General features: G+C 44.6%; 3 protein-coding genes and 1 long non-coding RNA gene across 4 annotated transcripts; 2 read left to right on the forward strand and 2 right to left on the reverse strand.

Annotated features, from left to right (window-relative positions):
- Positions 1-7,214: 7,214 nt before the first annotated feature.
- Positions 7,215-22,047, reverse strand: CA2 (carbonic anhydrase 2). The gene is made up of 7 exons (XM_074318976.2): positions 21,664-22,047; positions 20,507-20,704; positions 12,247-12,365; positions 11,675-11,767; positions 10,644-10,706; positions 9,450-9,605; positions 7,215-8,251 (listed from the first exon to the last, which is right to left on the reverse strand). Exons 1-7 carry the CDS (start codon positions 21,695-21,697, stop codon positions 8,132-8,134), a joined length of 783 nt encoding a protein of 260 aa, XP_074175077.2. The 5' UTR covers positions 21,698-22,047; the 3' UTR covers positions 7,215-8,131.
- A 7,717-nt stretch (positions 22,048-29,764) lies between these two features.
- Positions 29,765-39,611, reverse strand: CA3 (carbonic anhydrase 3). Its single transcript, XM_019726265.3, has 7 exons — positions 39,288-39,611; positions 38,415-38,612; positions 36,137-36,255; positions 34,452-34,544; positions 33,361-33,423; positions 32,056-32,211; positions 29,765-30,728 (listed from the first exon to the last, which is right to left on the reverse strand). Exons 1-7 carry the CDS (start codon positions 39,319-39,321, stop codon positions 30,609-30,611), a joined length of 783 nt encoding a protein of 260 aa, XP_019581824.3. The 5' UTR covers positions 39,322-39,611; the 3' UTR covers positions 29,765-30,608.
- Positions 38,952-41,184, forward strand: LOC141568621 (uncharacterized). The gene is made up of 2 exons (XR_012491793.2): positions 38,952-39,166; positions 39,676-41,184. It is a non-coding gene; the product is annotated as an uncharacterized LOC141568621 (long non-coding RNA).
- A 25,124-nt stretch (positions 41,185-66,308) lies between these two features.
- Positions 66,309-66,717, forward strand: LOC109444720 (biogenesis of lysosome-related organelles complex 1 subunit 5-like). Its single transcript, XM_019726302.3, has 2 exons — positions 66,309-66,513; positions 66,635-66,717. The coding sequence occupies exons 1-2, from the start codon at positions 66,309-66,311 to the stop codon at positions 66,715-66,717; spliced, it is 288 nt and encodes a 95-aa protein (XP_019581861.3).
- Positions 66,718-71,460: the final 4,743 nt, after the last annotated feature.

Here is a 71,460-nt window from a genome sequence, read left to right on the forward strand (position 1 = left end):
GACTTTCAGCTTGAAAGCACATACGATTTTCTCAAAGTCCTCCAGTCTGATTCTAAGAATCATAGGGAAAGTGACGTGCTTCAGATCCCGCGAGCATTTACTGAAAAGCTACTACCCGCTGCCATTGTGCCAAGTGCTTTCTCAGGAGACCTCACTTCATCTTCATGGCAATGTGGTAAGGAAGGTCTTGCTACCCTTCCCTGCTTTACCGATGGGCAACCGAGACCCATGGGATTGAGTAAGTCACTTACTGTCACACAAATGGAAAGGAACATGCCTTTGAAACAGTGAGACACACGGTAGGCATCCAGTCAAAGCTTGCTGACCCTGAAATCATACCGCCTTTAAGACAAATACTCCTTTTTTCCGCATTCTTGGATCCCGTTGCACCGAGTGAGTACCCATGAGGCTTGGCACACATTCTGGCTTATTTATGTGTTTGTTTTTCTAAATAATCTATTTTATCTGAACATGCTATTAAACTGTCTGCCATTTTTATTTTAAAGTCTTTATGCACAACTGAGGTCAATCTTTTCCAGTTACATTGTATTATTAGCCCAACACATTTCTCTCCTTTATTGGTTTACTGAGGTAGCTAAGAGAAATTTTTTCAGCCAAAGTAGTTTGAGATTCTTTTTAGTCAATCTGGAAAAACATCTATGTTTAATCAATGCTTTTATGTTCTAACATTAAAGTTTGGGGTGTGAAAATGGCAAACTGCGTTAAGGACAAGCTTTGCGTTCTATTAATATTTCTTGGCACAGTGCCTAGTACATCACAGATATTCAATAAATACCAGATAAATGAATGACAGGTGAACAATACTTATATGGAATGCCACACACACGTTTACTCAGCGCCGTAGGATCCAAGAATGCGGAAAACAAGCAGTATTTGTCTTAAAGGCTGTATGATTTCAGGGTCAGCAAGCTTTGACTGGATGCCTACCGTGTGTCACTGTTTCATAGGCATGTTTCTTTCCATTTGTGTGACAGTAAGTGACTTACTCAATCCCCATGGGTCTTAGTTGCCCATCGGTAAAGTCGGAATGGTAGTAATACCTTCCTTATCACATGGTTATAAAGATCAAGTGATACATGAGAAAGCATGTGGTTCTTTTGATAACAAGAATTGGAAAGGAAGAAGGAGGGAGGGAGGAGAGGAAAGAAACTCACAATTATTGATGAGTCATGGGCCAGGCTCTCTGCTAAGTATTTCCAAATGCATTATCGTTGTTGGCTCTCACAACATGTCTTTTAAGGTTCTTACCTACATTTTTTGAGATGGCAAAATGGAGGCTCAAGGAAGTTAGTTTGTTTCCCGGGCATATCTGGAGCGAGTGCCTGGTCTGACCAAGTTCCAACTCCAACAATGTATTAAGATATCATCGTAAATACAGGCAAGCACGCTGTCGCAGAGCTATGACATATGGCTGTAGTTCTTGCTCACATTTGTTTGGAAGAAGAAAACCAATGGCACTGTAGAGAAATCCTTAGAATGTTGTTAAGCCCCGTTCCATTCCATTTCCGCTGTTGACTGTAGGTCACGTGTCTTCCATGTGAGCAGAGCACAAAGGAAGGGACGCCACCCCCTGCGGCTCGAGTAGGTGTGTAAATCCATTTACAAAGTCTTTCGGGGACACGGAAGTAGAAACTAACCTGTTTTGCTACTATCTGAATGGAGGAGACATACTGAAGTGGTCACTTGTTTAGATTGTTTGAAAGAATTCGTAAAAGATTTCTCCTGGGTGTTCCTGGAAGCTTGGGAGTCTAGCAGAGCCCAGCCTCGAGGAAGGGCCCAGTAAACAGGCACGGAAACACAGGGCTCTAACTGTGCGTGTGTTAGGCAGGAAAGCATATCTCGGCCACCTTAAGAAAAGGGAGGATCAGAGTTTACACACAGGACAGAAACCGCGCTGTCAGAGACGCCACAGCTCTGGGCACGGCTTCTCCTTCTCTCTGTATCAGAGGCTCTGTGTGCTGCGTATTTTCTCCTCTGACTGTCAGATAATCCTCTTTGCAGTCTCTAGTCCACGTTGTAAAGAAAGTCTGCCTGACAGTCTCACCTACTCACTGTTCTCTCTTTGGGGCAGAAATCTGTATTCCAGAGCTTTTTGTGGCCCCAATTTGAGCTCTTCAGCCCCACAGGTGGTCACTGGTGCACAGAGAACTCCCAAATGCTGCTTTTCAGAATGCAGGACGCTGGGGACACAACTTGGGCTGGGAGGAGACCTGGAAGCATGATTGTGACCTCTAACCTAGGGATCCAATTTAATTGGGATCAACAGCAGCGTGGGGTTTGGCTAACTCTCTACCCCGGGTCATTTCAATACAAGTCTAATGCTTTGCATCCTGTCCCTGGAGAACACAGGAAAAATTGCATCAAGTGTTGATTCAGAATTCTTTTGCTAAGAAACGTATCTGAAACCCAGGTGTGCCAGAATGTGAGACAGTTAAGTAAGAAGTTTGAAACTCAGTGGTTTTTCCTCAAAGACGGAAGGAGCTGACACTAAACAGAACTCGTGCCCTGCTTACTATATACCAAAAGTATCTTTGTCAACTGACAAAGCTGCTACAGCTGAACTCTATCTAAAGATTATAGAAATGTGACACACGGGTGGCAGTGTCATATTCTGAGGCGTCTAGAACTAGCTCTGCACTCACAGTAACTGAGATTCCAGCAAAACAAAATGCGGGTGAAACACAGGATGTGGGCGTGAGGTTCACTGCTTCTCCCCGAATGAAAGTTTCTAGGGAAATACGTTTTAAAGCACCAGGGACATGAGTGTAGCTTGACAAGGGTTTATTTTGTGCAGTTTGGCACCTACTCAAATATTCTGTGAAAATGTGGGCCTCTTGTGAAGACGTAAATTTACACACAACATAAACACACAGGGGGACTCTCGATGGTGCCCCGCTTTGAAATTTATATTGAATTCCTGCTGCAGTCATTAAAACTTGCCGTACATATTCCAGACATTTTTTTTTCAGAAGGCAGTAAGAATAATTAAATTACAATGTAGGCCCAAACAGGGAGCATTGTGGAATTTCGGAAGAATATAACTTCTCTTTGTCATGTCACGCAAATATTATGTGAAAGGATACTTAAGTGGTGTTGTGGGTTGAATTGTGTCCCTTCCCCCTCAAAAAAAAGATACGTTGGAGTCTTAACCCCAGGACCTCAGAATGTGACCTTGTCTGGAAACAGGGTCTTGGCAGATGGAATTAGTGAGCACGAGGTCACACTGGAGTAGGGTGGGCCCCTAATCCAATGTGACTGCTGTCCTTATAAAGAAGGGAAATTCAGACACAAACACAGAAGGAGAGCAGCCTGTGGCCATTGGAGTGACGCTGCCACAAGTCCAGGGGCCATGGGAAGGCAGGAGAGAGGTGGAAACAGAAACTCCCCAAGCGCCTTCAGAGGTCCTGCCAGCACTTGGCCTTGGAGGTCTGGCCTCCAGAACTGAGACACTGCAGTGTTTGAGCCACTCATGGGGGCGGGGGGCTGTGTCACAGAAGCCCCCCCAACCAGTGCAGATGGTCAACTGCTGTGTGAGTGGATGGAGGGCGTCCCTTCTCGTGCCGGGGTTGCACATAAATGGGGAGCTCACCTGCTGTGAAGGAACAGAGCTGGACAGGGCCTCACACATCTACCAACTAAATGAGTGTGTGTGGGAGCTGAAAATCTGCCTTTGAAAAGGACACAGAAACACTGGCCTGGCTGGAATTCACGTCTGTAAGAACACGTAAACTGAGTGGCGAGTGGTTAAAACCAGAAGGAACCGTGAAAGGAAAAGCAGCACAAGGGTCTGTATTCTGTCTATCTGGACCCTAAGCTGCCCACAGCATGGGGCCGAACAGCCTGGAGAGGATGACAGGAGCCTGTGCACACGTGTGTGTGTGTGTGTGTGTGTGCCCTGTGCCTCAGCCCTGTGGAGCACAGACGGTTCTACAGTGGGTGGGACACCCCAGCAAGTATAATGCACAGAGACAGGAGTTGACCAACCCCCCTTTTTCCTAAGACTAGCACGACCTGTGTGAGCTGAAGGAGGTCCACACCAAGGTCATGGTTTAAGCTGCCAAGGTCATGGGGCATGGGCTTAAGCTGAAAGCCCTGGCGAGGCTGGCGGTGAGTGAGCGGGTGCCCAGCCCCAACTGCAACGGCGGCTCTTTCATCTCCTCACTGGTAGCAGGACTGACACAAAGACACAGAATCAGAGACCATCAAAGCTCCATCGCCCGTGGAATTTGCCCACAGGCAACAGCTGATTGCAGGCAGCGACAGTGAGTTATGCCCAAGGAATGTTTTTTGAGTAAATGTAGGTATCCTTCAGAGCTAAAGAAACATTTGGAGAGAGAGTCTATCTCAGACTGAGCTTTCTCTCAGGTAAGATTGAAGCATTGAAAATTGAAACATGAATATAAATGTCTCCTGGTTGGTATGCAGACTCAGATACAGCAATCTTACTAGTGTACATTTAAAGTCAGTTGATTGTCTTCCATACAGACATAAAATGAATTATTCAGAGGACAGTGGAATTTTGTAAGGACACGCCATAACCTTATGGCTATAGCAACTATTCTGTAGTCAGCAGAAAACTCAATGGTGGTGCCAAGTCAGCCCCCGACGGCTCTGTCTCCACACCAAGGGACGCATCCGATACTCGTGTCTTCACACACTCATTCCAGGACTGTCATTCTACAGCTCATGGACCATTGTCTGCTGGATGGATGGTGTCCAGCCTTGGAGATGTCGCTGTGGGCACTCCTCGCGTTGTACTCAGAGACTCAGGCATCTCACCGGGCGTGACGTTTGTTCTGAAGTGGAAAGCTCGGTGTGGTTGTTGGGGGCAGAATACCCTCACCTATGTGATTATGCTTTTCCACGAGCCTGGGCAAACTCTGACTGCTGCATCTGAAACGGATTTCCTCATGGTTGAGTCACTGATGTTAACCACCTCGGCTGACGTTTATTCAGCACTTGCCATGAGCGAGTTTTGCCTGGGTTATCTCTTTAAACCCTCGAAAAACGACCCCAACTGATAGGTACCCTAATGATTTCCATTGAATGGGTGAATTAACCAAAGCCCAGAGCAGCTACATGCCTCACCTGTCTCTCATGGTGAAAGGCAGCAGAGCTGGCGTTCCAACATCAGCAGCCTGGCCGACCTCACATGCAATGTCTACCTCATACTGCCTGAGTCGGCCAGGTGGAGGCTGATGCGGTCCTCAGCGAGGGTATGGCCTTGGGTTTGTCTGATGGGAAAACTGACTTTATTACGAATGTACGTGTGAGAGCACTCAGTCTGAGCCAGGCGACACGGTGCTCTTAGCCCATGTCCCACTTACTGTGACATCAACCCTCTGCTATGTATCACAATCCTCATCTTACGCATGAAGGAGCAGCTTTGAATCATTAAACAGCTAGTTCAAGGTCACACAGTCGGACTGTAAAGGGTAAACTTCCTTCTGTTTTCCAAAACACTCTCAGGTTCCTTTGTTTCTGACACCGTACCTATTAACCCCTGTCGATGGCAATGATGCATATGAACCATCGTTTTCCTCAAAGCTCACATTTACTTGTTGTTCATGTCACATTGGGCTAAGATAAGCTAACAAAGTGCTGTCTCTCCAGAGTCATTCATTTCCCCCAGAGTGGTCCATAATCAAACGAGTAAAACTGTCCGTCAGAAATAGATTCATCATCTCCCTTTTTAAAAATTTTAAATTAAAGCAAAGATGAGAGAAAAAGGGAGAGAATTCTGGCAGTTGGAACTTGTCTCTGACACCACTGTGCCCAGGAGCTGTGGACTAGCTCTGCCCGCTCCCGGGGAGGAACTCAAGTGTGGCTTACTTGACCAATAAAAGTTTATGGTCACAGAAGGCAATGCAATACGGAAGCAATGGGATTTTCTTCTCTGGTTGCCTAAGGGCTTTCTAGACATGGAAGCAAATGGGGAAGATGCTGGTTCTTCATCTAGTGTTTATGGGTTCCCATGAATAAAAAGACTTCACAGAATGACCATGGCAGGCGTGGCTTTGTGGGGCCTCACCAGGAATGGAGCACAGACGGTACCTGACAGCCAGGAGGAACTGAGGAAGGAGATGTAGGACGTCACTCATGGCTGTGGGTCGGCAGCTGCCTCGTCGGAGACAACCCATACTCAAGATTTCATTTCTCAGTGGCTTTTGGGGTCCACAGTTCTTCCTACGGATGGCAGCTGATTTGTTTAGGGCTAGTATGTCTTTTACACGGATCAGCTCACAAGAACCTGAATGGCAGCTCGTATTATAGTCCTCATTTCACAGCTGAGGAAATGGGGTTTAAAGAGGTAAGGAAGTTGCCCCAGTTCGTGCGCTTAAGGGACAAAAAGCCAGGCACCGAACTCAGACCATCTAAATATGTTTGTTTCGTACAGAACATGCCCGTTTTCAACAGACAGGAGAGAAGTAAATAATGAAACCGTAGATAATATCAAAGTAATTTCCAGTTGACGTTTTTATAAAAATTGTGATAAAATTGACCATGTTAACCATTTGTAAGCGTACAGTTCAGTGGGATTAAGCACATTCATTCACTTTGTTCTGTCACCATCACCAACATACTCTATCATGAAACCAATTTTCTTTCTGTGCATTTCGTCTGCTCTTAGGACCCTAGGGAAGGGTCCAGGTGAACGTTCTTCCAGAAGGAAGCAGAGTGTAAGGGACACTCCAGGAAGAGAGGACAGCCAGCTTTCTGAGCCAGTGTGAAGTGGGGGAGGGAAGAGGGAGAAAGTTGTCAGCACGAATGTCCTCATTCCCACCCCTTCTTTCAGAATCAAATCTGGGTGGGGAGGGAAGCAAGGATATGTGACCCAGTCAGGAGAGGAAGGTTGCGCCTGTGTGATTCTTCCCATGTGACAAGGGCGTCTCTTATACTCTGTTCCCTAGGTCACGATAGGACAGTACAGGACTTTGCAACCAGAGGTGATGGGGGGAATAAGCTCAGTTATGGGTCTCTCCAAAGACCAGATGAAACAGCTGTCAGCAGACACCGATGGAGGCCAGCCAGCGCCAGCCCAGGCGAGCCACTCCACCCAGGGGCTGACATGGACCAGGGGACATCGTACAGATAGACCCAGGCCACTCCCCAGTCACCCAGGCACTGTCTGTGTGGGCCTGTGTGGGGTTAGAGATAAGAAATCTAAAAAAATGACTTAAACCACAATAGACTGAGATGTCATTTATTTTATTTCCAAAGAGCATATATTAATTCAGTATATTCTACCTTCACCCCCTGATGCAAATAGGAAATGGCCTTCAGGGTTTTTTCTTTTGTGGAGACACCTTCAATCATGAGTAAGCCAACTACGATGATTTATTATTAACAATGAACTAACATGAATTATAAAAGTAGATATTTGCTCCTCCATTATTACCCACTGGCCAGCATAAAATAAAACCACCCAAAATAGAACTCCGGATTTTATTAGAGAATATATCTAAAATACAACATTTATTAACTTATGGTATATTATTTGGATGGAAATATACTCTGTATCACAACTATAATTATAACAATTTTTACAGATAATACCTCATTTACATCTTCATAATTCAAAAGTCACTAAATTACAACAGAATTCATATTTAAGATAACTTTGCTACAAATATATAAGAATTTTGGAATTTTTCTTTAACACAGCATGTTGCAGTCACAAACATTTAGTCTGGTTTACGTTACAAAGAATTGTGACTGTTTTACCTGATTTATATTACATGGCCCAATTTATCTCATGATACAGATTTGCGCTCAATCGCTTTCCTTTGTTTATTAAAAATAGCATTTTAGTGGAGTGTTCATTTCCTCCCCACCTCCAGCCCCGTGCTGTGAACTGTCAAAGTATGCTTTCCTATACCTTTTATTGTATTCTCTGTTACAGAAAGGCCACCACCATGAGAAAGCAAGCCTGTCAAGCATGACAACTGGTCTACCTCTTGCAGCTTTAGTAGTAAGCTCATCAGGAGAGAGACGAAGGATCTAGAAAACCAGATGCCAGGCAGCCGGAGTGCAGTTCACCCAGTAGATCTGTGCTCAGCTAAAGGGAAACCCAGAGGTTCATCGTGGGGACTCGGGTTCTGGAACCATCTTACTTGAAGGACGCTTTGATCTGCCTGCCGTGCAGGGGCTGAGTCGGGCGCCAGTTGTCCACCATAGGTTTTTCAGCTTCTCCTTCCGCATTGAATTTAAGTTTACGGAATGCCAGCAACTAAAAGACATAATAAAACATTAAAAAATTAAAAATAATAGTTTCACAATAGCATTGACTTATGTGCTTGTGTTGTCTCTTGAAATACATTCTCCATTAGTCACAGGACCATGTATCCGCCTTCACCATTTAATTTGATTCCCAATAGATATATAGTTGTATACAGATTATCCTTGTATGCTTCCATAGAACGAAGCAATTTCTATAAAATACACACAAAATCGTTGCTGTCGTTTGGAAGGACCTTTTCAGTTAACTTTCTGTTTTCCTTTTAATTTTATAGTCAAACATCAAAAGCCTATGAATTACCTCTGAGATGTAAAATAATACTAACAATTTTAGATGCAAATTAAAGTTTTGTTTTCTGCCCCAGGGAAGATAAACTACAGCACGCCCACCATTAGATAAAGTGGTCGGGGGTCTGCAAGTGACCGCCAGCATCTCTGATTAAACACACGGAAACACGGGGCTGGATGTGCCCATGCTGGCATTTCAAGTCCTGTCATTGGTTGTATTTAGTCCCTTTTCAATTTGCTCACTGGCCCCCGATGAACACCGGCACCCCTCAACCCACCCCCCACTTCTTCAAGGTTGGTTTACAAAGTTTTTTCCCTTTCCCTAAGCAAGAATTGATCTCAGTGAAGGAGGAGTATTCCTTCAGTCACCCTCACGAAGTCAACTGCAAGCTACATCCCCGGGTGTGACGAAGTGCACCATCTGACCACCACCACAAACCACACCGGATGGGAATGCAAGATGTCTGGGCTCAGATGCTCCAGTAATGTGCAGTGACTTTTAATAGATTCCTTTTCTGCAAGGCATGACTCTCCCCTTAGTCAGAATTCAGAATGCATTCGGACATGAATGAAACTGCTGTAAGCTCGGAGGTGAGTGAGCAGAGGCTGGAGGTTATCGATACTGTGCAATCTTGAGTGGGAAGTCTCATTGCTCCAAGCCTCCATTTTCTCAGAGTTCACAAAAAGCATTTATCAGGGGACACACACCTTTGTCATTTAATCCTCAGTTGTGGGTGAAAAGCAAACAGCCTTAGGTTATGGTTAGTAACAACCAATATTTGCGGAATGCTCTTCATTTGTCAGCCTGTGGACAGGGGTCCCAGAGCCAGAGAGGAGCCGGAGGGTGACACCTCCCCAAGGCCTCCGCCCACACCTCACGCCACCCTCTTTGGAAAACCGACCTGCTCACTGCTGACGCTGATGGGCTCCCGGAGCACTATCCAGGTGACGCACTCCAGGAGCGGAGGGGTGGTCAGTGAGCCTGGGTAGGTCCAGTAGTCCAGGCTTTCAGGAAGGAGGCCGCGAGGGTCAAAGTCAGTGAAGCTGGCGCTCTGCCCCTGACGCAAGGCAAATACACAGGTTAAACGTGTCCTGTGACCGGAGTAGGACTGAGGCAACACAGATACTCCCCTCTCATAGCCACAAAGCTTTTGTTTTGTTTTGTTTTGTTTTGTTTTGTTTTAAGAGAGGTTCCACATTCATTGGAAAAGAAAATAAAAAGAGCTTAACAGAAGACATCTAACTTGGCAATACAGGTTGGCAGATACCAGCAGAGAACCTGACTTATTTTCCTTAGCCTAGTGTCTTCAAGGTCATCCATGTTGTCACAAATGGCAAGGTGTCATTCTTTTTTTCTAATGGCTGAGTAATAGTCCACTACATATTCCTATCTCTATCTCTATCATCTCTGTATCACGTCGTCTTTACCCATTCATTTGTTGGTGGACGACTCTTAGGCTGTTTCCATGTCTTGGCTGTTGTAACTACTGCTGCAGTGAGCACCGGGGTACAGCTCTCTTTTTGAATTCGTGTTTTCAGATCAGGTTTATTCTGTATGTTTATTCTGTAAGGGGATCAAGCTAGGAGTAACAAGTGAACACTTCCGAAGACAGAGGCTGCTTCAGTTTGAGGTGAGCTTTCCAAAGCCAGGGCTGCCACTGGCGGTGGCAATATTTAAACGGCTGCTCAGGACCTCAACACAGCTGTGTGTAAGGAGGATGAAACACGGAACAGGTGACTTCAGTGAGGTCATAGGATATAAGTCTCTATGAAGCCGGGCCTTCCTCATCGGATCCTAGGATCACGGAGTCACTGGCATGTCGGAAGTACTCAGCGGAAGTACTCAGTGAAAATACTCAGCGGAAGTACCCAGCAGATATCTGCTGGGTGAGTGAGCGACTGACGTGACCACATGATACCTCGGCCTCCTTGCATCCATGAGCATCTCTGATGCGTGCATATGTGAGCAGCATTCTACCTTTCTTAACAGCTCATCCAAACACCACACGTCACACATTGACGATTCAGTTTGACCACGGGAATTTTGGGTGTGGAAAACAGGTACTCTCTGGAGGTGGCAGAAAATTCAACTGTACCTTGTATTTAATGGAATCCAGCACACTGACGACCTTCTGTAGGCCTGGCTTAGCGTCACCGATCTGCGAAAAGACAAGGGACAGGACAGTGTACTCCAGGTGGTCCTACACCAGTTTGGATGTGGGCAGCTCTATCATACAATGTCTCCAAGTAGTGAACCAAGAGCTGCACTGACCACAGGGCGCCCACCGGTCTTGGTCTGGTTACACTGGCACCGTGACTCCCTATTTGTGCTGATGGCGGCCCTTAGCGTCTGCCCTTGCAGTCCCCATACGACCTTCTCAAGTGTCACCAGTGACCTCACAGAACACGGGTCAACAGTTCCCTAACCCTTCTCGCGGGATCTGCCATGGTTGCCCTCCATCCCTGGAAACTCTCTCTCTTCTTTTGGCCATCCTCCTGCCCTTCAGCCTCCAGCATGGCCCTGGAGTCTTGTGTTCCTCTCTCATCGTTTAATTAGCCTCTTTCCTGCTCCCCGAAATGCCTTGTCCTCTGCAGTTTCTCAGGGCTGCTTGCTCAGCAGCCGTTTCACCGTCCTCTTCATGTGTCCCTTGGATGACTTCACGTAGCTTCCATCTTATCCTACTTCAGTGCCCATGACTCAGCAGCCCAGACAGGTCCCCACTCGATTTACAACTGTCTAGAGGGCAGCCCCACCTGCGTGTCCCATTGTCGCCTGAAATTCTCCCATGTGGGGCCACTGTCCTTCTCTCCTCCAAAGCCTGATCTTCATTTAGCATTGTCAGTCATGAAAGACCACCATCTAACTTATGGTTGAATTAAACACACACACACACACACACACAAACTCGTAGTCATGTCACATATCCGTCTTCCTCGCACCTAATAAATACCTCTCAGGTGGCTCTGGTCCTCCCTTGTCCTGCTACCAGCAGCCATGGAGGGGAGAGTAAGCCTGGAAACATTGCAGAGCCAAAGGCATTTCCTGGGCTCTTGGTAGAATGTGCTGTTTGGTTCATCTTTCTTGAAAACGCGAGGGGGGGAAAAAGGAAGTTGGCCATTCACTAACCTTCAGAAAAACACCCAACACAGCCAGTCCATCAGGGTGTTGCACAGCTTTCCCGAAATCCCCATATTTGGTGTTCCAGTGAACCAGATGAAGCTACAGCGAGGAGACACAGAACCTCAAACTGTGATTTACACAATAAAAGCCTGCCAGCTCTCCCCAGTGACCTTGTCAGCAGAGCTGGAGGTTACTGAAGGAAGTGGATCCCTTTAAAACATAAAGTCTCTTTCATTTTAATTCTAAGTATCCACTTTGGCAAGACAGCAAGTGATTTCAGACAGAGTTGCATATTCTGAGGGAACACACACAAATTCTATTTCTAGATTTATATTAAAGCCGGATCCTCCCATCTGAATTCCATTACTCTGTGCAGATGGCTCCCCTGCAGGTGGTAGAGAATGTTTTGATGCGTTAACTGTAATATCACTAATAAGGTGATGAGTGCAGGGGAAGGTCCTTTGTAAGAGAAGGGGTTCCCTCGATTTGAGTTGAATTTACAGAATTAAGCTTTTGAAATCAATGCTAAACATCACTTGATACTTTTCCCTGGAAGGAAAAACAAAAGCATATCTTACCTCGGCGGAGTATTTCTTTTTATCCACAGTGTGCTCAGAACCTTGCCCATCAGATGAACCCCAGTGAAAGTGGAACTGACTCAGCCTGTAAGTGCCAGCAAGGGGTCCTCCCTTCAGCACTGCAAGTTATAAAAACACATGTGTGTATGTGTGTCTGCACGTGTAGACACACACACGAAACACACACACTGCTCAATATTACAAAATTTGTAACTGGAGCAACATTTTTTCTCTGAAAATGAAATCCAGGCTCAGGTTTGGCCCACGGTGCTGCAGGAAACGGTTGCAGCTGTTTTTCCCTCAGGTGTGCTGGCTGGAGGTTGGATTCTCTCCCATCTGTTTTCTGAGGGCAGTGACCCTTCTCTTGGGGGTTTGCTCTGGGGTCACAGGTTCAAGGTCAGAGCGATATAAGGAAGTGGCCTGAAGGCTGTTTTTACAGACTAAGGAACTAGGAGGTTGGGTTCCAAGCCTGCTGCGTGCGTGCTGCCAGACACAGAACTGGGGCAGACATTAATCACACAGAACTGACCATCCAAAGCGTATTGAGCAAAGAGATTCCACTGTAATGTCCATTCCCCTCGAATACAAACTAGCCACGGGCTGTATCTTACAAAGTTAAGGGTAAACCCGCCCTTACTTTTCTCGTACCTGGCTGAAGTTCGCCATACCAAGAAGTTTTCCACGGAAACAAGAAACACATATAAACCCTAGCCTGGCAGGCAGAGGGGGCCTCTCTTCCACGAGTGATTACAGACCACCACTCTGTTTGTGGGGTGCTCTTTCCTTTCCTTTCTTACTTACCTGTCTGCTAAATAACCTTACTTTCACTTTAAACTCTATGGGCTCACATCTGAATTCCTTCCCATATGAAGCCAAGAATCTTCTTAACCCAGGGTTTGAATCCCCACTCTGGGACATTCTCCTGTCTCCAACATCAAGAAAGGACATTTTAAGGGAACTATGAATTCCTCCTGTGAGTCACCAAAAAACGAGGCCACGTGGCTGCTGGCCAGTGCTGGTCTGCACACACTTGTGAACAGGGGAACCTCTCTCTACTGTAGCCCCATAACTGTCCCACCATCCTACATGCCATAATTTCTGAAATGTAAGCATTCTTGATCTTAACAGTCTAAAATTCAATTTTCCTTACACAGACTTTCCAAATTCCTTAGAATTTGGACTGTCACTGCTACTCACTAGCTTTGTTCCCTTCTCATTTTTTATTTAACCCCTCTGGCCTTAATTTCCTCACCTGTAAAACGGGCACATTCAATTGTCGATTACATCACTAAAATTAATATAAGACCCGGTCTTATTTTCAGGGAAACACGGTAGAAATCACATTGTTAGAACATAGTTTGTCTATAGATAATTAACAAGTTGTGTCTTAAGAGAGGATTAAAATGCCCCCCAAACAACCTTTTTACTTAATTACGTGTATTAATGGCATTTAACCAATATATTTTAAAGCTTTTAAAATTAGTTGAGTTCCACTATTTCAACTTTATTTCTCTAGAACTGGGATTAAAACATCTGTTCCTATAAGTGTATTTTATTAGCTTTGGGTTATAATGCTAGAAAATAATGAGCCCAAACTTACTTCTTTGCAAAACAAAAGCACAAATTCTGTACATACAACGGAGTTTGTTGGCTTAACTTTATCTAAATATGCTTAGATAATAGCAACAGCCATTCATCTGTTTGAAGAAAAGATAAAGCTGGCTGGAAGACAGTTAGGTGGTGGGGTCTTTCTATAGCTCCTGATACAAACTGTGGCTGCCAGCTCTGCCTTACAATAGGCCAGCAGAGAAAAAGAAGAACGAAAAAAAATTACAAATGGTGTTACATTATAGATCTGTTAAGAAACATGAATTTGCATGTATTCTGATAAAAAAAAAATATTTTGAAACTTAACAACTTATTGTAAAAGTCTGTTTAATCTGATAATGCTATAAGGAAAGAATTAGTCTTATTCTCCCAAATAAGCTTTGTCAAAAATGAGAGAATTCCTATTTTTCATAATGATATACCCTTAAAACAAAAAATATGTTTATGAAATAAATTGATATTGAAATTAACTCCTTTGTAATAACTTTTTAAAACCACTAACTAACTGGCTGGTTGATCATAAAAACCATTTGTAACATCATTAATTCTACCAAGTGCCAAAATAAGTTAAAACCTTAGTAAGCCTCCGAGACAAATGATTTTTCTAAATGTAGCTCCTTTCCCTGTGAAGAATCACCTCAGAGTCTTAAATTTTAAAGATAATAAAGCTTATTGCTATTTCTTATTCCTATTCACACTCCCTTACAGATCTTAAGTTCCATCCAAATTTACTTATTTCAAATAACTTTTAGAATTAGGCAAGAGTGTATAGGAGTTTTTATTAAACAAAATTTGCTGATACTAAAAAAAAAAAAAAAAAAATACTCGGAGGTCCAATAATTAACACACTCAGTGCTGACCTATTATTACCAGGTACCTGTTTAAACGCCAATTAAAATAAAGCTATTTTGCTATGTAGATTGGAAGCCCATTGTAAGTAGAAAAGATTATTTAATTCTTAAAGTTTAATTGCTATCAAAAGCAGCCTTTCTGATCTTCTTCAACTAGGTGGTTCTTTCTTAGCTAATTCTTAGCATGGAGTCTAGACAACCGAGTCCCTCAGAAACATTGTTACACCAACAAATTGCCGTAAACTCTAATAAAGGCACCTTATGTCTTTTTATTTGAGAAATAGAAAAGGCACATTTGGTAGGCAGACAGAAAGCCGATGCTATATCCCAGACCCACTTACTTATTGACTGATTTAGGTTGCCACATGCCATTTTCTAAACTACTGCTGTTTACCACGAAACCTGTGTTTCTAATGCGTTATTTAAAAAAAATAATTTGAAAAAATAGCAGGAACTGCTGACGGCATATTTTTTTTCCCCTGTAAGATGCAGCCAGGCTGGTGGGGCTCTAAAGAGTCAATGATTTACTGCACCACAGAAATGTGTTCCCCACGGGGTGGAAAAACAGAAATGGGTTTTCTATTAAACCTAATTTAAATCCAGATCGCAACACCAAGAGGTCCAGATGATTTTAATTTTCATGATGTGCCATCAGTTGTACAAACTAAATATATAAAGCATAAAATGGGCACCAAGTATATTATAGAGTAATCTGTCTTCCTATTACAGATTACGTGGAAAAATTATGTAAAATATGCGTTATTTGTGAAAATTAAGACATTCACTGTGGTAAAACTGAAATAACTCAGACTACCTATACAAATTAAAATTGAAAACATTTTTGAATGCTTTCTTCCAAATCACTATACTACTACTTAATATAAGATGCATCCACATAACAAACTAAACACCTTGCTGGATATCAACAATATCTCTTAGATCCAAAATACAAATAAACTATTCCCAGTAATCTTTGGTTTAAAATTAACATTTAGGGGATTTCCTATTAATGACTTAAATGAATAAGTCCACTATAAAGAGACTATTTCTAGCAGGTGAACAATCTTCTCTATGACTAATTGGACATTTACTAAATCATGCATTACTGTTTTGCTTTTTTTTTTTTAGCAGTAGCCAATAATCGAAGAGCTACCCACTAAAGCGAAGAAAATGAAAGTCAACGTAGACAAACCTGAGAAAAAGATGCCCACATTCCCATTTCTTTAAAGGAGTGAAATGTTTAGCAGTGACTTGGACTGCAGCAAACACAATTCAAATTCAAGAGAACACAATTTTTAGTGTCAAGTATTTGACAACTATACAAGAGTCAAAAAAGAAACTCTTCTGATATGAATATAATTAAATACAGTGTTGGTCAGCTGGTAGGTAGGTAGGGTTCCGCTCACACCACTTACAGGATGCGTGACAAGCCCTATCATTTGTTGTTGTTATGTTTCCTTTTAACCTAAGATTGTTTGTGGGAGGAAAGGTTTACAGCTTGGAAAGCGAGTCCCTGGGAACCAAGCAGGATTGACGTAGGAACACTCAGTGTATCATATAGACCACCGTCGGCCCAGGTAAACTCAGCTCCCTTCCTTCCTGTTTCTTGAATTCATATGAACAGATAAAAATATTCCAACTCCTAAAACACAGAAATGATATGACAGTTGTGCATGGGCTGGCCCAACATTTCAGGTATTTAGTTTTCAATGATATTTGCCTCTACTAAAGCTGGAGAGTTTTACACTCATTAATAAAAGTTAATAAGTTAGCAGGAGTTAGTAATTTTGACTACCATTCTTTTCTCTCAGATAAAGCTAGTATTATAATAAAAGGTCTCAAGCAGGGAGAGTTATTTTTTAATAATAAAAAAATCCTAACAGGATTAACATTTTTCATTAATTTAAGGTGGTTTATTTTTAAAGGAATTTAGAAGATTGATGAGAGCTTCTAGTTAATGAATGCTGCATTTTAAAATAATTCTCTCAAGCTTAAATGTAGCAATAATTCTGCCAGTTCAGTTCCTGATACCCAAGTATTTAAGTTTGGGTCTGAGATAATATTTAGAATATATATTTGAAAATCTGAATCTGTGAGTTCTAGAAGACTGAAATGTCACTGAGGGGAAAAATAAAGGGAATGAACTGAAGGATTTAAGTGTAGAAAATAAGTGGCAAAAAATATAAAACATAAAGTTAACACCACAAAAAATAACTTCTAACAGAAAGTGATGTTAAACTGTTGATTTAAAACAACTGAGTGACCAAAATGATAAATTATTTTTAGACTTGAGTGTACAGAAAAGCATATCAGTGTGTTTTTTTTAAACACAGTATATACACACGAAATGTTAAATATGGTTATCATTTAAGATTCTCATTCAATTTCTATTTCTAAGTGATTGTCCTGTAGTCTCACTCCAGCAAACCGGGAAGGAGATGATAAGCAAGGTACTTAAAACTCTGGCATTCTGTTTCTTCATGTTTATTTTAAGTGGGTTCAACTAGAGTGTCAACTCATCAAGTCTTCTACCTTGAGAGTTTGGATCTTAAAAAGAAGACTAAAGAGGGTTTCTCTGCATGGCATGATTGGTGGTTTTTGTTTGCTTGTTTGTTTGAATTCTGCAGATGTGTTTTCCCTTGATATCAATATTTAATATATTCCGCATTCTAGAAAAAAAGAATGCTTCTTTGTTTAACCCAAACAACAGCAAACATTACAAAGGAGTCTTTCACAGTAAGAAGAGCAGGCCTCTCTCTCATCCTCTCCTCCCGGTTTTCCTGGCCTCCCTTGTTTTACTAGCCTCCTTGCCTGTCCAGGGAGGGTACTGTGTTCTCTCAAGTCCCGATGTTGACTTCCTTTGCCTGGAGTCCCCTCCAAGACACCGGAATCCCTTAGGCCTCAGCCTTACTCACCCTGGAAAGTCTTTCCTGACTTACCCAGGCTGACTCCCAAGCTTCCGCATGTTCCCACGTTTCCCTGAAACATTTCCTCATTGTACTTATCAAAGTGCCTGCTGCGTCCATTGCTTCTGTGTCTTTCTATGGTGGGCACTCCCAGCACGGGTTCTGGATGCGGCAGAGGGACCAGGCCTCCATCCTGTCCTCTGGGTGCCCAGCTTGTCTTGTATTTCATTGTTAGTAAGGATTTGATTTAATATAAGAACTAAGTGAATAATACATGTGACTCTAAAGGCGTGGGTGTGAGCCCCTATCTAAAACACTTGGTTTTCACGTTTCACATCTAAGCATGGCCACTGCTTTAATAATATGGGCTGCTCACCGGAAGTAGTTAGAAAGTGTGGCTCGTTGGAATGATTCCTGCTCGTGTAGAAATCCAGCAGAACTTGACACATTCATGTTAAGACATATTGCTATGTAATAGCATCATCTATAAAATCAGTGCATGCTTCGATACGACAAATGGCATGTTGAGGAACATACAAAAATAAAAATTTTAAATACCATCAAGTGATGGGAGGTCATCTTACAGCTCACTAAAAACTCTCTTCAGAAATCTTATCAGAGGTGCAGCAGCAATAGCGCTTGCCCAATAAATGCAGTCAGATGAGGTGTAGACATGAAACAGCCATGGTTCCTATTGAGGAACTCTTACATGCCCGACTCTGGGCTACGTGTTCATACCCTGTGTCCCATTTCATCCTTTCTCTGAGATGGATACTACACTTAAGAAAACTGAGACTTACAGCGGTCAGGTGACTGTCATTTCCAGGGCCACTGAGCTAGTTCGTGGCAGAGCAGGGACTTGAAGCCAGGTCTGTCTGCCCCCAGTCTATGCTCACAGCTGCAAGACTCCATGCTGAAATCCACTTTCCAATAATACGTATTACTGCGACAATTTATTTTATGATCAAATTGGTAAGGACTACCGGGAGTTACCTCATCTGGTTCCATTTGTTAAACATTTGTTTTCTCATTGTTCCAAAAAATACTTCAAGCACTCAATGGGCATGTAATTTTATACTGGAGTCTATGTAGCTTCCAACGAGGTATATGACAGATACACCCACTATAAACAATGAAACATACATTCACTGTGTCTCCTTAAAAAAAAGTTGGCTGCTACCGACTGAAGTAGCTCACTTCTTTTGGTTTTTAAATAACTAAACATAAAATTTTATAGCATCCTTTCTATATGTACCATGCTGCCACGACGGTGGGCCATGCCGTACTATAATCTAAACACACCATGTTCTCTACAGGAAGGAAAGAAATTGTTTCCCTTACATTTAACTTAATCACCGGGGCGTTGTTTCTTTGGAGTGGGAGGTGTGCTTGGGAAGACTGTGCTGCAGAGATCTTGAAGGAGTGTGTTCCGTGAACTACTAAATCTAATAAGTCATGACAGTATGCTAGAATGTGCTTGTGTGCTTGTGTGCGCGTGTACGTGTGGTGTGTGTGTGTATACACTGGGATACTATCTCTGCATTACCCTCCATCGAACTCTCTTCCAGAATCACTATTTCAGAGAGTTAAGTGTCAAAAACTTTTCAAAAGTCGAAGAGGAGGGAGGAATTTTTGTTTTTCCAAAACTATACTCGATATACTGGCTAGCTACTGAAAAAGAACAGTCAGTTTGACTATAACAGTTATAATTACATTTATATATTAGTACTATAGATCATTACCGCAAAATGTTGACAGCACTATCGAATGTCTTCCCTGTCTTGTCTCATTTTGCCCCCATGCCTCTCTCATTCCCACACCACCACCAACCCAGTGTGTTCACAGCACTATTCATTCCACGACCTTCAGAGGAAAGCTCTCGGGAAAATAGGTCACTGGCAATAAAATCAACCAGTGGACAAAGAAGGCCACCCCTGTGTCTGAAGGGGATGTTCTCCTATTTCTAAATAAGAAAAAAAAGCACTCAACAAGCATCCTGTAAACAGTTCATTACAAATACATTACGGTAATTGGTTTTGTCAGTCGTGGGCCAACTACATCCACCAACTCTAAAACATCTTCATTTGTGGAAAGAATTTCTGGGTAGATATTGCCACTTTTTTCCCCATTTATTAGAAAAAGTTTTTTTCACTTACAGTTGACATTTGATATTATTTTATATTAGTTTCGGGTGTACAACATAGCGGTGAGACAGTTATGTATTTTATGCAGTGGTCCTCCCTGATTAGTGTAGCACCCACCTGACACCATACAGAGTTATTACAATATTATTGACTATATTTCCTATGCTGCACATTACATCCTCATGACTATTTTGTAACTGCCAATTGGTACTTCTTAATCCCTTCACCTTTTTCACCCTGACCCCTAAGTCCCTTCTCCTATTGCCACACCAGCCCAATGCCCAGAAAATATTCATAACTACAATGTTTCCAAGAATCTCAGTATTTTAAATTGTCGGCCTTTCATCACTGCCCTCACTGCTACTTTGAAGATCACACGGAAATGTGTTTTTTATTGGCTAGTCATCAATTCTGGAAAACAAATACTTTAGACAGAATCTTAAAAGTTCTAATATTGCAAATCTCACCACTGCTGGGTCTCTCATGCCAGGGGACCTTGCCTTTTGTGACTTTTCACAGGCAAATCTCAGTGATTCAATGCCGTAGGAGAAACCAGGGCTGTTCCAGCAGAGCAACGGCCCCAGTTCCCCTCCGAGTAATCAGCCTGCTCCTTGGAGCCTGGCACCCACGAAGGTCCCCTGAGTGGTTCTTCCCTGCTGGGAAGGGGACTCCTGCCCTGCTCCCCAGTGCTCCCCTTCAGTCGGGGAAACGGCTCCTGGGTAAAAGGCGCCAGTTCCTTTTAAACACTGACCTGCTTTGTCCTGGGAGTCATCAAACTCCACGTTGAAAGCGTGACCGTTGTTAATGATCCTCCGGGACGTCACCTGCTCGTAGGAAAGAACCGGAGGCTGCAGCGAGGGGTCATGAAGCACCCCCTTGGTGTCGATGTCAACAGGGGACTGGCGCTTGCCATTGGCAATGGGGAAGTCCTTGAACCAGTGCTCGGGTCCTAGGGTGGAGAAGAGACGTGAGACCCCAGAGTGGGGACGGGCACACTCGCACCCCTAGGAAAGGGCAGTGACTGTGGAGCCAGTCTGCTCGCTTCCAATTTTGGCGGCACCCTGAGCTGAATAACCTCTGGCTACACACCGTGTCTCCGTTTGCTCATTTGTATCGTGGGGTAACAACTGCATCTATCTCGTAGAAACTGTTGAGGAGAACTAGAATGCGCGCATGGAAAGCTCTTAGAACAAGCAGTGAGCGCCACATAGTATTCGCTATTTTCGTGCTGGGTTTGCTGAAACGCTGCAAGGGAAATGGGGCAGACCCTGACGCAGGCTTGTGGCTGGGATTTGGGACGTGCGAGCTCGCTAGGACATCCCAGCACGTCGGGATTGCGCCCTCGTGTCCTGGTCCTGGATGCAGGGCAGAGTCACGGCTCAGGCCGGGCCCCCTCCTGGAATGACCAGGATCCCCACGACCTGGCAAGTCCCAAAGCCCGCAAAGACGCATCTTTTTCTCTTGCGTCTGCTGGCCCGGGAGAACCCAGGTGTGTCTCCGGTAAAGCCCGGTTCTTGGTGACCTCCTACCGTTAGAGTCGAGAGATGAAGGGAAAACTGAAGAATCAATGGAATTCGACGGGCCCAGGAAATGCCCCGGGACCGCTGGTGCTGCGAGCCTTAGCCACAGGTGTTGCTGACGGGTGGGTGCGTGGGGCAGGGGCGCCCTAATTTCCCTGCCATGAACACCTAAGATTTCCTGCTCCAACCCTTCCTCGGGTAGGACGGTCTCCAGCTGGGACCCGGGACGCGGAGGCTGCGCCCCCCTCAGGCCTGTGCGTGCCGGACGTGGGGATTCCGGGCGCCGGCGGGGGCTGGGCGGTGGGCAACCCGTGCACCGGGCACCTGGGCCGCCGCGCTGCACGGCAGCTGCAGGGCCGGGCCGAGCTGGGCTCCGCGGCGCACTCACCGTTGTCTGGGCCATACCCCCAGTGGTGGGACATGGTGGCGCGGCGGGTCCGGCAGGGTAGGAGTTGGCACGAGTCCAGCGGCGGCTGCTCGGGGCCAGAACGGTGTGTCCGCGGTCGCGCCGTCACAGGCTTTTATAGGCACCCGCCAACTTAGTGCTCGGGGGCGGCCCGGGGAGGGGGCCCGGGCGGACCTGGAGGCGCGGAGGTGAGGGCGGAGGTGCTGTCCCCGTGCGCAGGGCGGGCCGGGCGGGGACAGCGCCCTCTCCGCTGCGCCCGCTGCGCTGGGAGCGCCTCTCCCGCGGCCGCGCCCGGGTCCCCGGGTGGCACCGGCTCCGCGCTCGCGGCTCCGGGCTCCGGGTGGCACCGGGCTGCGGGGTGCACCCTCCCTCCGGGGCGCGGAGTCCGGCGGCGGCGCCCGCGGAGCGGGCCCGGGGCGCCCTCGCCTTTCATCCCCCACCCATTGTGATCTCATCCCCTGCCGCGAGCCCTTTCGCCCCCACCGCGCGGCGGTCTCAGCCCCGAGGGCTCACCCCCCTGTGTCCCCGCCGGGGCTGGCGAGCTCCGGCAGGAGCTGTGACCTTGGGGCAAACGGGGATGCTGTCCCGGAGGTTCCGGGAGCGAGCGGCTTCGGGGCCGAGAGCTACGCGCCCCCCGCTGGCCCGCCGCGGAATAAAAAGGCTGCGGCCGAGGGATGCTAGAGTCACGGGCATCAGGGTTGTGTCTGCAGCACTGCTCCGTACAGCAGGGTTCTCTCCACACGCTGGGCATTTTCAGGGTTTCCTTCCAGAGCCCTCCAACCAGGAAAGTGAGCGGACATAGCACTAGCTCCACATCCAATAAGCAGGTGACCTCACCTTCCCTTGGCAAACTGCTTTTTACACTTAAAATGTACCCGGTCCCTAAGTGTGTCTTTGGTTTTTCAGGACTAGTACCATTGAAACTTTTGTATAAGTAATTAAATCCATTTAGTTTTTAAGAGTTGAGGAATTCAAACATTGTTCCCAAGTTTTAATTTTAACTAGAACTGGAATGGAAAGAGTATGTGGGACAAGTACACTGAAAAAAAAAAAATGCAAATTAGATATTTTAAATATTGTGTGTTCCGTGTGCCCCACGTGGCACCGAGAAATACTTTAATACGAATAAAAGCCCACCTGGTCTTAGAGCATTGCTTCTCAACCAGAGGCCATGTTGCCCTACAGAGGACGGTGACAACGGAGACATTTTGGATGTCACAGCTAGGGGTGTCGTGCTCCTGCCATCCAGGGATGCAGCTCAACATCCTGCGATGCACAGAGCAGCTCCCTAAAACAGAAACTAGTCAATCCAAAATGTTAAGAGCAGTGAGATCATGCCGACCCGCCTTACGACAGTCTCTAAGGTAATGCTTTTGTGAAAGGCCTGAAAACGTTATGTCTGGGTGCAGCCACACGTGAGCCCTAGGGCAGTGCTTTGCCCGGGATATGCCCTCATCCTTGGTTGGTTGGATTGGATAGAAAAGAATAAAGTCCTGCCTCTGCACCTTAAGGTGATGGCCGACTCACTTTGCTTGAGCGTACTTCCAATGATGGCGCTTCTACCCAAATCATGATAGCTTATGTCATTAGGAGCTTCACCACGCGATAGAACTTCTCTTTTGCTTTTAAATCACCACCTCACTCGGGGAATTTTTAACTTCCTTTTAGAAACAAGAACAATGGAGCATTTCCCATGCAAGGGGAAGTGTAGGCATTACAATTTTCCTCCTGATCAAGGAGGAGCGTCAGGACTCACCAGCGTCACACAATAGAGCAAAACATACTTTCCCTCCCCAAATTAGCTTCTCCTGCGTCTACTCTCCGGGAACCCCAGTTGGTGAGACTGAATGAAACAGGGACCAGCGCTGCGAGGGCTCACAAAACAGAACCAAGGCACGGGGCTGGCAGAGGACCCTGTAACCTGATCCCATTAGGGGAGGGCTCCACAGAGCAGGACACACACCGTGGGGCGCATGTGAGGGGCCACCCCGCACCCCCACCGCAGGAAGAAAACAGGAACACTTCTATTTACAGTTCTTTCACTCTCTGAAAGTGTCCACTTCGCTTCCATTTTATACTACATGTCATTATACGATCCTGTGTGTACATCATTTATTTTCAAACGCTATACTGGGGTTCACGCTCTCATACTGTACCCTTGACTACAGAATCGAGTCGTGGCTGGCCCACCAGCTTAGGAGGCCAGAGCCGTGTTTTGCAAGTCGCCTGTGCGCTTGGTTCTGCTATCTGTTCCTTCCTGGGAATGGCACTGATACCACTATTTACCATGAATTTCATGCCCAGTGTGTCGGGCACCGTGGGCATGCCTGATAAGCCCTTCCCTTCGGTATTTTCTACATGTTTCCTACAGTTGCTCTTGAGTGATGTTTGGAGGGGACCCGTGTCTCTTTTTTCTTCTCCTTGGTGCTTCTAGGTAGTTCCTTGACTTAGTTTTGTGTCTTTAATACTCTACATAGAAACACTTTTGAAAAACATGAAATCACTTCAAAGAGAGGGCTTTTATTTTAGTCATTTGCCTATAATTCTAAATGTATATATCAAATAGGAAATGTTTTTGCTCAGCTAAAAGTTCTACCGTCTTAGCAAATTGCAACTTTCTTCTTTATGCTTTGTGGTTATTTCATAATCTCTACCCCTAAAATGCTCTACTCCTCTCCGGGCCTAATCAATGTTTCATTTAAATGAGTGTTTTCATTTCTTTTCAATTTAGCTGCCGGGGACAAGGGGCTTAGTACATCTCACCATCTTGACAACAGTCCTTTTGTTAGAGAAAGAAAATTAAAAGGAAGAAAGTAGACCTTCTCTGATGAAATATCATTAAAATACTCCTTTAAAAAAAATTATAACAGGCAGGCAGAGTTTACATAATCACGTTATGAGGTGAGCCACAAAACACTGTCTCCACCACCACCACCACCACCAAAATAGACCCTGAGTTAGATTTCTGGTAAATTCACAGTCTGAGTAGAAGTTCTTTTTTCAAAGGATTCTCAACTGTATTATACAGTAAGCTCTCGGCAGTAATTACAAGGGCACCAGTACGTATGCGGCATATACGTCTGTGTTGTTTGTGGAGGGCAGGAATTTACCTGAATTGACCAGCTGGTTGGTTGGGGTGGGATGGAATGTTTCAGTTAAAAACATTTACTGGATTTTCCAAAGCCTCCTACTTGGGTCCTTTCTGGCCCTGACACAAGACTTGGAGCTGGGAAGAGTTATTTTGATTATCTATGTGCGGTTACTGTGAGCATCTTCACAGGAAGCTGAGGAAGTGAAGAACGAAAGTCACCAGTGAGAAAAGTAAGACAAACTTCAGAAAGTTCAAGCACTCATATAAATTATGCCAATTAGAGTCACCGAGTCCAGTGTCACAGGCGCCCTGGCAACTTGCCTCTTCAGTTTGCACATTAGTGGCACGGGTGGTAGAAGAGATAAATTTCCAGGTAGAGGACCTCCCTTTCTATCTCTTCAAACACGGCTCTTCTATAGTAAGTTAAATTTATTTTTAAAATTTAAATTTACACGTGATAAGGTTTGGGTCTGTGTAAAGCTGCTTCTCTTCTCCCATCCACACTGTCGTTACAGAAAAGCCTGGGTGACAGCACTACAACCCCGCACCACGTCCTCTGAGAACTCTGAGATGCCCACCTCTGACATTCCTGGAGTGGGACATGGCTCCCACCGGGTCTTTGTAATAGACTCTATGTACTTTGTATTAGACTTTCATGGGAGGTAAGTGCCCTTGGGGGAATGAATTCCCCTGAACAAGTGTGTTTGGAACCATTCAAATTCCAGATAAGTTGATGAGTATGATAGAAATCTATGGACATGTTGAAACAGAGACTATGCGAATGGACATGTAATGGCCCAAATATTTTCCTTGGGCTCCCAGGCCCCTCCTCTAGCTGGGGATGATTGAAACACGTACAAGGGAGAATCCGAGTCTCTGTTCACTGCACACAGTTGAGTCTCACCTGGCTGAAATTATCTTTTAAATCACTGGATTTTACGCCACTGCAGTGCACTTGGTCCCCTGTGACTGCACTGTTAGACTCGTCTCACTCCTGCTGATTACCTGTGGTTAGTACCTGGTCAAGCTATCAGGTGGCTGCCATGAAACACCTTTAAATCTAAAGTGGTTCATTAGCTCTTGCATCATCCCCTTGATCCTAGGTTTTCCGCCTCACCTGTTTTATTTCCTTTTGTACAATGGGATTGAGTCACCCCCAAACTTATGAACTCATCTCCCAAGGTGACGTGAGCATCTCCTTCGGAATTCTGATCTTGTGACATGTTCACACAAGCCCCAAATTAATGTCGTGGCAGGACACTGTCTGTACTTACGATTGAGGTGGATTTTCCACGGCGTGCAGCACCCCAAGACTCTATCCTGCCCGCACTAGAGAGTCAGTAAAACCGAGGGAACACGGGTTCTCCCACCGCTCATCTTTGTTTGAGTTTCTGGATGTTTGGCTCACTGTACACATCCCCCAGTAAGATGCTGAGCTCTGGAGCAGAACCTTTCTTCCTCAGGAAAATTCTCTCGCTTCCCCTGCATCACGCCTTCCAGTACTGTGCTGGTTTCTGACGTGGCCACCTCATAAGGGACAGGACTTATCGTCTTGATTTTAAATCCCATTTCCCTCGCTGCCAAGCACAGAGAAGAAGCCTTTAGAGAAGCCCGTTACAGTAACCCCATTATTGGTAAGTTGTGGGTTCATGGTGTTATTAATAGATACATAAAAAAGCAAACATGATCTTTAGGTATGGAATAAGCCATTCGAATTTTTCTTGGTTGACGTAAAATTGATTTACAGAAGATAATAGTTAACCTCCATTGAGAGACTGCTGGGATGACTAATCTAAGAGGTTTATATGTATTAACTCAGTTGATACTTAAAACAACCCGCTGGGCAGGCACTGCACCATTCATATTCACAGATGAGGAAACTGAGGCACAGAGAAATAAGCTTGCCTGAGGCCACATATCCAGCAAGTGTTGTGTGACCTGAAGCCAGGCCTTGTGGAGACTGGCAGGGCTGTAGAATGTTCCTTTCTCATTGTGGGGACAGAGCCCGGGGAGCAGTTTCCAGGCTCTCGGCCTCAGGTGGAAAGGTGCTGGCTCGGTTATTAGATGGCCATCAGCTGTAATCAGATGGCCACCCGCTGTGGCTGGGTGGCCATCAGCTGTTGCTGGTCAGCCATTAGCCACTAATATAACTGCCATGGCTACGTTGGGAGGTTGGTGGGTTGGCAGAGAAGCGGACGGCGGACTGCGGCTAGCAAGCGGGGTTAGCAAGCCTGGATGGCGCATTGTGGATTGTGTGGCTCCTACTTCCTGTGTCTCACCTGGCAGCCAGCGAGACGGGTGCAGGAAGACCCCCTGTTGGGGTACTTGGCAGCTGTCTCCTTTTGTGCCTTGAACAGCCCCCAGTGAGAATACAGTGGTATGACTCCCCTATGTACGGCTCCGTGGGTGTTCCTTTTTGGCCTCACAATATCCTGCGTTCTTGTGCGGGGAGTGGGACCAGAGGCCCTGCATGACACTCATCTAGTAAAGTTTGAGTTCTGTATCTACTATTCCTTAATCCCTCAGCCTCATTTTTGGCTGTTAAAATTCTCAAAAATATGTAGTAATCCCTCATCATCTTTGCTTTGTAGATAGATATTAATGGTTAATATTAAACATTTGAGAAGAGGAAATAGGGTGTCCAGGGTTTAAAAAACAACAACAAACTAAACCTCATCGCTCTGCAACTAGACAGGAATAAAGCACAGCATGGCTTTTTCTTTCAGTCATTTTTGTAATTGTTGTGCTGCCATCTAGTGACCTAAATGAAAAAGAACATGCGAATATAATTTTGCCTTCTCATTGGCATTTTAAGTGCTGCCTTAGTGGTAGTTATTTTTTTAAATTATTTAATTTGCATACATTGAATCTGAAATTTAAAAAAATCTGATATTCACAGTTACTCTTCTTTTCTTACTTTTTCTCACTTAGTCTTCCTTTGCTAAAATAATATATTTTGCTCATGTCCAGAATTCTTTAATTTCAAATAAGACATTAGAAGAGAAACTAACATCTAATTAATTTTATTTATGGGTGGTCTTCAGTGGTTTGGTTGAAGGACCATATATATATTTCTTTTAGACCAATTTTTTTTTGCCAATTCTTATTTGAATAACAGACATACTGATGTTTTTTCTCATGTGTCCCAGCTTGTTTGTAGTTAATTGCAACTGTGTTTACTTACATAAGTGATTACAGGTAGACACTGAAACCACACTCTTACATGTCCTGTGTAGAATACTTCCCGTTCTTCTGTATAAATACTCACTGATTGCACATAAAGCATTTTGGATCAGTGGTCCTGAATATTCATTTGCCATTTCATAAATATATTGTCTCCCCATTAAAAGGCATTATAATATTGTTGTGCCCTGGAAACCTAGCACGGCCCAAACCCAGTAAATTCTACATGCTGATGGCCCATCACAGACTTTTCGGGGTACCATCATCTGGATTTTATGACACACTTTAATTCAAATTAGTTTCTGCCCTATGTTGAAATTGTAAAATATCTGTAATGGTGCTACCCTGAAGAACAGAAGGGGCCCGATGCCTGCATATTTTCACCCCAGCAGCTCCCAGCCACGTCCCCTGCGTGGGCTGTGTCTGCCTGAAATGCGATTGTTTGGAAGCCTGTGCACGACCAGGAAAAAGGACACACGTGTGGTTTAAATATTCTAGTGAATCTGTAGAATAAGTCAATCAGCACTTTGGCCCGGGGAGAAGATGGAGGCAGTTTTAAGTTGGATGATAATTGCAAGCACCCGTGATGTCCAGGCCAAGGGTTGGGGTGGGGATAATGTTCTAGAAAGCTACCACCTGAAGCTGAAAATATTATTATTCAAGGAGCTCTAAACTAAATAAGGTGGACAAAAGCCAGTACCAGCTGGGATCATGTAATGCATTGTTCAAGACGACTGTTTGTCCTGGGTTCATCATTGAGTCCCAATTGTTTATTGAGTGTGTGTTAAGTGCCAGGCACAGTACTAGGCCATGGGAGACGTCAGTGTACAGACTCGTGCAGACCATGGAGCTCACGGTCTAGGGAGATAACTCCCCGTTGGACCTTTCCCCTTACAACAGTCCCAGCCTTGTTGAGTCTGTGACTTTGAACAGGCACATTGAGCTGGCCTTGTCACGTGTCTCTCCCTGTAGAACAGTGTATGCCGGGCGCATTTCACAGTGCTCTAAGCATGAGTGACGAAACACCCAGAGAGAATCAGCTGCGTATTGTGACTAATTGATGAAAGCTCCACACCTCCTAATTTCAAGGGATTTAATTAACACATCCAGTTTGCACTGACCAACCTGGTTTTACTTCACCCAGTGGTGATCTATTCAATTACGTTAGCCTCCCAGGACTCTGTCACATGACTTCCGGCCTCACAGGACTCTCCTGACCCAATACCACTTTCATTCCTCAGGGCAACAAGTGTCCTGCTGCCACTTTCTAACGTAAGTCAACATAGTCGCCAGTGAGGCGATGAAAGATGTATCAAAGCCACTAACAGCAAAATGAGACTTTCTGTGTAAAGATATCAAATGCTAAGTATTCAATATTTTGAAAGTCTAACTGCATGGACTTTTGCAGTGTGGGGCCAGTGTCACCCAGAAGCACATTTAAAAATATAAGGACCTGAAAGCTACAGTCTGACTGGATTCCATGCCCCTCAGGAACACCCATAGTACTAGTGTGAACCCCAAATCCTAAACCAGCTTTGAGCCTCTGGAAACCAGGCCACACTCTCCAGTTTGTGGCCACACATTCCCCTCCTTGTCTGCAGCTTCCTCAGAAGGCGCTCACTGACCGCTTTACATATGAGTAGCCTCCCTGAGAGGGGGCTGCCTCCAATCCCACTCAGATTCCGCGGCCATTACCACTACCCTCCAGTTATAAAAACAGCCTTACAAAGTTTGCCATTCTTAGTTTTACTTCATTTCTTGTCACATTCAACCCCGTTCCACAAAACAAACAGAAAACCAGCACCCCACTCTTTGCATTCGTGTCTTTATTAGTTTTGATGATCATTCCACCTGCTTTATTTTCAGCGCAGTCTTTCACTCCTGTGTATTCTAGGAATCGTTAGTTCCACCCTCAAATTAGCAAGATAGCAGAGGCAGTTTGTATTGTAACAAGCATGCAGAAATACAAGTAGTAACATTAAAAATAAATGGCCCTCCTTCAGGTAAAGGAAAATGTTAGGATAAAGTCAACTATCTTTACGAAGAAGAAATTAGAATACTGGGTGAAATTTTTAAAAAACTGTGGGTCAAATGTGTTTTCCTTTCACTGATAATCAAAACCGGGTCACCTGCAGAGTAGCTAGAATTTTAATAAATGATGGACCTAGCGTTGGTTTTATTTAAGGGTTAAAACACATCATCATCTCAATTCTTGCTGTCCACAGTCATTTTAATATCTGCTTATGTGTAATCGCTGTACGGTCACATACACCTCTGCTCCTACGTATAGAATTACTCATTGTGTCTTTAAGATGGACACCTCATAATATGAAAACAGTAAAATAACTTCTGTGAAATTTAAGATGACAGAAAAGACTGGTGCCCAATAGCCATTTTCTATATCTTTACTAGTCTACACCCTGTTTTTTCTTCTTTGAAACCTTACCAGAAATGCTACTTGTATAGGAAAGATGATTATGACAAAGGCCAAATGCTTTCCTATTGGATCTTGTCAACAGTAACCTGGCTTTCATGGTGAATGCATCTCTCATCCATTGCTCAATGTGAAAACTGAGATGTACTTGGAGTTAGGAACACCAAAGGAGGCCAGGAACCAAGCTCTCCAGTGGCAGGTTTCCCTTCCAGAGAGGGCTCATTTGAAGGAGGCTCTCACCACCCTGCCCTTGATGGGCTGCGGCGGGCGCCAGTTCCCCACCAGGGGCACTGGGGGCTCGTTCTCGGCGCTGGACAGGAGGCTGCGCAGCTTGGCCATCTGCCAGGGGCAAGGGACAGGCGTCAGCACACGTCGGACCAAAAGGACACATGCTGTGTACAACAGAGCTAGCAATCACTGGCCTTCCAGCCAGACAAGCAGACCGTAAACCCTGCCCCCACGTTCAGTCCAGACTTGTCTGGTGACCAGTTCCTGAGTAACATAACCTTTACTTCACGCATAAACACTTCTTCATTTCATACGGGACCACCCTGGTCAAAGCCATTTCTTCCCGAATTCTGAAACCTGATTTTCATGGGAGGGGTCAGTTTGGAGTATATGCCTTGTGTGGAAGGGGAGGACAGTATCACTGCAAATACTACGCTTCTTGGTCTTCACTGGATATGTTTTGGGAACCAATTTTTTCTTCAAAGCACAGAAAGAAATGAAAGTCATGCTACACTTATAATTTTAAGAGCTGATCTTTTTCTCAAGGGAGAAGGATTGAGGAAATTCGTATCAGTAATGCTACTATCTCTATATTACGATGTTTTTAGCTTGTCTCCTTAAGAATGTTTCATGCCTCTTCCAAAATATTTAGCTCCGTGAACCTGATGGTTAAATCTGCTCTTTTGATGAAAGGACCTTACGCGTGTGAGAGCACAACTGGGGGAAATAGGAAAGCTGCCGTCCCCCATAAGGGACACGCTGGAAAACTGACTTCACTGTGAGACATTCACTGTCCAGGCTGGGCACTTGTTTTGTCCACGCGCTTTACTCCCTTCTTCTCCATGTCCCCGCCCACTCGTCTTCTCCCAGTGTGTCCCTGGAACTTTCTTGAATGACTGTTGCAAGGATGTTCTTTAGTGAGAAGGGAGGCCTAGCGAGAGGTCTGAGGTATTGGAAGCACCCAGACAGACGGGAGGTGGGATGTTGGTGCCTGAACTCGGCTGTGTGATCCCAGGCAAACTGCTTACCTTTCCTGAGCCTCAACTTACTTATCTGTAAGACTGGCCACACGGAGTACACCTCCCAAGGATGATAAATCCCGCCCCCAGGCCGTGCTTACCCTCCAGTCTCCTAACCAGTGCCAGGATTTGGGGGCCTACCAATGAACAGACTAACTCATAGGAATCTAAACCCTCCGTGTTTCGAGACTGCAAACTCCGACGTTGTTTAGCATCACCCCACCTCAGTGATCTGCATCTAGCCTGGTCCCCTTGGGAAGGCGGGTCTCAGAAAGTCCAGCAGGCTGACTGTAGCTAACCTGGGCCAACTAGGGCACCGCTAGGGCAGCGCTGTTCTGGGCGCAGCCATTTAGCAGCTATGGGTCTTCCAAGTGGCCTCTGTCTCTACAGAGCCCTGCAGGCTGTGAGTGTGCGCTCACCTGCTCGGAGCTCACGGTGATGGGCTCCTTGAGCAGGAGCCACACGATGCACTCCTCGCAGGGCGGCGTGGTGAAGGAGCCGTGGTAGGTCCAGTAGTCGCGGCAGGCGGGGAACAGGCAGGACGGGTCGAAGTTTGTGAAGGGCGCCTCCTTGCCCTGCAGAGCGCGCAGGTAGGTGCCTGAGCAGGTGCGTGGCGAGCGAGCAAACCGCCTTCCCCCGCCCCTCCCCACTTCACGTGTGAGAGTGAATTCAAACGCGGCAGAGAAAAGGGAACTGTTAAACACAGGGCTCGCCTTTCAGAAATAAGGGGAGGGGGAGCGGGTCTGAGGTGACCTGGCACAGTCATTGGGATGCTGTGTTCCTTGTTAACTGTCGCGAGAAGGACACTTCTATCACCTCTCAACAAAAAGGAGACACATCTAAACTGCAACACAAATACTTCATACAAGTTGATGCTTAGATTCTCAGTGATTAAAACAGGCTCACATCGTTACTGAACACTGAATACTTGCTTCCTCCGGTGGTGAAACTGACTAGCATTTGGCTAGAACAGTTGCAAACACAGTTAAAATGAGTCTGTTAAGTAGAAGAGATGAAAAATGTATAGATGCTGCCGGGGAGTGAGAGGGCAACACCAGGAACCAAACGTGTGTGCATGTGATGTGCGTGTGTACATGTGGTGTGTGTTGTATGTGTGTGTGTCATGTCTGCATGTGTTCATGTGACGCGTGTGCATGTGACGTGTGTGCATGTGACACGTGTGCACGTGTGCATGCGATAGTATGTCCATGTGGTGTGTTGTATGTGTGCGCACATGTGGCCTGTGATGTGTATGTGTGCATGTGTTATGTGTGTGCATGTGTACACGTGGTGTGTGGTGTGTGTACATGTGACGTATGTGCATGTGGTGTGTGCATGTGTGCATGTGATTGTGTGTGCATGTAGTGTGTTGTGTGAGTGATATGTGGTGTGTGATATGTGTTGTGCGTGCTGTGTGTGCACATGATGTGTGCGTGCATGTGGGGTGTGTGTGTGTGTGTGTGTTGTGGGGGTGACCAGTTCTTTCTCATCCACTTCATTGAGAGAATAGTTACCTGACAGACTGATTAGCAGGATTAAATAGGCTGATGTATGTGAAATTGCTCTAAAAACTATAAACATACAAATATAATTATTTTATACATACGCTTAGCATAGTCATCAAACTTAGTAACAGACTTTAAGTGAAAGAAATATACTAGAAATATAAAAAGAAAAATGACAGACCCTGCTTTCTGTTCTCCAAGGGAAAATGAATTTTGTACCTTTGTCTTGATCTTGTCCAGTGCATCAAGGACCAGCTGGAACTCACCCTTCTCACGTCCTATCTGCAAGAAAACAGAAAACCAATGATTATATTTTTTCCTTCTCCATAATTCAGGATTGTCTTCAAAAGTGATTTTGATCCATCCATCTGCAACCCGTGTTTATAAATCTGCCAGAAAATCGTGTATGAAGCAAAAACCTAAGTTTATTTCCCACCCAAAATTAGACTATATATTTTCTGAACTAAATTTGGACTCCAGGCCTCTGAAGTACAAAACCACAAAATTACATGTTGGCTACTTCTACGTCCTTGACCTTCTCTGCAAAGTCATTCTACATTTTTTTTATAGCATTAGCGCTGGGATGGACTCAATGCATCTAAAACTAAACTCACTGTCTTTCCGGCTCAGACCCGCTCCACTTCCCGCTGTGCTGTGTTCAGGCAGGGGGAAGGACCAGTGAATTAAGAACATAAAACAAACCATGTCATTCAAAAAGAAAGAGGCTAGATTTTCACCTCTGGCTTAAAATCTAGATTATGTTACCACTAAATTCACGTGTTAATGACACTAAGTCCTCTTTAAACCAAGGCTGGCTCAACAACACACACATTCCAGGTGCTGCCTTAGCCGGGGCCGTCAGTTGTCAGCCGTGGCGTGTCAGCCAGGCTCCGGGCATCACGGTGGTTCCCAGGGCTGGGTGTTCTGGTTTCCAGTGCGATGGAAAGGGGATAGCGAGGAAGGATACTGACCAACGCGGCCGATGCTGTCACCACCACCGCCATGAGCACCTACAGAGACTCTGGTCCCCCGCCCCCACCCACACACACACTCATATTTGTCTCCACATTTTGAGAACCGTTAGAAGTGCTAGGGGCCCTGGAGTATGGCAAAACATACACTTGTAAAGGAAAGCATAACATTTGAGCTGATCTTAGCAGGAATATCTTGATTGGTTGAATGAATGAAAGGCATGAAATCCATTCCTTTCTCCCCTCTAAACAAAAGGAGGGGGTGAAACACACGCGATCCTAAGCGTTGGTACGGAAGTAAATTTTGAAAGAAAAAGATAGGGTCAGTGTTTACCTCACCTTCAGAAAAATGCCAACCACAGCAGTGCCATCGGGCTGCTTCAAAGCTTCTCCAAATGTGTTGTACTTTGGGTTCCAGTGAACCAAATGCAGCTGAAAACATAGGACACAGGTTCCGGGGTAAATTCCTAGCACGAGGGAACAACTATCAAATTATTCACAATAAACCCAATCATTAATTGTGCACGTTAAGGTGCCTGAGCACTCTCATGCAAGTAGACAGAGTTCTAAACACTAACATGCGAGACTTGGGTGGAATTTTTAATAATTCAGATAAAATGAGTATAAAATCATGGTAAGTAGATTTAGAACTTTAATACACAATGAATAAAAATCAAACTTTTTGTTAAACCAATTCAAAAGATGTGTTTTCGTTTTGCATGACGTCACGCCTCTTCCTGACCAAATCAAACAGTGAAACAGAGCTATAAACAGGAATCTACAAACATCCTAAAGTCATAATTAATTGGGACGTAAAGGGGAAAATCCTTGAACATTTTCCCACTTTTAGCAGCCAGTGGGAACCTTATCTGAATTGAAAACCTAGGCACCAGTGAAACCAGTCAAACGTTTCCTCATTGAGTTACATAGAATGGCAACAGGATACAGTCGGTCACAGCAGTTAAACCTATTTTACGCAAGGTCAAAAGTGTGAGATAGCCCCATGCGCAGAGGCCAAACAGCAAGCCTTGCCACCTGTAAAAAATACCCTGCACTGTGCCCATGGCTGGGAAGATATCTAGAGGTACTCAGACTGCCAGCGTGCCCTGCCCTGGGCTCCCCAGGTAGGCTGTGCAGAAACGGGCTGGTCGCCGTGAAGCGTGCTGGTCCCCAGAGTTAGTTTAGCCAACAATTAAGCTGCCTAAGAGCCTTCACAGTGCCGTCAGGTTCCTGCCCCAGCCCCTATGTCGACCCTGGGGAGAGAGCGGAGCAGGAAAGATGGCCTCCCCTCCCCCAGGGCATCTGTCACCACTTCTGGACTAGGCTTTGGGGAGAGAGCCTGCAGGAGGCTCGTGTCATTTCCCTGTAAGTGGGGGCCTTGGTCTGAGCTACGTACAGATCATGCTTTTTCTCTCTGTCTCTTTTTAGTGGGTTAGACAAAGGGTGGCTTTCGCGCATGGGAAGTTTTGTGTGTATCTAGGTTTGCGCATAAATACCTGTGTACGTATAATCACACCCGTATATGCGAACAGCCTTCACCAAGAGCCGAGAACAGGGGCACAACCAGAATTCCTGAATGCTCGTTTAAAAGCACTGCTTTCTTATCAAAGAGGCAGCTTAGGACACTGGGCAAGACGGCGACTCTGGAGCCAAGTCTGCATAAGGCAGAACACCAGGTCCAGCTCTCACCGGCTGGGGAGGCTTTTCAATAACTTTCCTGTGCCTCAGTTTCCTCATCTGTAACCTCATGAGTTAACACTTGTGAGCACTTCATAAGTGTTAGCGATCCTGAATGGTCTTTTTTTCTACTCAGAGACTATCCAGTTTCGTAAAATCACCTTCGAGTGTTTGCGCGTGGTGCTAACTGCCCTACCCACGCGCGAATGTTCAGCAGCTTCAGCTTAGGCTGAACCGACTACAGCTCTTGTCCCAACTGCAGGCTTGCAGCAAAAGCGGCGGTCACGGCCTTAGGAGCTCTGTTTCACTGGGCAAGGTCCAGGGCAGGCGACAGCCGTGCCTCCTACCTCGGCGGCGTACTTGACTCCATCCACTGTGTGCTCGGAGCCGTGGTCATCCGAGGAGCCCCAGTGAAGATGAAACTGGCGGAGCCGGTAGGGTCCAGTGAGAGGGCCCCCCCTCAGCACTGCGATTCAGAGAAGGAGGTCAGCATGAACTCACGCCTCTTCTGCAGAGCCCTGCTTTATGTACACACGGGCCCTGACAGCTCAGGGGCCACGGGCAAACGGGCTCAGGCTGCTGGGCCCACCAAGCCCCCTGGGCTCCCCCTCACAAATCCAAGTCTTGGGATATTTCAAAATAAGCGATTTCTCCCTTCTGTCTTATTTGTCTGCTCCTTTGATTATTTTTAAAATGTCCACTGAACATTCATGAAAATAAAAGGAAAACAGCAGGGGCCCTAAGGAGGTGGACAGCCAAAGTGTGGGCCGGTTGTGGGGTGCAGTGGGGAGAAGGTGACAGATGTAGGCTCCTGGTCTACCCCTGGCTAGCTGTGTGTCCTCAGGCAGATTGCTAAACTTCTCTGAACCTGTGTTTGCATCTTTATGAAGGTGGCAATAATACCAACCTCTCAGGGCGGCTGTGAGGATTAAATGAGATTAAGGATTTGAATGGGATCACCGCAGTGCCCAGCCTGGCCATCACTGAGCAAACGTGAGTTCTTTCTCCATGTCTTGCTTCCAATTATACTTTTCTACAAGAAGCAAGAGCTTTCGTCCATGTCTAATTTCGACTCTGTGTGTTCAAATGAGGCGGAATGGGGACATCAGAAACATCCAGGCAATCCATCACTCCGGACAGCTAAGCGAGGCCATTCCCAGAAGCATTAATTTGAGCTTGCTGTCCAAATACCTCAGCCCTGTCACTTAATTTGGTTTCATTTCATTCAGCCTGGGGAGGGAGTGATTTAGAGGCTCAAATACTTTCTGAAGGATATTGGAAACCACGCAGAAACCCTATAATCAAGATACAGCAATATAAGCTAAATAAAAATGGAATTCAGTGGGTAGATGCTGGACAGGACTGACCACCTATGGGTGCTGAAGTGGCACCTTGAAAGCCGCAGTATACACGTAAAACAGCCACGCAGGCTCGGACGAGCTTTATCACGTACAAAGGACTGGTTTGATTTATGGCATTTTCCTGTCCAACCACTAGGAACATTTATTACCTGGACATACGAGTCCAACTGATTACGATGGACCATATGAAATTGTCACTCAACCAGTTTTTGCTTACAGAAAGAAAATGGGATTTTCGTGTGGCCTAACCTCATAGATACTGTTTAATTTTGTTTATCCTTCTAAATGAAACTTGATTTATTTGAATGGAGAAGGGAGAAAAAAGCAACAGATAGTAACACGAGATTATTGTTTAAGAAAATATAAATTTCTATGATATTTCTTACTTCAAACCTCCTTGCAGGTAGGAGTTATGACTGTATTATTCTTTATGACAATATCATTGAGGATATTCATTTATGTACATCAGTAAGGATAATTTTAACTTTCACAAATATAGTCAGATGAAGATGTGTTATTGTACATCAAGCACCAACATATTGTGGGAAGATTCTTTCTTACCTTATTTTCAGGGAAACAAAGCATTTCTAATTAGCCTTCTTTTATTTCACTGATTTGCTTAATAGTGTAGGTGAAATAAAGAGATTTTTAAAAACATGTGATTTTTCATTTTCACACACACTCACAAATCATTACCCAAGAAGAAATTGTCAGATACTTCAAAACCCTCACCAAAAGGATTGGTCAGATACACCCTGCTGAAGCATCCCGGGCAGGTCTTGGGGCCAGTCTTGGTAACTCCTAAAGTGGCCCTACTCTCTGCCCTGGATTGCCCCACCGCCCCACCAGGGGAAGGCACTGCCCACTTTGTTCCTTTGCTATGTGCCTTGCTTTGTAGAACAGAATCTCTGAGGAACCTGGGAATGGCGCCTTGCTCTCCAGATCACGGTCAAGAAGCATAAGGGCCATCAGAGCCTGGAGAATGCTCCCTTGTACTGACTGCTACCACCTCCCAGGCCAGCTCCGTTTCAGGAATGCACTGCCACTTCTAGCTTGGGCGCGGGGCCATGTTGCAGCAGCACAGTGACAAAGACGAGGGGAGGACATTCCTCTTGGATGCACAAATACAATTCTCACAACTAGAGCCAAGTTACATGCAGTCTCCACTTTCAGAGATGAAGTCTCCCCATTCCCCACTCATTCTGCCACTGTGCCATAGTCACATTTTGCCAGTCCACACGCTCTGCCTAAGGGTCATACTTACTTGACCGATCGAAAGTGTCATCAAACACAACCCTGCACGTCTTCCCGTTGTTCAGGATGGTCTTGCAAGAGCCGGGATCGTAAGACACTGACCAGGGCAGCAGGGAAGGGTCGTGCTTAATGTCTTTGGTGTGCAGCTCGATGGGTGACTGGTTGTCTCCCTTGGCGATTGGGTAAAGCTCATGCCAGTGGTCGGGACCTAGGAGATCAAGTTGACTGGGCTTGTGTAGTTGGTGGCACAACCCAAACCCTCTTTCTAATTGACTAAACCGGCAGTGACTGTGGAAGGTCTTGGATTTCAGATTGGGCAATACAAGGCTTAGCGTGGGAGACCTGCGTGTATTTTTAGTAGTGGACCTGGGGACTATTTAACTCCGCACTTCCTTCCTCTTGCTAAGAATACAGCCTCCAAGGCTTCGTTTGGAAATGGACTTCATCACCTGTCTTACCAATGCCACCTTCTGGAATAAAAGCACTGACCACAGGTGGTTTTTAGGGGGCGCCCACGTTCCTTCCCGGCGGGTTAGGCAGCAGCAGCAGCCCTCAGACAGGTGGGTGGCTGCCCAGTGTCACCGAGTTGGGGACAATCAGCTCTGGACCTCTTGGTCTGACTTCTCAGTCAGAGGCTGTGCCGTCTTGGGCAGGTGACCCAGCCTCTCTGAACCTGTTTCCCCCCATGGAAGTACTAACAGCTCCTCGCCACGGAGAGCTAGATGGGATGAAGGGAAAGGGGTCCGCAGCGTGTGGCACTTGGTAAGTACTCAGGGAAGGTCCTTTGCGTGCGACCCCAGCCCACGTTTTCTGCAGCCTCCCAGGGCTGTGCGGCGACAGGGGCGCCTCCCCACGCACGTCCGCGGGGCGGGCAGGGACTCACCATTGTGGCTGGCGTAGCCCCACTCCTTGGCCATGGTCGTCCTCTGGGTCCGCTGTGGCTCCTGCCAGCTGTGTGCGCAGAGTCCCCGGAGCCCTGTCTTTTATGCAGGTCCCCCACTCCCTGCATGGCCTTATTAGGTCAGCGAGGGGGCGGGGGGCTAAGCTGGCTTGGGGTGCCGCTCGGGAGGCGGGGTGGGGGGAGCCAACGAATTCCGAGAGCTGGACAGCTGTCCGGGGAGGGGGGGGGCGGAGGCCCCCCACCCCTCCCTGGGTCCCGTCCCCTGGAGCCGCAGGGCTGTCCAACCGCGGCACGCTGGGCAGAAACGCGGCGCCTTTGGCCCACTTGCCCCTGCCCCCTCCATGCATGATTTTATTTTATGTTTTTGCAGGGACCGGGTGTCGCAGTCACGCTCAGCCGCCACCTGAAACCCGCCTTGGCGGCGCTGGCGGCTCCTCGGCGCGCTCACTGCGCTCCGGCGGCCGGGCGATGCCGGCTGGAACCACCGCGCTTGTTTGCCTGGCGCGTGTGTGACTCCCTTGCGCGCAGCTTGTAAAGTTCTAGAAGCCAAGGATGGGAAGCAGGGCCTGGCGGGCAGGTCCCCAACTCCCGTGTCCTTGGAGTCTGAGAGCCGCCTGCCCTGGAGCCGCCCCGGAGGCATCCCAGCCCAGACCCGAGGGTCCCTTTGTCCAGGACTGGGTCCCGCGGAGCCTGGGGGTCCCGGGGAGCGCAGAGCAGGGGCGTGGGGCTGAGTGAGCGCCTCACTGGCCCAGCTGCACCTCTGCTCACGAAATGTCCACACTATTTTGCATGGTTGAAAGACATGGCCATAACGTGAGTCTGTTGTTTAAAACGAATGACCTCACTCTCCAGACACTGGAAGATTGGGACCCAAGGAAGAGCAGGTTTCCAGAGTTGGTTTATTTTTCCTCCCTCTCCCGAGTTGTTTTATAACATGATGAACCAGGCGAAGGAGGGCCGCTGTGTGTGTGCAGCGTGCACGTGTCAAAGACGTGCCTTTACACGTCTGGTTGTGGCTCACGCTGAGGAAGTCAGTGGCGACGCTCTTTATACCCTGAGTATCTTGTAAAATGTCTTCTTTGTTCCAGGTCAGTAATAATCTCACTTCCAAAAAGACAGCGAGGAAAGTGAAACCTAATTGCAGTGCTGTCTTGGAGGAGATTGCCGTCTGCAGATCCGTATTTACTCCGACTTTTATTGGTGCGGGTCCTCGTATTTGAGGATCACAAACCTCGCAAAGGAACTCTCTCATCGTGGTGAAGCTAGCTCATGCCCAAGGCATGTGGAATGCCTGACCACACTCAGACACTGGACGCCTGCGGAGTCAGTCCCCAGGGTATTTTTGTGACCAGGGATTATTTGATCCACACAATAGCAGTGTGGAGTCAAGAACTGAGATAGTTTGGAAAATTGAATCAAACACAGCAAGCAAATACCACTGGACACTGAGCTCAGATAGGTCAGTGTTGGCTCAGTAAGTCCGGGGAGATGGGCTGTCGCCACTGTTTTCTGCTGTGCTGTGATGGTGTGGGGTGGAGGTTGTAGTGAGGGAAGGTGTTTTCTGTTTCTTACTGAGGGCATAATTATTTGTACTAGCAAATGAGAATCTTCTTCCAATTCATTAAATTGCTACCATCTTGCTTTTTCTGGAATGTGTGGTTAGAAGATTGGCAACTAAATTTCATGTTTTTGATACAGTAGTAATACAAATAAATTATTTGATAAAGTCTTTATGCCACGCAAGGCCAACAATCTGGTAATGCCTCATATTATTACTGTTTATGTGTAGAAGGAGTTTATAAAAATGGGTTGTCATTAATTAAAATAAAGAACTGTGCACAATGAATAAACAATAAATTAAAGACTTCACAATGGCACATAATTTCACATAAGCATTTGCAAAGTGAATTATTTGATAGTTTTAGGTGTGCGGCCTTGAAAAAATAGTTGGCGTTTCCATTGTACTTTCTCATAAGAAAGTGAATCAAAATTGAAATTTCAAGACAATTTCTATAAAGCAAGTCATTTTAGACCAGGATATATTTTTCAGAAACCACAAATTAACCATCTGCATCTTAATTGATTTACTCAAGCAGCTTTGTCTATAAATTTCAAAATTCCCTGTCAACAGAGCAAAGAGATCATTCTAAACTGTATCCAAGACTCAGATTTTTGGAGTGGCTTAAAAAAGAAAACTGTTAGGTACACACCGAGATAAATAATGCCAACAAAAGAGCTAGGAATGATTAACTAGAAATGATTTCCTGGCATATTCACAGCTTTTCTCCCAACGTTGTTATTGGAAAGTTGATGGGTTGAGCAATTTTTAGGGATTTCCCCCCCAAATGAATGCGCTCATATAGAGGAAGGGGGTAGAGAGAGAGAGGCAGAGAATATGAACAGAGCAACCCAGGAGAGGAATTTGGGTTAACAGAATTTGGGGTGTGTGTCTGAATGAGGGAGTTTCAACTAGGTTGTATGTTACAGTTATAAACTTCAAGGATCTAAGGTGATATAATTTAAATCTATTTTTATTGTTGATTTGGCATTTTGGTTTGCAAGATGCCAGGTAACGTAACTGAGTCAAATCTCCTGCAAGTGCTTATCTTTTGGTGCCTCTAGTGCATCAGGAAAAAAGTGAGAAACTGTCTACTTATTCACCTCTGCGATCAAAGCACAAATTAGGATTCGAAGTAATTGCATAATTGTGTTTAAATAGTTTATATTTTATAGTGACATATATTTTCTACTGTTATACATTTTTATTTTCATAGATCAAGTTCTGGAATAGACACGCAAAACCAATAAATGTAAAAATAAAACTCAATCATTAATAACGAAATTGATAAAAATTGAAATTTTAAATCAAATAAATTTAATAAAAATGAAATACGTCTAATCAAATCTAATAAATCTAAAGATCAAATTTCCCATATGAGAATCAAAATTTTAAATGAATCTATTTAACGGTCGTACATCACATAATTATTACCTTCTCCCCTGACAATGTTTTTTTATTTCCCTCCCCAAAAAAATATTGCCCAGAATCTTGGCTCACTGCATTACATATGAACATGACAGGCCCAGTTCTTGAGTGACATCAGGGACAGCTGAGCCACTTGGATGGGTTCTTAAATTATGGCTTCTGTTCGTGGCAAATTTGTAGGACAGCAGCCTGAGGCCTGGTCCCAACAGGTGTCCCTCACTAAATACACAGATCTGAGTCATTTCGTTTGAGAGTGGGAGCATGGCTGCAAAGGGGAGACCACCCTCCCCCCCAAATCTGTGCAGTAAGACTTGCTCATCAGGATTCATAAATTCAAACTCTTCTCTTCCAAATACAAATTCTTTTTTTTTTTTTTAAATGCAATCAGAACATAGTAAACGAAGGCAACCCATGAATTAAACTCTATGGATACCTTTTCTCAGGATCAAATTTAGATGATTAAGTCTCGTCTTCAATAACTTAATGAGAGGAGTTGCTTGTAAAATTAATAGGTGGCATTGTTCGTTTTGTTTCACCATTTCCATAGCATTGAGGTGGCCATTTGCCTAAATTTTCCTTTGGCCTCAGACACCTCCTCTGTGACATAGAGAGAATAATGCCTGCCTTTCAGGGTTCTGTGTGGCTTAAATGAGATAGTACAGTAAGCACTCACCCACTGCGGGCCAGTGCATTTGGCACTCAGCAGAGTTAGCACCCTTCGCTGGCCTTGTCCATCTTATCCAATTTCTCCCTGGGCAGTCACCTACCCTAAAAAATCCTTTCTCCTTGTTGGTCATAAACAGTGCCTTGTCTGCATACCTCAGAGCACAGGTGCTAACCTGCAGACAGCATAGCTTCTGCTGTGGATGAAAATGCTGATACCCACAGCGTCCACTCTCCCCTCCCCCACAGAGCTGCCCCCTGCCCACTGTGGGGGTCCGAGTAAACCTCTTTCACCACCTGTGACCAACGGCATGCAAAAAGCATTAATCCAGTCTAACAAAATGAACTGTGCTAAGAGCTATAAGTCATGTCATTCCAACAAGCTGAACACTTTGTTGGTATATTATTTGATACACAGGCTGTTAAAAGTGATAGTCAAGCTCCTCTCAATGGCATTCGGGGGTCTTTAGACGGTGCCCTACCTGCTTTCCAGGCCCATCCCAGCCTTTCCTTCCAAACTCGCCCGCCCTCTGCTTCAGGCATAGGGGATCCTTCACTCTCCCCATAACCACACATCCTTTCCCACCTCTGTGCCGTTCTCTCTGACTCAACTGTCCTGCCCACTGTGGGCACCTGACAAGGTGAAACTGTTATATCGACAGTTGTGTAGCCAGTGCAGCGAGTGTTCATGTAAGATTTCACACCGAAACGACACCCGTTCATCTTTAATGTCACTTCTCTGTTAAGCCTGTGCTCTTGCCCTGCCGGCTGCCATTCTAATTCCAGGCCCAGCCACTGTCCATGTTGCATTGACTTTCTTTTGTGTTATTTTAATTTTTTTCGGTGAGTAGAACGAGGGATACTCTCTCCAGGGTGATGTAAATTACTTTGCTTCCCTGGGAACAATCAAACACCAACCTCACATCTCGAAAAATCTCAACTCCACTTCTTCTGGTAAAAAGCATTACTACCCCAGGCTGGTCAGGTAACTTCTTGGAATAATAACCACCCTGGACAATTTACTCAGTTATTAGCACCAAAGGAAGTGATACATGTGTAAGCACTCAAAAACTAGCACTTCACGTCTGTCATTATTCTCACTTAACATGTTTAATTGAATAAATACTTAAGAGCTGGGGAGTTTTCATGCAGGAAGAAATTCAAAGTGCCATTTTTAAGATTGTAGGGGCTATTTTGCAAAGCCCAAACCTGAGAAATCTAAAATGATGGCTTCTTAGAGACATTGGAAATTACTTTGCATGAAGTTTCTGAATAAGAGAGCAGGAAAATATCTGCATTGTTTGAATTTTTATAGACTTTTAATATCATTAAGTACTTGTTTTTCCAAAATTAATAATCAAGACTGATGGAGATTTTTGAATTACTGGAATATACCACACAGCTATTTTATCAATATACAGGGAGTGCCAAAAAAATGTATAAACATTTTAAGAAAGAAAAAAACCTATTAAAATTGTAATACTCAATATATACTGATAACAAAAGATGAATACAAGTCACGTTTGACGTCTGCAATGACAAGAGCTGCTCAAAGTGGTTCCCATCAGTATCCAGATACTTCTGATGACGATGAACTACTGCTTGAGCACAGATAACATCTCTTAAAATGTGTATATATATATTTGGCACCCCTGGTATTCCAAATAAATAATAAAGTTTAAGTGATTTATTCTTAAAATATTTTATGTTGGTATAATTGAACAATTTTTAGTGTTTTTCAGCTTTATTGAGGTAAAATTGACAAATAAAATTACAAGTTATTTAAGGCTTACATCATGATGGTTTGACATACGTATATATTTTGAAAGGATTGTTCTCATCTAGTTAATTAACACGTCGGTCACTTCACATATTTATCTTTTGTGTGTGTAAGAGGACATTTAAGTTGTACTCTCATAGCAAATTTCAGTTATATAATGCAGTGTTGTCAACTATAGTTAGACATTAGACCCTCAGGCCTTATTCATCTTATAGATGAAAGTCTGTACCCTTTTATCACCCTCTTCCTAGTCCTAATTTTCAGTATTTTAAAAGGAAAACTTTTTTCCATATAAAATGTTATGTGACACCTTGATTTCCTCCAATGTATGTGCTATGTATCCTGGGATAAACTATTCTTTTGTTTCCCACTAAGAAAACAGTACTGTCAATTAAAGCTCAAGCACCACTTTTTCAAAATTCCATCAATATCTCTCAGCCTGCTTCCTGACAAAAGGCCAAGATATGGCTAATTTTTACCTGTTGTCTTTAGAAAAAGTTATTTGGACACTTCCAACTTTGCCTCTAAGTGATAAGGATATCTTGTCATTGTAAAAAAATGTGATCTCTGTTCAGACATGGCTGTATAACATTATGCGTCACTTCGTTTTCTTCAACCTCATACATCCTCTTGATTTAGACTGTTTGGGGGGATATTAATTATTTACTGTTCTATAATATTAATTTCTCTTATAAATGACAGTCAACTGAAATCCGTGGCATAGAGTTTGATCTTTGGTATTTAAATCACTTAAAACTAGTATGAGATTTTGAAGTCAATTTTCTCAAGCCAGAAATTTCCTTAGCTGACAATGATCCCTGTAAAGAAAAGCACAACAGTGGTAAACTACCTGGTCTGCAAGGTGGTTCTAATTCACCCTGCTCTGCAGGAAACACGAAATCAGGAAGAGGGAACCCCACTGGGCGAGAGAGTACCCGCTAGAGTTAGGGATTTCCCTGAGCCATCTGCGTACCTTGTTTTAGCAGAGGAATCTTCACGATAAAAAGTTTAATATACCATCTCTGACATGCCAGCTCACCATCTCCCCAAGAAATAAGTATAGCATTCTCTCTCTCTGTGACCTTGAAAAGCCAAATGCAATATGAAGATCGATCATACAAAACCCCGTAGAACTTAAAGTGTTGAACGAGACCAACGTTAAGTATTGACGTCTAGAGCAAACGTGTTTTGTTACATGCTCGAAAGCATGTTTCCCTGCAGCCACTGCGGTGTGTATCTAGAAGTGGAACTTCTGGAATTACAGCTCCATTTCAGAATTAGCTGGAGTAAAATGCGTTTTTCTTCACACAGCAGAAGTATCAAAGTATCGTGGGAATTCGAAAGACTTGAAGGAATTTATACTCAACACCCATACAGAGTCTTTTGTAAGATCCAATGTGTTTTAAACTTAAAACAAAATATTACTTCATACAAGTGGGTGAGAAGTACTTGTAGGACATGTAAACGTGAATTGCCACGTAGGGGAGAGCCGACGCTTCCTTCTCAGACCCCTGAAAGCATCTCAGATCTCACTGTTTAGACCAGAGACCCTGCTCATTGTTAGTTAATATTTATGACTGTCAACAACATGGAAAAATTGGAAAGCACATCCACACTTCAGGGCCAAGGAAGGTTGAATCTAGGCTTGACACATAAGGACAGACAAGAGCCAGCGGGAAAACAGTGGGTTAGGTGGGGGAATAACATGACCAGAGAGTCCAGGGAGTCCTGTTCCTTCTGGGGGCAGGTCTGTCCTGTACCTCCCCAGCTAAACCCTCATTACACTGCTGTGTTCTACTGACAGTTTATGCTTTGGTCCTGGCAGAGCTTGAATGCTCAAGGGTGGCCACTCGGACCAGATTAGGGGTTTTCAGTTTCACGCACAGTAGTCATCCTTTACTATTGACTTTGAAGATGGTCTTCTTTTCCAAAAGTACCGAGGAGGCATAGAAAAGACATGTGACTCACACAGAGAAGTCTCCATTCGGAGGAGATGGACGTACCTTGCTGTGTGTTCTGGGCAGCGCGGGCACGGGAATACCTCGCTCACAGCCAGAGTGATGCTCACGGCTCTTCCAAAACAAACTGGGCTCGTTGTGCATTTGGCAAGCATGGTGTTCAGACGCACAATTCCTTTTCTAAGGTATTCTTTTCTTCACACAGGGATCAGAACCAAGGCTGAGAGGAAAAGCTGGTCGGATCTTTCCATCCATGGCCTCAGTCACAAACCTCCCAGATTGATACTTGATTGAGAAGAGGCATGTGGGGCACCGTTATTCAGGGTTCAGGGCTCAGAGAGCAACCAGCAGCACCGCCTGGTCTGGGACGGGGCGATGACAGAGCACAGATGTCCCCTGGCTGTAATTAAGAAGTGGCACATGCCCCAAACTGAGTTTACAAAGTGCATCCATCAGTGCTGATTCAGGAATAACCATTTCTTCACACTTCACATTGCCAGAATGTTGTGCTACTAAAATCGATGTGGATGATTTTTAAGGTACATTGTTTAAGGAAATAAAGAACACTCTTTCTTCAGCAGTGGTACACTAGAAAGAGGGGTTCATTATTACTTTCTCTATAAAGAATTATTGTTCTTTTAACAAACATAAAGTCATTTTAAACATCCAGATATATAATTATTGAATTGCATGAAATATATAAATTATCAAAACAATTCCGTACATTTAATATACTTTGACTTTAGCATTTATCTTCAGTTTAGACTTCACTGCAGATATAGATAAACGACATGTCACTAATCTTAGCGCAAATGCTCCCTCTCAGAAGTGGTTTCTTTGCCAACCAACAGACAGATAGTTCTGAGGTCACTACATGCCGTTTCATCATTTCTGAGTCGCTGCAGTGCAGGAGCATACTTGTTTTGTTCAATGACGGTTCAACACTGTCCTCCAGCCTCTCATGCACGTGCCTGCTGGTCACAGCAATGTGACTTCTGAAGCGCCTATGACTACATTTGACACACCAAATCCAACGGTTTCCAAATGCAACTGTAGTTCATCAAAACCCATGTACAGGATGCAATTGAAAGAAGAGCACTTGTTCATGCATTCAATTCCGTCATCCAATGCCTTCTGGGTGTGGAACACTGTTCTAGGCTCTGGGGGGGCGTTAAGGGAAAAGGGACAGTCTCCCCATTGTGCTCACATCCTGGTGAGTGGTATGAGGAAAACACAAAGAAACAGATGAATAATGACCGCTGTGGCCGACAGGGAATAATCCCCTGGAGAGGCTGGAAAGTGGGATCTTTAGGTAGAAGAGTTATGGGAGAGTTTCCTGAGAAGGTGAAATAAGAAAACTAAAGCAGGGGAGGGTGGTAACCATGGGAAGAACTCAAGAAAGAACATTTGAGGTGGAGGGACATCCAAGGACACTGTGGAGGGTAAGTAATCCAGGGGGAGGTAGGGATGGCGTGGTTGGAGAGGATGGCGGAGGCCAAGCCAGGTAGGGCCAGGGTGGTCACCGTGAAGGGCTAGTCTTTTACTTCAGGGCGATGGCAAGGTGTCAGGGAGTATGAAGCTCACGAGGAACACCTGACTCACCTTCTGTCGCAAGCGCCTGAAAGGGCAGTCACCACATTTCAGTCTCTTCCTGAAAGTCAAGGGGCCATTAACCCCTTGGCAGGGCCCTACGTCCCTGCGTGGTACTCGTGACATGAGTGGGGAACAAAGTCCCTGCACACAGGTGCAGATAGAGTGAGTAAAACACAGCTTTATTTGGGAGCCAATGTCCCTCCAGAGGCCAATGCTCTGGTCAGCACAGAAGGTTATACGGAATAGAACAGAATTTAATAACGAACCAAGTCCCACAGTCAGTCGGGGTGGAGAAGGCCCCTGGACCGGGAGAGGTGACTGGGCCCACGATAGGTCTGAGGCAAGCTGGTCTTGCAAGGAAGAACTTTGGAGAGTCCCAGAGTGTGGTGGCTTGCACCTCGCAGAGGGTCTTAGCTGAGTGGCCAGTCGGACCACTCATGGCATTGCTCTGGGGTTCTGCTTTTATCCTCTTTTCCTTGCACTTGTTTACCTCTTAGGTGATAACCAGCAGTTGTTTTGGTGAAGGTGTTTATCACTCAATTTTGTTATGCTCAGTTTCACACATAAATATACACATGTTTACTTTCACTTCACTCTTATCCGTCTCACACATGTGCGGCCATAGTCCTGTCCCTACTAGTAAACAACTCGTTTGCAAACCTCAATCCCACATATATAATACATTTTATATGCTCTACGCACCTTTGCAGATCACCCTGATGCCCAGAGAACGGGGTGGAGGCGGAAGTAGAGCACGAGCCAGTGCAGAACGATGCTCTGCATCATTATAAGTCTAGGACAACATTTTCTCCGTGAGATGAGGCTGCAGACCTCAACGTTTACAGTGCCGTGAGTGAAGCTACTTTGGCTGCACATAGAGGAAGAAACAAGAAACACAACTCACGGCTGCATTTCAAGATGGTTACCATTCAAAGAAGAGGATGGAAATACAGTAAAATGCTGTGTGCTCCGCATTCGGAGACAGGGCGTGCGGATCAGGTAGAGATTCTGGGGAACTTCGTGGTGGTCTCCACTTGATGGCTCCTCTTGAAACGCATCTGAAACGCCGTAGACCAGAGCAGCATGACAAAGGGAGTTATGGTGCTCTCCAGCTCCCTCCCAACCAAAGGAAGGCAGAGATTCAGCTGCAGCAGGGAAGAGCTGACGCTAGAGCAAGTTTTCATGTGTCCATTCATCGGCTTTTGTTTATGGGTTTGGCTAGTTCGTTTTTCACATAGAATCAGAGTGTTGTGATAAAGAGCTGGGACTCAGATTCCCAGGGCCTGGGTGCCCACCCCAGCTGGCCAGGAACTTCCCTGAGCGTCAGCATCCTCATTAGTGGACCCTAGAACGGGCATGGATTTGTCATAAGGATTAGGATAATGTGTGTAAGGTGCTTAGAATACTGCTTGGCGTTTCTAAGCATTTAGTAATTATGAGTTAAAAAAAATGTAGAAATGCAAAATAGATAAAAATTTGTCCTGGGTTCATTAGCTCCCAAGTAAATTAAAACTTCGTGAAGGCAGAAACCAGGACTGTCTTGCCCAAAACCTAGCCCAGGGCTTGACATCCAGTGGCCATGTACTCGATACTGTTGAAGGAAGACAGACAAGCAGGAAGGGAGAGATGGGGGAGGAAGGAGAGAGGGTGTGGGGTTGAGAGTTTCTAACCAATAGAAAGTGAATTGTTTGAAGGAGGATCCCCTTCTGCCCCGTTAAGGACAATGAATTGCTTTTGTCCAAAACGTTTGACTCTCTTCCCTGTGCTGTACGTGACTTCCTTGATGACTTATTTATTTCATAACTGGGAGTTTGAGTCAAACCACGGTGATGTTTACCTGAAATGAATAGAGAGTTATATGGCAATTACATGCCAATGACAAATAATAATGATGAAAATGTTTGATAGAAGCTGAACCGTGTTGCAGATTTCTGGAGGTTCTGGAGAAGTGGAATGGGCATTCTAGCTATTCACAGGCATGTGAGATGCACTAGGGTGTGGCCTAGACGTACAGAGTCAGTTCTCGTGCCTGATTTGGACTTCCAGCATTCCCACTGCTGTCACCCAGTGCCAGCCAGAAGTACCCCCCATCGGCCTCTCGCCATTCTTCTGTTCCTGCCCAGAACACACAAACCTCCTGCAGCCTCAGGGCCTCTCAGCCGTATCTTCTAGCTGCAGTGCTCTCCCCTAGGCTGTGCGTGCGGCAGCTTCTCTCCCATCACTCAGGCTGCAGCTACCAGTCACCAGCTTGAAGTGGCCATTCATCTACGTACACCGTCCTTCTTAGGTTTTATGAGACACATCATATGTATATTCTTTCTTGTGTTTATCAACATTTATAGTTATTGCCTGATCTGTTTGCTTCCTACAATGAATAAAAGAACGAATGAAGAATTTATCTCTGACTGGATGCCCCAAAGTTACTCTGAACCAGACAAGGCCTGTTGAAGCCAAACATTACTGCCCTTCCTCTTTTCTGAAGGCTGACATCGGGTGGGGTCCCCACATTAAAGTTAAACACAGACTTTTCCAAACAACATATCAGAGAACACTTGTTCATCACCGGCTCACTATTTATAGGGAAATAAAATCGTCATACGAGTTGCAGGAAAGTCATCGACCTAGCACCAGAGTGAATACGGTAATTTCCATCCCTTCCTCTTTCCATTCTTTGGAAGGCATCTGCTTGCTCGCATGGTATGCATATTGAAATCCTAATTCAGGAATGAAAATCTGAAACCAAGCTATCTGCTTTTGTGTACTCTGGCAATGCCTCATTAAAAATAATCCAAGAATGAAAATGTGAGCTAAGCCGTTTGCTTTTTTAAACACTGAACGTGTGGATCCTGAAATTCCACTGAGCAGGCATTTACTCTCCACAAAGATAAAAGTTCCTACTGACCTTGACTTGTTCAGGTATCTGACAATATGAGAGCCTCCCAGATAGGTTCACTCTGAACTGATAGAGTTTGAATGAAATGATCTTACAACCACAGCACCCTATTGTAACACATTAAATAACACGGAGATTGGAATAGCTTTTAGGCGAACATTTCAGACCTGGGGCTCTGCCATCACCGTGCCCTGAGTTTGAGAGCTGATTCTACCCCTTACGCACCATGTATCATTGGGAAAGTTACTTATCTGAGTCCCCCGTTTCCTTATCTATAAAATAGGGATGATAAACTCCTGCATTAAGTTCTTGTCAGAGTTAAATATGGTATGGCACGGAGAATATTTACTATCATAGCTTTCTCAGTACATATTAGCTGACGCAACAATCATGATTGTTGTTAAAATTGCTATTGGCTCTTTGAATTCAAATGGATTTGATGGGTCCTTGAATCCAACCTTCAATGAAGTTCCAGGAATCTCCTCTAAATTATTTACAAGCGGTCATGCAGATGCTCATGCAATTACAAAGGAGATTCTTCCATTTTTCACAACTCCAATTCTTTGAAAATAATTCTGTGAGCTTTAATCTGTCTTCCTGTCTCCTGTGGGTCCTGGTTCTGTCCGTTCAACAGAATTGGAGGAAACGAGCAGCCCTGCACTGTCGCTTTATATCTTTGAAAGTCGCTGCTTTCCTTCCCTTCTCCCACCACTCACTGTGCTGCCCACATCTTCCTAGTGAGCTGAACACCCCCAGTGCCTCGCCTGACAGGACTCAGTCTCCTAGCCTCTGTTCTCTACACAACTCCGCTCAGCCAATGCTTTTCTGACCCACAGCTGGACAAAACCGAACAAGAGACTTCAGAATTTGTCTGGGGAGAGCAGTGACCCGGACCATGACATTCCCTTTCCTGGACGCTGCCATTTCTCTTGATGCAGGATAAGAACGCCTTAGCTTTTGTTGGCTCACACCTTGGCCTCATATTGAGCTTGCTCTCAATTCAAATACCCAAGTCTTTTTCATGTGAATTCCTGTTAAGCCAGCTCTCCCTGCATCCTGTATTAGATTCAGCCCAGAGTTCCAGTCTGACGAAATCTTTCTGAATCCCTCGTCTTTCTTTGAGAATATTAACTGTCGCTTCCAGCTTTGTGACAGCAACAAATGCGCTCAGCCAGCCTCATGTGTCTTCATTTATGTTGTTGATGAGACTATCAAAAAGGATCTGGCCGTGGGCAGACCCTGTGACCATTCGGGGGCTGTCCCTTCAGGTGGAAAGGAGTCCGTGCATTAACCTTCTCTGCCTACAGCGATTCTACTCCGTGAATCACCCTAATTACACTGTCACCCACTTCCTACTCTTACACGCAGGATGCTGCTGTCACAGAATGGAAGAGCCACAGAATGGAGTATCATGGGCTTTGGAACCAAATGTAACTGGGTTCAAATCCCGACTTTGTCATTTACTACCTGTGAGACGTTGGGCCAGTTACTTAACCTCTTTGAACAACTCTTTCCTACTTTACAAGATTGTTTTTCATTAGTCGGCTGGTTCCGTGAAGAAGTGGGTCATACTGATGTATGTGTCTCCAATTTGATTTGAGGAGAAAGCTTTCACTATTACGTATTACCTCATCTGTGGGTTTTCATAGATGCCTTCTATCAAGTTGGGGAAATTTCTTTTTATTCCTGGTTTGTTGATTTTTTTAAAATCATTAAAGGGTGTTGGATTTTATCAAAGGCTTTTCTGCATCTGTTGAAGTGATCATGTGGTTTCTTTGCTTTAGTCTATCAATATGGTTCATTATATTGATTGATTTTTATATGTTGAAACACCTTGCATCCTAGAATAAATCCTACTTAGTCATGGAATATAATCCTTTTTCTTTTTAATGTTGTTGGATTCCATTTACTAGTAACTCAATGAACCAATACTTTCCAAATGGCAAAAGATAATATTACAAAATCATGCCTGGGTAAACAACCTATTTAAAGTACAAGATAGGCCATTTATTTTAATGTAACAAAGTGTGAAAAACTTATAAGTATGCTTTTAGATTCTACATTTAAGCTAATCTTTAAAAATCTGTTGAGTTTAAGGGTAATATTAAAAAGTAACCATAATTATATGAAAAGGCTATTAAAATGTGGACAGTTCTGTTTTAACATGTTTTGAAAGGTACCACATGCATTATCGTATTTATTCATTCCTTAATCATTTAACTGTGTAAAACAATGCTACCAATTTTATTAGATTCCTATCTGTCTTTTAAATTAGATTTCTACTTGCTTTTTATGTGTCACTGGGAAATTTATGAGTATTCCATCCTTAACCTTATTTTCGTAACAGCCTTGTGGTCGTTAACATTAAGGTAAAGTTCACCTAACATAAAATTAATTGTTTTAACCATTTTAAAGTATACAATCAAGTGCTTTTTAGTCCATTCACCGCTATGTAATTCCAGAACATTCTCACCATCTTCAAAAGAAACTCAATACCTACGAAGCAGTCACTGTCCATGGCCCCACCCCACCAGCACTGGCAATCACTAATCTGCTTTCTCTGGATTTGTCTGTTCTGGACACTTCATATAAATGGAATCATATAACATGTGGCCTTCTGGGTCTGGCTGCTTTCACTAAGCATGATGTTCTCAGGTTTGTCCATGTTGCAGCGTGTGTCAACCCTTTACTCCCTTTGATGACAGAATAATAATCCATTGTATGAATATATGACACTGTGTTTATCCACTGTTGTCCATCAGTTGATGGACATTTGGGTTGTTTCCATTTTTTGGCTATTATGAATAATTCTGTAGTAAACACTGAGTTTCTTTTTTCAGTTCTCTTGGGTTCTCTATACCTACGAGTAGGCTTGCTGGGTCACATGGTAATTCTGTTTAACTTTTGAGGAGTAGCCCTATAATTGTTCTCACAACAAAATCAAGAGCCAGACCTTAACATCCCCATGTGACAAATGATGCACTGTGGTCTGGAAAGGTTAGTCACTTACTCCAGGTCACAGAGCTACAGACCGGCAAAACTCGGACTCAAAACTGGCCTGAAGACCAGAGTCTGCCATTCCAGCACTTCCCGCAATAAGAGGACTCAAAGTTGGCGCCTCCCAAACAGTATAGAAATCCAAACCATAAAAGGGGACTAGCCAAACCAAGAATGGTTGAGTCACATTCAATCTGTAAAGTGCCCAAGGACAGTTCACTGAAGAACCATCAATTTGCATGAAAAATCGATGCATGCTTTGTGACATGAAAAGAGAACAGAAGCCCCAGATCCATGCCCCTCCTTCTATACAAAACAGAAAAGGTTTTATCCAATACCTTATAAAAGTCTCTTTAGAACTTTTATTTGCAGCATATTTTAGGAAGCATGACACAAATAGGCAAGTGTGAAATAGCACAGTGGTGAAAATTCCAGATGGGTGTGTGAATTGTCATCCAGGTGCAGTGTAGTGAGGGGGTGTCACTCCTTCCCTTTGCCAGGGTGCTAATGTCACGCCACTCCTGAGGCCAGCGTCCCCCCTGGTTAGTGAAGGGAGTGATGGTCCCTGGGGACAAGGTCTCCACACAGAAGAGTCAGCTCTGCTCTGAGAGAAACTTAGTTGCACAACCACAAACAACACTTGAACTTGGCCAGACATCATTAAAGTTCACATCCCTTCATCAATAAAGGGATTATGAAAGAGAGTGCGGGTGACCTGGAACCCACAAAAAGCATCTGTTGGAAAAAAACAGCCTACTTGCCCGGGTTTAAACGAGGAGCTGTCATTCGTGGAAATACAGTAACCACACAATTTATCACCCAAACTGGTGCTCCTTGAGGGAGGTGTTGATAAATACTCTGGGATAAGGGGCATGAACTGGCCTCCTACACTTTAGCTACGAGCATTGTCTCTGTCAGAAGAAGACAGATGTCTGGAGTGTACACACACACACACACCGTGTGGTGTCGCCCGCTCTCTGGGACCATTTTGGCTGAAGGAAGTCTTTCTATGTATCAGCACCAACTACAAACATGGCCGATCGTCTGGTAACAGAGATCCATGTGGACAGAGAGCAAGAGGTGTGTTCTGTTTCACCTTTTGTCCCAAGAGCATGAGCTCTGAGACAAGAAGGTGAGGATACAGACTTTGCCCTCTCTCCTGTGGTCTCCTAGCATTTTCTTCACATCTACACACTAGCACTTAGCAAGACCTGTGGCCCTTTCACGCCAGCACCTCCCTCTGCCAGCACCTCCAGAATAAATCTCACATCTCCCCATCTCTGGGGCCCAGCCTTAAAGCACAGAGCTGCACAGTCTTCCGTAAATGTCAAGTGAGGTGAACGGAAGTGGTAGGATCGAGGCTCATAACCACAGGGCTTACTGCATGGGCGAACATCAAGCTTAAGAAATGAATTTTCCCTCTTGGTTATTGAAAACAAAACCGATTGAGTTTCAGGAAGAGCCTCCCATGAAAATCTGAGTGCTGGTAACCTTTGTTTCTACTTTGCTTTCCTTTCATATGCAAATGTGAGAGTGGAAGCAAAATAGACCTTTTTAGGTTTGCGCCAACATTAACAAAGGCTGAAAAGCAGCTCTGGCTTGGCGGGTACACGCTGGTCCCTGCAGGGCCTTCTTGGTTACTTCGGCTCTGTTCCACCCACAGGCCAGCAGCGTTACCAGGCTATTTCTGTGCCCGCTGAGCAGAAACCATGGCAGTGTTTCCTAAGATGACCGGAATGGTAAGTATTCTTTTTGAACTTGTTCTGCCTGCCATACCTTTCTTTCTTCTCAGCCACCATGGAATCAGAGTGCTAAATAAAGAGCTTACATGTGGCTTTCAGCAGCCAAATCCACTGTTTATTTCAACTCCAGGAATATTCTTTGGCTAGAGGCTCTGGGAGTGCATGGGCTGGTAGCTCACCTACGACAGATAACGACACACTTGCAGGATGGTCTGTGGACAGGATTCCACTGGCGCTGGGATGCATTCTTTTTAGGACACATATACCTGTGTTTTTGAGAACAACTATGGGAGAGTTGAGGCATCATGTTGTTTTTGGAATGAGGTGGGATATAAATAAACAGAAAACCATGCAGAGTTCCATCTCAGATATTTGTTTACAAGGAACAATCTGATGCCTCCAATCCATCCCCCTCATTGCTGCCAGTGTTATTTTCCTAAAGGGAGACACTGACCCTCTCGCTGCGACACCCGCCAATTCTCTCCTGTCCATCAGTTCACATTTCTTACCTCCATTTCCCAGGCCTGGGACACAGTTCTCACCACTCTGTGACATGCTCTTTCCAGTACTATACAGTGACATAGACTAATGACAAATGTGGCCCCAATTCCCTCCCCTCCACACTCTGTTACGTGCTGGGAGGCATCGACCAATGTCCCCACTCCATCGATCTGCACTGGCCTGTGACTGGCTTTGCCTTGGGGAATGTGATGGTGTGCTTGTCCCACGTACAGTGCTCAGGAGACCTGCATGCTTCTGCTCTCTCTTAGAACTCTGCTTCTGCCCTGAAAACCAGCTCAGACCAGTTTGGTGGAAGACAAGATTTCACACAGAGCAAAAACAAGTCGTGCCAGCTGAGGCCATCGCAGACCAGCCAGCTCCCAGCCACAAGCCAGTTGATCACAGATGCATGAGTGAACCCTGCTCAGATGGGCAAAATGCCACCATGTCCATGAATGCCACCCAGTTATCCACAGATTCATGATACGTAGTAAATGAGGGTTGTCTACACCACTGGATTGGGGGTGATTTGTTACACAGCTTTAGTGTGGCCAAAGATAACTGATACTCAACCCAACAGTCTTTAAAAAACATTCCTTCACTGTTTTTTAAAGATGCTGTTTTCTCTGCTTAGACTAAGTCTCAATTCGGTCCATCATCATTAATACGTCACCCACATTCCTCACCATTCATGTCCCTCGTCAGCCAGAGACAATCCTATTTACTTTTCAACGTGCCCCTGCCAAACTCAACAGTGGGGTGAAGGATGGAAATCTCCCTTCTCTCGTACCTCTCAAACTTACTCACTCGCTCCTCATGTTTCTTAGTACTTTGCAACTATCCATTTACCAGTGGTCGTGTTACACTGCGTTTATTCTTTTTTGTCTCCTCTACTAGAATGTAAGCTCCTTGAGAGGAGAGACCATGCCATTCCCTTTACGGCAGCCCGGGCCCTAAGTCAAGACTACACGTTTTAGTTGCACATCTGTATTAATTTTCTACTAAGAGTTTGTTTCTTATCAGTGAATCTCTACATTCATAAAATAAAGATATGGAAATATGACACAATGCAAGTGAGGACCATATTTAAGTTTCTTTTCCGTCATGTATTAGCACTCAGCCCAGCATTGAGAAAACAAAAAGCAGGCCCTAATTCAACCTATAAAAGAGATGGGTTAAGGGTTTCATAAAGATCTATGGGATAGGTAACCCCCAAGTGATCAAACTGACCAAATTCTGACTTCATTCAAAAACCAGAAAGTATATTCTTATTAGAGGGAGGAGTACATTGAAGGAGGAGGATATGGGGGAAAAAAGGGTGGGGAAGGGTTCATCGTATAGTAATTCTGTCTTGGCAAATGTGTTTGATTACTACCGTGTTTCTCCGCAAATAAGGCCTAGCCAGGCAATCAGCTCTAATGTGTCTTTTGGAGCAAAAATTAATATAAGATCCAGTATTATATTATATTATATCATATTAGACCTGGTATTATATTATATTGTATTTTACCTTGTATTATACTATATTATATTATATTATATTATATTATATTATATTATATTATATTATATTATAGTAAAGACCCAGTCTTATATCATAGCAAAATAAGACTGGGTCTTATATTAATTTTTGCTCCAAAAGACGCAGTAGAGGTGATTGTCTTGTTAGGTCTTATTTTTGGGAAACACGGTATATACTCAGAGCACAGTTTTGACCAGGAGAGATGACTTGATAAGTTCACGAAGTGGACTGAATTTGTCTGAATGTCACAATGTGCTCGCTCCTTTTTCATGGCACCCATGTTAAGCAAGTGCTTTTGGGTGCATGGAATAAAGACAAAGACTCCATCAAGACAGCTCAAGTGATGGCGGATGGTTGTAAAGACATGAAGGGAAGGCCAACCGGATCCTTATTTGAAACACTCTGAGGGCAGGAACCCCTGGACAGCAGCGTCACAGAGCAGGGACCCGGGAGGGAGACGACCATGTGACCTGTCCGGCCCACTGGAGGAGCCCACGTGTTCTGCCCTCAGCTCCAGTCTAGCATCCTGGTACTGTCCTCTCCTACCTACTCCACCTTCCCTGCCCCGAGACCTCTGCTCACACCCACGTCACATGCTCAAGACCCTGGCCTGCCTCCCTCGTGGCCTTTCTCAGATGGCCCGTCAGCTTCTGCTCCCCCGTCCGAGTATTGTCCAGCTTCACATTCCTGAATTCCAATTGCTGAGAGAAAGAGCTGATTTTTGGCTAGGGCTTCCCACAGCAGGTCTCCCAGCAGCGATGGGTCAGCCCTGAGACTGGCTACCTCAGTCCCCTGCAAAGAGATGCTGTGCCAGCATAACATCAAAGAATGACACGTCTCCTCTGGGGTCTTAACTGGTCATCATTAGCTTAGACTTTGTTTCAAAGAGAAGAACAGGAACAAAATTTTAAGATTGTTAACTTTAAACAAAAATGGACTTTTTTTTCTTTTACAGCAATTTTAGGTTCACAGCAAAATTGAGCAGAAAGTAGAGTCCCATGTGTCCTCTGCCCCAGACACAAAGTCTCTCTCACTATCCACGTCCCTCTCCAAAGTGGTACATTTGTAATAATCAACGAAACTTGACAGCTCATTTCTTCTCAGGGCTGAGTACTAGTCCATTGCCTGGATGGCCCACAGTTTACCCATCACCTACCGAAGGGCATCTTGGTAGCCTCTGAATTTTGGCAATTCTGAATAAAGCTGCTATGAACATCTGTGTGCAGACTTTTGTGTAGACGTGTTTTCAATTCATCTGGGTAAATACCAAGGCATTGCTAGGTCATATATAAGAGTATGCTTAGTTTTGTAAAAAACTACCAAACCGTCTTCCAGTTGGTGGGCTTTGAAACTTTCTCCTCTCAAAGTGATGACACTGTCTTCTCTGAAGCACGGCATTCACAATCATGTAAAATGACTCCGCTGTGCTCTTGTCAGTCTATGCAAATCCTCTTCCACTGCCATTCTTGCTCTTTCTCTTGTTCTTCACAGCAATCTCGCTGTCTCCATACCTTGCCCACCACCATCAACCACGCAAGAGTGACTTCACAGAAAACGAGGATATCGGGCTCCACCCTCTTTGACTACTTGGCCCTTCCTAGCTGCAAAGTTATCTGTCCCCGTCCATCTTTTTGTCACACACACAAAAAGACTAAATGTAACCCACTGCTAGATTCTACACCCTGTGCTGGAACTTTAAAACATGATAGTATTTAAGCCTCACAAGTGTCCCCTGCAGTTGGTGCTTATCACCACTGTTTTACAGATAAAGGAACTAGACCTGAGATGTTGGAGACTGGTTCACGCCATCATGGTGGGACCCATTCCTCTGGAAGGTGACTTACCTTCGCACAGCAGGGTCCTAATAATTAATACCTGCCAACACGTTATCAGCGCATGACACAAATAAAGTAACTAACAATGTAAAGTTATACACACAGAAGAGGGCATTGCTCTGACAATATTACCTTAGATTGTGTTAGCTCATCATTTACCTTCCAATGGATTTGGCTGGCCTTTTTTCACCTGTCTCTCTTTGGTCAGAAGCAAACTCAGCGTTATATAAATATACGATCACATTTCCCACAAGACAAGGTGGTCAGAGAAAGCCAGGGGTGATGATATGATACTGGACATTAAATAAGCCTGAAGCCAGACTTAAATTTCAAGTGGAGCCATGTCTCCTCTGAGACAAATGGCATCATGGCCCATAGGGCTTTTTAGACTCTGGGTTCAGTCCTGAATCCTGAGTGATGGCTCCAAATGGCCACTTAGAAGTCCAAGACCAGAAAGAGCTTCTCTGAATTCTAGAGTCATGGCACTGAATCTAAGACCACAATTGATGGATTGTGCGTTTGCTGACTTGGCCATTTTCGCAATGATGATTTAGGGTGATCAACTTTCCACTCTTCCTTTCCTCTGAGATTTATGGAGAATATTTTTATTTGGGGAGAGTTTCCTCACTTAAAGAGAAATGACGCCTAGCTTTAGTGCCACTGACCTCAGGACTGGTTCAGAAACACACCACAGAGTTTAATATTTTTTCCATGATAATCATATTAAAAGTATCGCAACCAAAAAAATGTAGAATAAATTGCCCCTAATATATTCATAACTAATTCTAAACTAAAGTGAAAGCTGAATACAGAATTTACAAATTATCTAAATTCTGTGTCTCCCTATTGTTTTTATTTGGCTATTATCCAGTTACTCAAAACTGCACAAAGAATGAAGAAATAGGGGGGGAAATTTTGCATATGCTTTTCAAAAAGAAAAGAACTTGAAATTAAGATGACTGCATTCCAGTTAGTTCTGCATTAAAATTTTCATCTTTGTTCTTTATTCCTGTTACCCTCTGGTAAAGGAGCTTAGAGGGGTTTCTTTCTTTTAGTATATATCTAAGTTTGTGTTCTAAAATTTAAATCAAGTCATATAAAGATGGATTTCAGTGGGCACACAGTTTCCCTTTACAAAATTAAAAAAAAATGAAATGACAAAAAATATAGAGAAATCATTGGAATGATTCAGAATTCTTATTTTCATTTTTGGTGATAAGATCAGTAATCTACCTAATTTGTCACAAAGGAGATTTCAGTCTGTACATGAGTAAGTAAATTTGGAACTACACTTTCACCCCTTTGCTGACACCTAGTTACTTGGCCTTGAACCCTTGCCCTTGGAGTTCTGCCTCAGTTCCAGGCCATTGCGTGGCCATCATGCCTGAGTACAGCAGTTGTCTATGGCTTTCAAACATTGCCCAGGTCAGATTCTCTCTGCCCCGCTACGCGTCCCCTCCAGTGACCTTCAGCCAGCCTGGTCCTGGCATTTACATAAGAACAGGATATTCAAACAACCCTGAGCATGTTTGAAGTTGACGCTCAGTGCCCAGTTACTTCGGGCACTTTGTAGAACTGCTCCATCTTTAAAGTGTCAGACAGGTGTCATGGACAGACCATCCAAGAGTGTCAGGAGCCATTCAAGTATTATTTGCAAAGTCAAAGCCCTTTAGTGATGTTATTCATGGAACACAATCCCCAAGCTTGCAGGTCATCTGGTCCAACTCTCTCTAATTCAAGAATCCCTTCTCCATCATTTGTGGATGGAAGGAAGAGAGGGAAGAGCATGGAATTCGTGGAATCAGAAGACCTGGGCCTGAGTCCTGACTCCAGCTCATTCAACTCTTATGTCGCCTTTGATCTTGGGCAAAGTGCAAACCATCAGAAGCTCAATTACAAGTAGGTGGGTACATAGTAGGTGCTTAGTAAGTAATCCTGACTGAGTGAGCATGACCATCTCTCAGAGTGGCACTTGCAGTTTCCAAGTCATTCTCTTCATCTCAGCTAGGCTCTCCGACACTCGGTGCTGTGTGTCTGGGATTCCCTTAGGATCTCTCTCACCATTTCACTTGATTAACTTGTACCTGTCTAAGGAAAGCTCTCCTGTTGAGAGCCCTCCACCACAGCCGCCTGTAGTCTAAGGAACCACTTTTAACCCACCTGTGCTTATGTCCATCACTGAACCGACTGTGGTGCAATCATGTCTCCACGTACATCTGCCTGCTACTCTGTGAGTTCCCTGAGGATCAGGACTGTGTTTTATCCCTTCAGTCCCATACAAGTGTGTGACTAATGACATGGCTGAGTCCCGTTTGAAAAGCCCATCAGGCTTGAGTGACTTTCCAGGTATTGCACGTTGCTTCCTGCACAACCCAGCTCAGCTTTGTGATACCTGTAAAGCTCTAAGCTCTACCCTCATGATTGTAATTCAATCCTATACCATGTTAAGCCCCTGTGGAACCAAGGCCAGAGTCTCCACAGTGCTTCCAAGATTCAGGATGCTGCTAACAGCATCACCTCTCCTGCCTGAGGGCTAACCTTACTGTGGTACCCACCCGTGTGCTCTCCTGGGAGAAGTCTGCTGACCTCCCAACACTCAAACCATTCCTCCCCTCTCTGCTCTTCCCCATCCCCTCCTCATTTGTCAGTACCCACCTCAGACTCTCCTATCCTAACCATCTCTACTCCTCTTGTCCTGCAACAGACTACCAGGCAAGTTAAATTGCCCCAGCCCCTCGGATATTTAGACAGACATCTAATATGTGCATACATCTGACTGGAGTGGCCTGTCATGCACTGACTACCTGCAACTGTTGGACTTGCCATCAGCCTGCTTCCATGTATCCCACACCGCATATTTATCCAGGTGATATCTGGTCCAGAAAAGGGAAATATTGGGACATTAACACCTACTCCAAGTGGCCATCTCCCCTGGGGCGCCCCCTTGTGGCAAGAGGCAACTGCTTCCCTATTTCCTGTAGAGTCCCACAAGCAACGCACAAGGGGTTCTAATTTCTCCCCACCATCCTCAACACTTGTTATTTTCTGGGGTTTTTTGTTTTGTTTTGCTTTGCTTTTAATAATAGCCGTCGAATGGGTGTGAAGTGTATATTTTTTCAAAGAGGGCCCCCGAAACGTGGGTCTCCCCTGGAGTTCAACAGTTCCTTGGTGCAGAACTGAAAGTCCACATCGGAGCGCTGCTGCTCGGAAATTCCCTGTGTGCAATTATGGTCTTATCAGTATAGTAAACTCCCGACTGTTCTCTTTGTCTAATGCTCACTCATGCTCAGCAAGTGATTTCATGGTCTCGGAAAGCTGTAAGTCAAAGACAGTCTCTGGATATTGCTTTAGACAAATATCTGTATTAAATGGATTCTCTCTACTGCTGACAAGATCGTGGTGCCCCAAAGGGTAAGAGTGGATCGATGGCCTGTGTTTTAGGGTGCTGCCTTCTCCAGGCTGATTTCTGCTTGGGTGTGCTTCAGAGAACATTCAAGCCTGCAATATTTTGGGTCCTGTTCCTTGGTGGGCCTTAGGGTTCATAGAAAGTCTAAAACTGTACCTGAAATGTGTGCGTGCGTGCGTGCGTGTGTGTGTGTGTGTGTGTGTGTGTGTGTGTGTGTCTGAGAATACATGCGTTTTCAAGGGACACAGCACAACTTCTATCAGAATCTCAGAGGAGTCCATGACTGAAAAAGAATTAAGAATGACAGATCTGGAAGGCTGGAGGCACCAGAGCCATTATTAAGCTAGAGTTTTCAGTTTGGGAAAAGAAATAGATTTTTTAAGAAATACAAATTGTGATATAAGTTCAGGACTTAGGCATGCCAGAAGCCCAATTACTAACACGAAGCTACAGAGTCAGCTAAGCAGCTCTAAGTGTCACTGAGCCTGGCAGGAGAATTGAAATCTCCTTTAAAGCCCCTCTGCCTGACACTGGGTTGAGCCAGGGCCTGTGGCTCAATCTTAGGGGTGGCAGTAACGTCCTAACAGCTGGGGCTACACCAAGAGGCACGGGGGTCACTGTACTGAGTCACTGTGTACATGGGGGTCACATCTCCCATGTGAGATGCAGACACCAAAGCTGACAGGAGAACCAGGACGTCTAATTAAAAATTCCCAAAGGACCTGGAATAACGTGAAAACAGGAAAGTAACCTCAAAGATCCATTTAAACACAACAAATGTGCCATGTCTGCTTGCACTTATTTTTGTGTCTTGCCCGGATAAAATAAAATTTTAAATTATGCCCCTTCCCTAGAAGACAGAAAAAAAAAAATCCTGACAAAAGATAAGAAATAAATATTGTCTAAGAAAAGAAAGAAAACCCAAGACCCAAATGAAAAACAGTTTATCTGGTCATATTGTAGAGAGAGGATTTATCATTTTCAAAAAGTTGAAGTGGCTTTCCATTTAGTCTGTATAAATAAAAAGCATTTCTACTTTTATAAGCATGCCCAGTCAGGAGGAACTGAGAGATGGTTACTGAGTTCCGCACTATAGAAATGCACTAGGATATTTCACTCCCTAGCTACAATAAAATCACCCAAGGTCACCACAAGGATCCCATTTCCTGTATTCAAACAATTTTTAAAAAATAGAAAAAAATGTAAATAAATTTAGAGATTTTTAAAGAACCTCTGAGTTTGGTTTTTGTTGTTGTTGTTGTTTTTGTCCTGGGAGGGAATTTCTAAGTCTGGAGGGCTTTCATTTGGATTCCTCTGAGTTTCCCTGTCCCCATGACAACCACTGTCACCACCATTCTTGTCCCCAGAAGTGTGAACAAGCCTGAACAAAGCCTACTTCTATTTAGTCCCCTTGAAGAGCTGCGATAGGCTAGGATTTTCAAGCAGAAGAGAAAACAATGCAAATAAACACAGAACACACAAAGCAGAGCTCCTGGTGGGCTTATAAGTTACAGATTTTACATACAACCATCCCTAGAGCAGTCTCCACCCCTCTGCACACCATCCAGCCCTAAGGAAGTGGTGCCGCTTCACACATATAGTCAGGACGCCCTCCCTTTCAGTTCCCAGCCTCGTTGCAAAGGGTCAGTGCACATTACTCCCGCCACACAGGAAATGGACACCTTAACCTCTATGCAGCCAAAGCCCAGAGGTCGTAACTCAGTTGGTCATATGTAGTTGGCTACTTGACTGAACAGTAATCCTACCCTCTATATACAGACTATAACAATTTCTTAACCTTAAGGAAACACAAATTCTAATCAATAAGAAATAGATTAATGTGAGTAACAAGTGGGTGGTGGATGGAGGCCATTGAGATCAATCCATCATCATGCCAGGGTGCCCATTTATTTCCCTTTCAAGTAAAGAACGAGAGTATGCTTTAAAAACAAATAAATAAACACAGCTCATTTTTTCCCTGTTAAGCATAATTCATGCAACATCTCAAGTTTGAGTACCTATGTCATGCGAGGGACCCTCAGAAACTGCTCTGGCCAAAAATCTCTCCTTTGCTAGTCTGTACCAGCCCGTGACTTTCCATGGATGGAAAAACCTCCCTTCATTCATGGCCCTTTGAGTTTAAAATTGCCATATAAAACACAGATGTGACTGAAAGACATTAACATATTAAACCATTTCCTGCCATTAATTCACTGATGCTACTTGGTTTCAAAATGGCTAACTAGCCAAGGTTAGACAAACTTGGGTAAGGGTTTTTTGGGTCACAATTTCATCATTTTATATGCAAAATCAGAACCCTATTAGGTTGTTGCTCTGCAATTCCCTTTTTACCCTTAAAATATCATAACAGCCGTGGCCTAGTATCGTTATTTCATCCATCCATTTTGAAATGCCTGCTCTTACAAACTCTGATTCAATTAGCATCTTTGTACATACATTTCAAATTGCTCTTGTTACTTTTTCAGTAGCCATGACTTGCAAAAATGATAATTTGGGGCCCAATTCTACGTCCATTAATAATTCAAGTAAGTACTATAAACAAATGCTTATAGCACATTGTGTCTCCATAAATCGTATTGTCAGTGTTCTGAATTTTGCCCCCATTCCTATGGTTCCTCATTGCTTTGGTTTTCATTTTCCTTCACGATGGTCCTCTAGAGCATCTTTCACACTCTATTGGCCACACTAAAAAGCCACCTTTTGGAGGCGAAGGGGAGAAGGTGACCTCTCTATGTTCCACATGAGAAAAGACACAGAGGGCTTCTCCCCTCCTCAACTGTGTGGATTAACGAGTTCTGCTCAAAGCTGCAATTCTTCCCCAGAGTTGCTAGAAGCAGGCTGCCCGCTGGACACTGGCCCTGCCCATTCTACTGGCTGAATCCTGCCAGCAGGGGCCTAGCAAGGAGAGAGGGTCAAGCCCGTTCAGTCAGATTGTCGCCTTTCCCAGTCTCTCGTGTTTTCTTTGTCTGTGTGCCCCGAGATGATGGCCACCGTTGTTCTCCATGAATTTAAGAATAAATGGACAAATCCAGACTATATCAAAGGGAAAAGGGAGGAAGTTTTTTGCTTTAACTATTACAAGTGGATTGGGACAGAGCTGGTTGGGATGAATGGCGGAGGGATGGAGACCACTGTGGGTGGCGAGGCCACCGTGGGCAGCAGCGACAAGAGGAGGGATGTGCTAGGGACTGTGTGCTCGCCAGCACACCTCATTATCAAGGGCCTTGGAGGAATTCAGTCACGGCTTTTATATCACAGACCAGTTATTCAAGGCGAAACCTGTTATTTTGTGAAAGAATTAGAAGAAAAACGTGGCCTTTGAGAATTGCGAGTTCTTGAAAATTTGAAGAACATGATCCATGAAAGAAATGAACACACTCTTCCCAAATGTAGAGAAACAATGCAAGACAATTTAAACCAAGTTCTCCACAGATGGCAAGCAGCTACTGACTCAGTCTGTAGACTTCAAGAGCAGGAGAAGGAACGGAAAAAGATTTATAATGACCGTTTACTAGCTAATGAAAAGCAGTGTATCATCCAGTGGGAGGGTTTCATGAAAGAATAACACAACAAACAGGCTGAAATGGATGAAGAGCGCAGAACAGCTATGAAGAGGCTTAAAGAACAATATGCCGAAATGGAGAAGGTCCTAGCAAAATTTTCAACCTTGTGAGAACTTGAACCACAGCAACCGTGTTTCCCCTAAAATAAGACCTAGCTGGACCATCAGCTCTAATGCATCTTTTGGAGCAAAATTAATATAAGACCCGGTATTATATTATATTATATTATATTATATTATATTATATTATATTATATTATACCCGGTCTTATATTATAGTAAAATAAGACCGGGTCTTATATTAATTTTTGCTCCAAAAGATGTATTAGAGCTGATGGTCCAGCTAGGTCTTATTTTCGGGGCAATGGAGAATGACAAACTGATGAGAAAACATTGACTTCCCCCAAAAAACGATTCCCACCAAACCATTTAGCTTCTGTTTCAAGCTTAGCAGTATATTCAGTGGCACTCATATCAGAAGAAAGGAACTTCTACTGGAGTCTTCATTAAATGTTTAACAGCAGAAGAGTGCTATATTTTTTCAGTTTTAAGTGCCTACGTATGATGATTTGAACAGAGAGGAGTAGGAGGAAAAATCAGATAAATATACTCTTGGTTAATCAGAACTGGTCTTCTTTTCCATTGGTTGTCTCAGAGAACTGTAGCATAGAGTTCTTAGAGAGGGAAATAATGCATTCTTGTACAGCACTAATACTAGTTTATTATTGTGGCTTAGAAGGCAGAGGAAATACCTGTCTGTCATAGCCTCCCTGGCTATTGGAAGAATGTCTAAAGTGTTATTCCATGAGTAATGTAGACCAAAACAACTGTTCTCAGAGCAGAGATCACATCTGAGAGGGGAGAGAGTCAGAACCTTGTCTGCTACGGCAAAGACAGCCTCGGTTTTAGAGCTGTCTGTTGGGAAAGGTTACAGATTTCTCAGTGCTGCAGAATGCTATGTTTCACGGGATGACAACACAGACTTGTGAAGTTTTGTGGCCTTCGGCACTTAATGTTGTCAGCTTTTAGAAGTGGGCTTAGAAGGGAAAGCTTACCAAAAATATAGTTGACTTAGCCTTTCCAAGAACCATAATCTTGCCCATAGTATTTACCTCATTTTTGTATCTGTTTTGCTGGGGGTAAGCTTTGTAAGATAAATAACGTCTATACATGGTTAACTGTGTAGTGAGTAGTCAGCAAAATCTGCCGAGGAGTCCCTCTGGAACCATGTAAAGATTGTGGTTCTGAATATACCCAAGTATTTGCCCACATGGTGAATGATCCATGTTAAATATAAATCCTTTTTAGTGTTTAACGTCTATTCTCATAAGCAGGTGTATTATGATGAAACGTGTACCAATTCTGTCATCACTGTGATTTTTAAAAATCTGCACTGAACCCTCTAATTGAGGAAGTAAGCTGATTTTTTATTTGCCACAAATGAAGCAAAATCAAATGCAATAATTTCAAGAGATTTATGGCAAATGAATTTGATGTATGGATAAATCTTTCAAATATTTTTTTATTGCTCTTCAGTAAAGAAAGGTACAAGAAAGAAAATACCCAACTCCCTCATGTTATCTCAGTGTTGCTAGTGCAGAACACGGACAATGCTTGCTTGTGTGAATTTATGGCTGACTGTCAAAGCTTCATTCGTGGCTGCATGTTGAAAATGTGATTAAAGTTAATAGAGGAGATGAAAAAATATATATTAGAAGTGGATCAACCTCTTTATAGATTCATTTACCACAAGCAGAATCTACTAAGTGATCTGCCAATTCTCCTAAATGCCAATCTTCAAGTGAGAGTCCTGTGTTTGGATGGTGACAGAACCCGGAGACATGACCGCCATATTTGGCTTCCCGGCCTGCAATGTGAGAAATTCCTTTTACCATAATAATATTAGAGAGGCTCTATCCAGCCAAGCAGGGTTCACTTTCTTAAGTCATAAAGGTTTATCGGGTCGGGCAAAGTTGCAGAATCATTTAATCTCACCTTTCATCATTCATTATGGTGGAGCAGAAGCTATCGACCTCCAGATTTATGTGCCTGTAATTTTTTCATATCGCTCTGAAATGAGGCGCCTGTCTGTTTACTCCGCAGATAATCCTGTGTTTCAGGAATATGGAAGTAATCCTTTCTCATAGCTGATGTAATATATTATATCTCAATTCAGACATCTTCCCCATTTTATAGATTGATGGTGATCTAACTAATCATCCTGCTTCCTACAGCCCAGCTCATCTCTGAAGCCAGAGTCTACCTCCTAAGCCCCATCTGCCCCTCCACTTCCCCATCTCAGCTTGAAACTCTGAGCTGGTGGATTTTCTCATCCATCCCTTGGCCGTAGCGGGAGGGCAGAGGGCTGCCTTCAGACCCAAGTAGCAGCTGCTGCTGCCAGTAAAAGGAGCAGAAGTTGAGCACCCACCCCTCCCCAGCCTCCAGCAGCCCTCTCTCCACATGCCCCTCGGCTGGCACTGCCAGTGGCTAATGCTCAGGCTAATTCGATACTCCCAGCTCCATCACAGTTCATGATCTACTCAACATTGAAACTTATTTATTCTCTAGTTAGGAAGGTTCAGGTTTCTGGTACTAAGATTAGACCCAAGTCTTAGGTAAAGGTATCTCTTTCCTGAAACTGGTGTACTAAGATTCTGGTACATTTTCCAGAGATGAGAGGTTTCACAGCTTAGTGTGCATTAGAGCTGTCTTACTTGATTGAAGATTCAATCAAGTGTGGTCTTACTCTTGTGGGATCAGATTGCTTATTCACAGCACCACCAACTTCCCAAGTAAATAAATGAACAAATTCAAGTCACTTGTTTACCCATTTCGACACTTTCTTATGATACTCCTTGTATTCAAACCTTGCTTCTATTTTTGCATATACTTGTCTCTCCACTAGATGATAAGATTCTAGGAATGCTCCACTGTCCTTACCAGATAATCTTACCATTTAGTGGAGAGACAAGTATAAGCAAAAATATAAGTAAGGTTTGAATATGAGGTGTATCATAAGAAAGATGCAAAACAAATTCTCTGGCCACACAGAGATCTCTTCCAACTTGGGAGAGTATAGATTCCATGAAAGACTCATTAAGGAAATACTTATCATCTGAGATGCACTTTGAATAACAGGTAGAGTTTTCACAAGTAGGTATGCGTATTTAAATGGGAATCTGGTGTCCCCATGACAGAGTATGGGGCAAAGACTGTCAGTGGAGAGAGACACAGAATAAGTTTGGGGATAACATATAGCCCTGTTTTCCTGAAACATAAATGATATCAAGGGAACTAGCAAGATCTAAGGCTGGGAACGTGGATTTGAGGCCCTTGAGTACGAGGCAGTGGTTTTCACCTTTTACTCAAAGCAGTGGGAAACTGCTGAAAGTTAATGGACCGATGGTGTTGGGTTTAAGATGGTGGCATAGGAAGACCCCGAGCTCACTTCTCCCACAGATACAACAAATGTACAGCTGCCTATGGAATAATTTTCCTCTGAAACGGATCTGAGCGCTAGATGAACATCGCCCCCACAACAAACGATAGAAGAGATGCATCGAGATGGGCAGAAAAGCAGAGACAGGATATAGCCCAGGACCCTACCCTAGGTGCGGTGACCCACAACCAGGAGGGATAAAACCAATTCAGAACTCTCCCTTGAGGAGTGAAGGGGCTGTGCCCCACATCAGGCACCCCAACGCTTGGGTCCAGTGGAAAGATGAACAACCCAAATGCCTGATTTTGACAATCCATGGGGAGTAAGTCCAGGAGAGCCCCAGCTCTGCAGGTAAGGGGGGAGCTGCTCTTGGGTTCACGCACAGACAGACCCATCCTCCCTGAGGTCAAGCACAAGAGCAGCAGATTGGAAACACCTAAACCGTAAGTCAGGCAGACATACTTGCTAATCTTCCTGTGACTGCCGGGGAGACAGGAACCCGCAGGCATTCTCTGGGGATGGAAGTGCTGGCAGGGGCCATTTTTGCAATTCCCTCATAACTGGCTGGTAACTAAGCGGGCTGATGCCATTTTGGGTGCCCTCCCTCTAGCCTACTGCCACGGGAAAGCATTCTCCACCCACCCCACCCTGCACCAGGCTCGGTGAGCTCCCCGATCCTGCCCACACCACATCGCAGCCATGCCGCAATTGGCTAGGGGAGCACAGCATGTCCTGTCCCCATACAGCAGCCATGCCACAAGCAAGCAGGATGAACAAACACCCTGCGCTCACCAAACCCAGCAGGAGAATGGACGAACATGATGATCACTTCAACGGAGAGATAGAAAATGTAGTCAAGTACCGAGCAGAAGGTGTAATTGAGCTGACAAGTACACTAGCGGGCTTCACCAGCAGACTGGGTGACGTACAAATGAGTGAACTGGGGGACAAAACAATGGAACATACCAAGACAGAGCAGCCAAATAAAACAAGAATTTTAAAAAGTGATGGTGCCCTAAGGGACGTCTGGGACAACAGCAAGTGGAATGACATTTATATTATAAGGGTCACAGAAAGAGAAGAGAGAGCGAATGTACCATAAAAGTTATTCTAAGGAGTAATGGCTGAAAATTACCCGAATCTGGGAAAAGAAACAGATAGCCAGTCCCAGGAACCCCCTAAGAGTTCCAGGGGCCCACACCTCCGATTGGCTATTGGTACCCGCTCTCTGGGGGATACCACTCTGCCTCTGAGGCC

The sequence above is a fragment of the Rhinolophus sinicus genome, chromosome 7, assembly GCF_057876585.1.
Source record: "Rhinolophus sinicus isolate RSI-liver-muscle chromosome 7, RSI-T2T, whole genome shotgun sequence".
In the NCBI taxonomy this organism is placed as follows: domain Eukaryota; kingdom Metazoa; phylum Chordata; class Mammalia; order Chiroptera; family Rhinolophidae; genus Rhinolophus; species Rhinolophus sinicus.

Bases quoted from the DNA above. Each gene is read 5' to 3' on its own strand.
- CA2 (XM_074318976.2), bottom strand. From the start codon at position 21,697: ATGTCCCACCACTGGGGGTATGGCCCAGACAACG. The intron at 9,606-10,643 runs GTACAGTTGAAT...GCCTTGCGTCAG, and splicing joins TGGATTCCATTAAATACAAG to GGGCAGAGCGCCAGCTTCAC. The intron at 8,252-9,449 runs GTCGGTTTTCCA...TATGTCTTTTAG, and splicing joins TCAGCGTCAGCAGTGAGCAG to TTGCTGGCATTCCGTAAACT.
- CA3 (XM_019726265.3), bottom strand. From the start codon at position 39,321: ATGGCCAAGGAGTGGGGCTACGCCAGCCACAATG. The intron at 36,256-38,414 runs GTAAGTATGACC...TCTGAATCGCAG, and splicing joins TGACACTTTCGATCGGTCAA to TGCTGAGGGGGGGCCCTCTC. The intron at 32,212-33,360 runs GTACAAAATTCA...CGCGCTCTGCAG, and splicing joins TGGACAAGATCAAGACAAAG to GGCAAGGAGGCGCCCTTCAC.
- LOC109444720 (XM_019726302.3), top strand. From the start codon at position 66,309: ATGAATGGCGGAGGGATGGAGACCACTGTGGGTGGCGAGGCCACCGTG. The intron at 66,514-66,634 runs GTGGCCTTTGAG...AGTTCTCCACAG, and splicing joins GAAAGAATTAGAAGAAAAAC to ATGGCAAGCAGCTACTGACT.